A 72,089-nucleotide genomic window follows, 5' to 3' on the forward strand; every position below is an offset into this window, starting at 1 on the left:
ACAGTTCAAGGGGGAAGTGTGAGGGGAAAATATGGGGGGAATAGTGTTAGGGGGCAGTATGGGAGGGTAATTTGTAAGGGTGCATATGATAGAGACTGGTCAGTGTATGGGGGCAATGTGAGAGGACAGTGGTAAGACACAACAAAGAGGGGACAGTATGCGGGGGGGGTGAGGAGTGGATACAGTATATACTGGACAATATAAGGGTACATAGTAAGTTTGAACAGTGTAAAGAGGGTCCCAATATGGAAAGTGAGCAGCATGGTGAGGGATACTTAACATAGAGATAGTGTGGCAGCTATAAAAATAATAATAATTTTTATTTTTATAGCGCCAGCATATTCCGCAGCACTTTACAATTTTAGGGGGGCTTGAACAGACAAAAAGACATTACAGAATAAGCATAACTCAGATATTAAAAGGAGTGAGGGCCCTGCTCGCAAGCTTACAGTCTATAAGGAAATAGGGGGGACACAAAAGGTAAAATGTACAAATATTGTATAATACAGCCATACTATAGGGTAAGTACATAACACTACATGAACTGGTTGCCAGCCAGTATGTGTACAGTACAGACAGAAGCTATTCAGTGCATGAATGGTATGAAGATGATTGTGATGAAAATTTTGATATGGGACAAACTGGGACAGTTAGACAAGTGTGTTAAGCCAATAGGCCAGTCTAAAGAAATGGGTTTTTAGGGCACGTTTAAAACTATCGTAGATGATACAAGCAAGCGAGTGATTTGATGTGAGGAGTGAAGGAAAGATTTGAATCGAGTATGACCCCAAGACAGTGGGCGTGTTGCTGGGGAGTAATGGTGGAGCCACAAACGGGAATGGCAATATCAGGAACAGGTAGGTTAGTGGAGGGAGGAAATACGGGGAGTTCAGTTTTTGACAGATTCAATTTTAGATTGAGCGAGGACATAGTGTTAGAGACAGCGGAAAGACAATCACTGGTATTTTGTAATAATGCAGGGGTGATGTCCAGAGAAGAGGTGCATAATTGGGTGTCATCAGCATCCAATAGGAGCAGTGTATAAAGAGAAAAGAAGGGGGCCTAGGTCTGATCCTTGAGGAACCCCAACAATAAGGGGAAGGGGAGAGGAAGAGGAGCCAGCAAAAGACACAATGAAGGAGCTGTCAGAGAGGTAGGAGGAGAACCAGGATAGAACAGTGTCCTTGAGGCGAATAGAGTGGAGCATAGTGAATAGGTGATCCACAGTGTCGAATGCTGTGGAGAGATCTAGGAGAATCAGCAGGGAGTAGTGACCATTAGATTTGTCTGTTAGTAGATCATTAGAGACTTTAGTGGGTGCAGTTTCAGTAGAATATAAAGAGCAAAAACCAGATTGTAAAGGGTCAAGAAGAGAGTTATCTGAGAGATAGCGGATTAGAGGGGAGTGGACCAGGCGTTCCAGGAGTTTAGAGATAAAGGGAAGATTGGAAACAGGTCTGTAGTTAGCAGCACAGTTCTGGTAGAGGGATGTTTTTTTAAGTAATGGATGTATGCTGGTGTGTTTAAAAGAGTGGCGAAAGATACCAGATGAGAGGGAGAGGTTGAATATTTTGGTTAGGTGAGTGGTGACAGCTGGAGAGAGGGACTTAAGGAGATGTGAGGGAATAGGGTCACTGGTGGAGGTGGTAGGGCAAGAGGAAGCAAGGAGCCTGGTCACTTATTCTTCCGTGGCTGGTTTGAAGTCAGAAAGTGAGCAAGATGCACTATGGGAGGGAGGAGCATTCATAACATTTGGGGATTGGGAGAAAATTTCCTCTCGGATATGGTAAATTTTTTCTTTGAAATAATTGACTAGCTTGTCAGCGCTGAGGTCGGTGGTCAGGGCCTGTGCTGTTTGATTAAGGAGAGAGGGAAAAGTGTCAAAGAGGCGTTTAGGATTATTGGACAGTAAGCTGATGAGGTTGTTAAAGTAGGTTTGTTTGGAGAGGTGAAGGGCGGAGTTATAGGATTTAAGCATAAATTTATAATGGAGGAAATCTTCAGCTAGATTAGATTTTCTCCAAAGCCGTTCGGCACACCTGGAGGACCACTGGAGAAAATGTGTTTGCAGCGTGTGCCAGGGTTGTCGCAGTCTGTGCCGAGTTGTTCTCTGTGTAGGAGGTGCGGCTTCATCCAGGGTGCATTGCAATGTTTCGTTATAATTCTTCAGTGCAAAGTCAGGACATGAGAGGGAGGAAATTGGGGCCAATGATGATTGCAATGTTGTCATGAATTTCTTGGTGTTAATGTCATGTATATTTCTATAAGTGTGGAAAGTGGGGATGTCTTGAGCAGGGAGACAGCTTTTGACAGAGAATGAAAGAAGGTTGTGGTCAGAGAGCAGAAGAGGAGAGTTAGTAAAGTCATGTATTGAATAGAGCCGGGCGAAGATTAGTTCAAGAGTATTTCCATCTTCATGTGTAGGAGAGTTAGTAAGCTGTGAAAGGCCAAAGGAGGAAGTTACCGATAAAAGATGAGCGGCAGATGGGGAGAGGGGATCGCCAATTGGGGTGTTAAAATCCCCCATGATGAGAGAGGGGATATCACAGGATAGAAAGTTTGGGAGCCAAGTGTCAAAGTGATCCAGAAACTGACGGGAGGGGCCCGGAGGGCGATACACAACCGCCACTCGAAGGAAGAAGGGCCGGTAGAGTCTCATTGTGTGGGCCTCAAAAGAAGGGAAGATAAGTGAGGGAACTAGGGGGATAACCTGAAAAGTACATTTTGTTGAGAGGAGCAGACCAACACCTCCACCTGATCTGTTGTCAGAAGATCTGTTGAGAGAAGTTTGGCCACCATATGAGAGTGCAGCAGCGGCGGTTGTGTCTGACTGCTGGATTCATGTTTCAGAAGCTTGAGGGAATTTGAGAGGAAGAAGTCATGGATGTAAGAGAGTTTATTACATGCTGACTGCACGTTCTAAAGGGCACAGTTGAATGAGACAGAAGACATGCAGGGAATATGGGCAGTACGGTGCAGCGCTGGGGTCCTGGGTTCAAATCCCACCAAGGACAACATCTGCAAGGAGTTTGTATGTCCTCCCCGTGTTTGCGTGGGTTTCCTCTGGATTCTCCCAATGTTTCCTCCCACATTCCAAAGACATTCTGATAGGAAATTTAGATTGTTAGCCTCGATGGGGACAGTGCCCACAATGTCTGTAAAGAGCTGTGGAATTAATGATGCTATATAATGTAAGTAAAACAAAATAAATAAATAAATATTAATGAGACTGGCAGGGTTTCTGAATGTAGCAGGGAAAGAGCTGGTGTTATTATAACAAGAAGGTCCTGGATTAGGAGAAATATCACCTGTGACTAAGAGAAGGAAGATAGAGAGAGTGAACAGATGGTTGAGTGATTTGTGAGAGCGTTTCTTGTGTTGTATGGTGGGAGTAAATGGGTCTGTGCAATATAATATTGTGAAGAGAGCTGTACATAGTATAAGAGAGGAGAGAGGGGTTAATATGGATGAAGTGTGCCGAGTATGTGGGAGAACGGTGAATGTGGATGATTGTAGCAGCCAGAACATAAATGGCACAAATACAAATGGTGAACACTGTTTACAAAACAGCCTGGTAGCAAGTTTGTTTAAATTTCTTGCATGTCTTACCTGTCTCATGCCCTGTCCAACGGCCATGTCTAACTGTGCCGGGACTTTGAAAACTGATGAGACTTTGAAAAACTATGCATAAATGCACCATGCATTAATGATGCCCCTCAGCTATGTCTCAATATATAGGGAAGTATGTGCTTAGATCTAACACAGATTTAATTCGTTAGCAATCAATCAACTATCTTAAGACAACAGGAGACAATAAAACTGCAGAAAAAAAAACAGACTAGACAGACATGGATAACAGATATTGATCATAAAACTTTGTCAAGTAAGTGTGATGACTTTAACCCCTTAAGCCCCGCGGGTGGTTTGCACGTTAATGACCGGGCCAATTTTTACAATTCTGACCACTGTCACTTTATGAGGTAATTACTCTGGAACGCTTCAACGGATCCCCCTGATTCTGAGATTTTTTTTTCGTGACATATTGTACTTCATGATTGTGGAAAAATTTCTTCGATATCACTTGCGTTTATTTGTGAAAAAAATGGAAATTTGGCGAAAATTTTGAAAATTTTGCAATTTTCAAAATTTGAATTTTTAAGCCCTGAAATCAGAGCGATATGTCACACAAAAGAGTTAATAAATAACATTTCCCACATGTCTACTTTACATCAGCACAATTTTGGAACCAAAATTTTTTTTTGTTAGGGAGCTATAAGGGTTAAAAGTTGACCAGCGATTTCTCATTTTTCCAACAAAATTTACAAAACCATTTTTTTAGGGACCACATCACATTTGAAGTCACTTTGAGAGGTGTTTATGACAGAAAATACCCAAAAGTGACACCATTCTAAAAACTGCACCCCTCAAGGTGCTCAAAACCACATTCAAGAACTTTATTAACCCTTCAGGTGCTTCATAGGAATTTTTTGAATGTGGAAGAAAAAAATGAACATTTAACTTTTTTCACAAAATTGTTATTTTAGACCCAATTTTTTTTATTTTCACAGGGGTAACAAGAAAAAATGGACCGCAAAATTTGTTGTGCAATTTCCCCTGGGCACGCAGATACCCAATATTTGGGGAAAAAACACTGTTTGGGCGCACTGTAGGGCTCGGAAGGGAAGGAGCGCCATTTGACTTTTTGATTGTAAAATTTGCTTGAATAATTAGCGGACACCATGTTGCGTTTAGAGAGCCCCTGTGTGCACAAACATTGGAGCTCCCCCACAAGTGACCCCATTTTGGAAACTAGACCCCCCAAGGCACCTATCTAGATGCATAGTGAGCAGTTGCAACCCCCAGGTGCTTCACAAATTGATTCGTAAAAATGAAAAAGTGAAAAAAAAAACACTTTTTCATTGTTACGAATCAATTTGTGAAGCACCTGGGGGTTCCAACTGCTCACTATGCATCTAGATAGGTGCCTTGGGGGGTCTAGTTTCCAAAATTGGGTCACTTGTGGGGGAGCTCCAATGTTTGGGCACACAGGGACTCTCTAAATGCAACATGGTATCCGCTAACAAATTGAATGGAAAATCGGCTCAAATTGTTAGCGGACACCACATTGAGTTTGGAGAGCCCCTCTGTGCCCAAACTTTGGAGCTCCCCCACAAGTGACCCCATTTTGGAAACTAGACCCCCCAAGGCACCTTTCTAGATGCATAGTGAGCACTTGGAACCCCCAGGTGCTTCACAAATTGATTCGTAATAATGAAAAAGTGAAAAAAAAAACACTTTTTCATTTTTATGAATCAATTTGTGAAGCACCTGGGGTTCCAAGTGCTCACTATTCATCTAGATAGGTGCCTTGGGGGGTCTAGTTTCCAAAATGGGGTCACTTGTGGGGGAGCTCCAAAGTTTGGGCACAGAGGGGCTCTCCAAACGCAATGTGGTGTCCGCTAACAATTTGAGCCGATTTTCCATTCAATTTGTTAGCGGATATCATGTTGAATTTAGAGAGTCCCTGCGTGCCCAAACATTGGAGCTCCCCCACAAGTGACCCCATTTTGGAAACTAGACCCCCCAAGGCACCTATCTAGATTCATAGTGAGCACTTGGAACCCCAGGTGCTTCACAAATTGATTCATAAAAATGAAAAAGTGTTTTTTTTTTCACTTTTTCATTTTTACGAATCAATTTGTGAAGCACCTGGGGATTCCAAGTGCTCACTATGCATCTAGATAGGTGCCTTGGGGGGTCTAGTTTCCAAAATGGGGTCACTTGTGGGGGAGCTCCAATGTTTGGGCACACAGGGGCTCTCCAAACGCAACATGGCGTCCGCTAACAATTTGAGCCGATTTTCCATTCAATTTGTTAGCGGACACCATGTCGCGTTTGGAGAGCCCGTGATGTGCCTAAACAGTGGAGCTCCCCCACAAGTGTCCAAACTATACCCCTCAAGGATTTTATTAAGGTGTATAGTGAACATTTTGAACCCAGAGGTACGGCACAGAATTTGTTTACATTAGGTCATCATATTGAATAAGTTGTCATTATTCTTGAGCGCAAGTGCTCGCTACTTGAGTTTGCATCGGGTACTCAGGTATGCACCATGTACAGCGTGTGCTCGAGTGACATGCTCGAGTCCCTGCTCCGCATGTTTCACGGTTATTAGACACCCAAAAAAAAACATGCGGGGATCGCTCGTGCATGGCAGGCAATCCCCGTAAAGTTTTTTGGCCGCGAAGCATATGGGGCAGAGACTCGAGCATGTCACTCAAATACCCACGATACTCAATGCATACCAGAGCACCCGATGCAAACTCAAGTAGCGAGCACTTGCTCTCAACACTAGTCGCCATATCGTCATCTTTTTTTCTTACTTTTGAAAAAAATCCCAACCCCAGCCCTAACCCTAGCACAACCCTAGCCCCAGCACAACCCTAGCCCCAGCACAACCCTAGCCCCAGCACAACCCTAGCCTCAAACCCAGCCCTAACCCTAGCCCAATCCTAACCCAAGAGTTTATTTTTGACGCCGTTCCTTGTGCGGTATAAGTGATTAGACGACTTTATTCTTCGGGTCGGTGTGATTACAGCAATGCCAGAATCATATGGGGTTTTTATGACTGACAGCTGTCACACACTAAAAGACGCATTTTTTGTAAAATCTAGTTTTTGCATCGCCATATTTTGAGAGCTATAATTTTTCCATATTTTGGCAGACAGTCATGTGACGGCTCGTTTTTTGCGGGATGACTTGACGTTGTTATTGGTGCCATTTTCAGGCACGTGACATTTTTTGATCGCTTTCTATTCCGATTTTTGGGAGGCAGAATAAACAAAAACCAACAATTCAGGAATTGTTTTTTTTTTTTTTTTTATTCTGTTCCGCGTGTGGTAAAATTGATGAGGTAGCTTTATTCTTCGGGTCAGTACGTTTACAGCGGTACCACATTTGTATCATTTTTCTATGTTTTGGCGCTTATACACAATAAAAGCTATTTTATAGAAAAAAATATTTTTTAGTATCGCTTTATTCTGAGAGCTATAACTTTTTTATTTTTCGGCTGATGGAGCTGTATGGTGGCTTGTTTTTTGCGGGACGAGATGATGTTTTCAGCGGTATCATTTTTATTTATATGCGTTTTTTTGATCGCGTGTTATTCCACTTTTTGTTTGGCGGTATGGTGATAAAGCATTGTTTTTTGCTTCGTTTTTTTTTTTTTTTTTTTTTTACCGTGTTCACTGAAGGGGTTAACTAGTTGGACAGTTTTATAGGTCAGGTTGTTCCAGACGCGGCGATACCAAATATGTGTACTTTTATTGTTTTTTTTTTATTTTTTTTATAATAATATTTATTGATGGGTACATTATATTTTTATTTTTGGTGTATTATTTTTTTTATTTTTTTATAATATTTTTGCACATTTTTTTTTTTTTTTTCCACTTTCACACAGTTTATACACTTTATTACTTTGTCCCACTCTGGGACTTTCACTTTTTTTTTTCTGATCGCCTGCATGGCACAGGAATGGAGCACCATCCCTATGCCATGAAGGCTGTCAGAAGTGCACAGTGTGAAGATTGCTTGGAGATGCACTGCGCATGTCCAAGCAATCTTCCTGCTCTCTGGTGACCCGGATGTTGTCATGACGACATCGGGTCGTCATGGCAACACCCGGGAAGCCTTTGCAGACTGCGCTGGAAGCCGGAAGAGGAGGTGAGTATCGGCGATCACCTCCCCTTGCCCCCGCAATGCCGCGATCGACTTCGATCGCAGCATCGCGGGGGTTAATGTCCTGGGAGCGGTGCAGGACCGCTCCCTGCACATAGTACCGGGTGTCAGCTGTGACAATCAGCTGACACCCGGCGGCGATCGCGCCCGCACTGCCTGTGTGCGCGCGCGATCGCGATGACGTACTAATACGGGTCTGGCTCTTAAGTCCCAGGGCACAGACGTGTATTAGTATGTCAGATGTTATTAAGGGGTTAAAGCATCATGGCTTAAAATATGTAGATGAATGGGAAAGATATACCAATGAATAGCAGAGCAATGCAGGCATGGAGATGCAATGCAGACTTCAGAAGGGTTAAAATACAGCAGATGATTGGGAAATACAGTGGGGAAAAAAGTATTCAGTCAGCCACCAATTGTGCAAGTTCTCCCACTTAAAAAGATGAGAGAGGCCTGTAATTGACATCATAGGTAGACCTCAACTATGAGAGACAAAATGAGAAAACAAATCCTGAAAATCACACTGTCTGAAAATATTTTTTTTTCAAATTTTGATGGAAAATAAGTATTTGGTCAATTACAAAAGTTCATCTCAATACTTTGTTATATATCCTTTGTTAGCAATGACAGAGGTCAAATGTTTTCTGTAAGTCTTCACAAGGTTGGCACACACTGTTGCTGGTCTGTTGGCCCATTCCTCCATGCAGATCTCCTCAAGAGCAGTGATGTTTTGGGGCTGTCGCTGGGCAACACGGACTTTCAACTCCCTCCAAAGGTTTTCTATAGGGTTTAGATATAGAGACTGGCTAAGCCACTCCAGGACCTTGAAATGCTTCTTACGAAGCCACTCCTTCGTTGCCCTGGTGGTGTGCTTGGGATCATTGTCATGCTGAAAGACCCAGCCACGTTTCATCTTCAATGCCCTTGCTGATGGAAGGAGGTTTGCACTCAAAATCTCACGATACATGGCCCCATTCATTCTTTCATGTACACGGATCAGTCATCCTGGTCCCTTGACAGAGAAATAACCCCAAAGCATGATGTTGCCACCCCATGCTTCACAGTAGGTTTGGTGCTCTTTGGATACAACTCAGCATTCTTTCTTCTCCAAACATGACGAGTTGTGTGTCTACCAAACAGTTCTACTTTGGTTTCATCTGACCATATGACATTCTCCCAATACTCTTCTAGATCATCCAAATGCTCTCTAGTAAACTTCAGACAGGCCCGGACATGTAATGGCTTAAGCAGGGGGACACGTCTGGCACTGCAGGATTTGAGTCCCTGGCCACGTAGCGTGTTACTGATGGTAGCCTGTGCAATGTTGGTCCCAGCTCTCTGCAGGTCATGCACTAGGTCCCCCCGTGTGGCTCTAGGATTTTTGCTCACCGTTCTTGAGATCATTTTGACCCCACAGGGTGAGATCTTGTGTGGAGCCCCAGATCGAGGGAGATTATCAGTGGTCATGTATGTCTTCCATTTTCTAATTATTGCTCCCACAGTTGATTTCTTCACACCAAGCTGCTTGCCTATTACAGATTCAGTCTTCCCAGCCTGGTGTAGGGCTACAATTTTGTTTCTGGTGTCCTTCGACGGCTCTTTGGTCTTCACCATAGTGGAGTTTGGAGTGTTATGACTAAGGACATTTTTGTTCGAAACGCGTAATCCCCTGGATCTACAATTTTAACAGCATGATTTTAAAGGAATTCTAATAAACATGAAGTTTTAACACACATTCAGATTCTCATTTGGATGTCTGTTGCTGGATCCCTGTTTTTTGTTGATTACCACAGCCACTTTATCAGAGCACCATCCTGGAGTCCACACCCAAAGCCACAGGAATTCATCTAATGGTGAGCTGAAAAAACACTTTTTTTCTTTATGGAGAAGAGGGAAGTCTGCAGAGACGAGCTGTGGATGTGAAAAATCATCATGTCATCTGGACAAGATGTAGAAGAAAAAATAGAGAATGACTGCAATCAGAGAAAATGTCACCTGTAAGGTAACTGGATGTAAATGTTGATTTGTGATACTGACTATGTCTTATCAGTACTGTGGTTCCTGTATGGTGCACAGTCTGATGATGTTTGTTAACAACAACTCCAGTAGTGGTGGTTCTATTGGTGTATTCATATGCTGATGGTGGCTCTGGTGATATATTTCTGTAATATTTGTGGTTTTTGTGAATTGTTCACATATTAGTGGTTCTATTGATGTATTCATGTACTGATTGTGGTTCTGACCCTGTACACATATAGCAATTCATAACTTGTCAGATAACCTAATACATATGTTAATAAAGTGTTGTGCCATCTGACAAGTTAAGGATTACTGCAACTGTATTTATGTTAGGAGCATTAATTATAAAATTAAGCACTGTATCTAACTAGCTTTTCTTCCTGCTTCTCTCGATGAAGCAGAGGCTGTAGTTTTTCATTTAATACTGAGATAATTAGGTAGAGAAGTTAGTTGGCACGTGGCTGTATCTGTGAAAATTTGCATATACAGTGGTTACGGAAAGTATTCAAACCCCTTTAAATTTTTCAGTCTTTGTTTCATTGCAGCCATTTGGTAAATTCTAAAAAGTTCATTTTTTTTCTCATTAAAGTACACGCTGCACCTCATCTTGACTGAAAAAGAAATGTAGACATTTTTGCAAATTTATTAAAAAAGAAAAACTGAAATATCACATGGTCATAATTATTCAGACCCTTTGCTCAGACACTCATATTTAAGTCACATGCTGTCGATTTCCTTGTGATCCTCCTTGAGATGATTCTATTCCTTCATCATTGGAGTCCAGCTGTGTTTAATTAAACTGATAGGACTTGATTTGGAAAGGGACACACCTGTCTATATAAGACCTCACAGCTCACAGTGCATGTCAGACCAAATGAGAATCATGAGCTCAAAGGAACTGCCCAAGGAGCTCAGAGACAGAATTGTGGCAAGGCACAGATCTGGCCAAGGTTACAAAAGAATTTCTGCATTACTCAAGGTTCCAAAGAGTACAGTGGCCTCCATAATCCTTAAATGGAAGAAGTTTGAGACCACCAGAAGTCTTCCTAGACCTGGCCATCCAGCCAAACTGAGCAATCGTGGGAGAAGAGCCTTGGTGAGAGAGGTAAAGAAAAACCCCAAGATCACAATGGCTGAGCTCCAGAAATGCAGTAGGGAGATGGGAGAAAGTTACACAAAGTCAACTATCACTGCAGCCCTCCACCAGTCTGGCCTTTATGGCAGAGTGGCCCGACGGAAGCCTCTCCTGAGTGCAAGACATATGAAAGCCCGCATAGAGTTTGCTGAAAAACACATGAAGGACTCCCAGACTATGAGAAATAAGATTCTCTGGTCTGATGAGACGAAGATAGAACTTTTTGGTGATAATTCTAAGCAGTATGTATGGAGAAAACCAGGCACTGCTCATCACCTGCCCAATACAATCCCAACAGTGAAACATGGTGGTGGCAGCATCATGCTATGGGGGTGTTTTTCAGCTGCAAGAACAGGATGACTGGTTGCAATTGAAGGAACCATGAATGCGGCCAAGTACAGAGATATCCTGGATGTAAATCTCTTCCAGAGTGCTCTGGATCTCAGACTTGGCCGAAGGTTCACCTTCCAACAAGTCAATGACCTTAAGCACACAGCTAAAATAACAAAGGAGTGTCTTCAGAACAACTCTTTGACCATTCTTGACTGGCCCAGCCAGAGCCCTGATCTAAACCCAATTGAGCATCTCTGGAGAGACCTGAAAATGGCTTTCCACCAACGTTCACCATCCAACCTAACGGAACTGGAGGTGATCTGCAAGGAAGAATGGCAGAGCATCCCAAAATCCAGGTGCGAAAAACCTGTTGCATCATTCCCAAGAAGACTCATGGCTGTGCTAGCTCAAAAGGGTGCTTCTACTCAATACTGAGCAAAGGGTCTAAATTAGTGATGAGCAAGCACTAAAATGCTCGGGGGCTCAATGCTCGGGTCGAGCACATTGGAATACTCGGGTGCTCGACCCGAGCAACAAGCCGAATGTAAGTCTATGGGAAACTTGAGTATTTTTCAGGCGGCTCCCCCCGGCGGTCTGCAGAGGGCCTAAAAATTGCCCAAATCGATGGGAACAGTGCTCAAATGACATGGGGACAGCATGGGGAAGACCCCTAGAAGCATTTCTGACACCCAGGTCACTTCTGTCAACAACGTTGTCAGAGGTATTACGCCACTTTTACGGACTCACAATAAAACATACCAAAATGAAACCAAAATGGATTTTCCTGGGAAATATGTTAAGGAACATCCCAACCAGGGCAATGACTTGTATATAAAGCAAAATAAATAACCAAAAAACAAAAATGCTCCTCCACACCTTGGGCTATGTTCACACGTAGCGTTTTTGATGCGTTTTTTCACTTTTGCATTGCTTTCAACCATGACAAATGCATTCACCAGGAAATGTCATTTTAACATTTTACAACCTTATCTGGCCATGTGGTGTGTGAGACATCATCAGACACATCATGTTTCATTTATTAAGAAGGGACTCTGAAAGTCACAAAGCCTATTTTTATAGGGCCATCAGGAGGCCTTTACTATTCTTAAAGGCCAGCAGTCGGCCCTCATTATTCTTAGACAGCCATCAGCCGGCTATGTTTTATTGTTCCCATTACTAAAGAGTGGGTCTCCTATACTGTTATTGCGTATGCAGTGAGTGGCAGGGCTGCCCAAAATTTGGACGCACCCCAATATCCCTTTGAAGAGACTTAGAGGAGGGCCTCCTGAAAACAATGTTAGCATTATTAGGAAGTAGGTCTCCCATTGTGTTTGCCTATGCCGTGAATGCAAGGTTGCCAAAAATTTGGAGGCACTCCAATACCCCTTGGAAGAGATGTGGAGGTCAGAGGGCCTCCTGAAAACAATGTTCCCATTATTAGGAAGTGGGCCTCCCATTGTGTTAGCCTATGCAGTGAATGCAAGTGTTGGCAAAAATTTGGAGGCACTCCAATGCCCCTTGGAAGAGACGTGGAGGTCAGAGGGCCTCCTGAAAACAATGTTCCCATTATTAGGAAGTGGGTCTCCTATTGTGTTTGCCTATGCAGTGAATGCAAGGGTTGCCAAAAATTTGGAGGCACTCCAATGCCCCTTGGAAGAGACGTGGAGGTCAGAGGGCCTCCTGAAAACAATGTTCCCATTATTAGGAAGTGGGTCTCCCATTGTGTTTACCTATGCAGTGAATGCAAGGGCTGCCAAAAATAGGGAAGCACTCCAATGCCCCTTGGAAGAGACGTGGAGGAGGGCATCATAAAAAATGCTCCCATTAGAAAGGAGCGGGCTTCCTGTACTTGTAATGCCCATGCACTAAGTGTATGGGCTGACAAACATTTACCCCTGGGGGTATACATGAACATACTGTATAAAAAAATGTTCTTACGGGCATCATAAACACTCTTTAAAAAAATTGCATCACGGACCACGGTCACCCTGGTGATATGGTGGTGGAGGATGAGGAGAAGGAGGAGGACAAGAGCAAATAGCCAAAATCAGGAAGTGTATACCCATGTCTGGGTGTGAAAAGGTGCATGGGAATACACCTCTCAAGAAAAGACACTGGATTTGAGTTTATGTTACACTGCCATCATTCGGTGGTGTTGAGAAGTCTGGCCCAATCCAACCCTTGTTCATTTTTATAAGAGTCAGCTTGTCGGCATTTTCAGTTGACAGGCGGATGCGCTTATCAGTTATAATTCCACCAGCGGCACTAAAAACCCGCTCTGTTAAATGCTGGCTGCAGGGCAGGCCAGGACCTCCAAGGCATAGAGAGCCAGTTCATTCCACGTATCCAGCTTGGATACCCAATAATTATAAGGCACAGAGGAATCACGGAGGATGTTGGTACGGTCGGCAAGGTACTCCCTCAGCATCTTTCCAAACTTTGCTCTCCTTGTGAGAGTACTCCGCGCCTCAGGGCCTGTGCGATGGGAGGAGCTGAGAAAATTCTCCCAGAACATTGACAGTGCTCCCCTGCCTCTGTTGAATTGAAGTTGTGTCTCTCTCGCCTGTACTCCTTGGTTGTCCAACGAACAACACATGATGACTAGTGTTGAGCGAGCACTAAAATGCTCGGGTGCTCGAAGCTCGGGCCGAGCTCGCCGTGATACTCGGGTGCTCGACCCGAGCAACGAGCCCAATGTTAGTCTATGGGAGACTCGAGCATTTTTGCGGTGGCAGTCTTTTAAAAGGCTAACAAGTGCCCAAAACGATAGTGACAGTGCTCATATGACATGGGGACAGCATGGCGATCGCCCCAGGAAGCATTTCTGACCCCCAGGTCACTGCTGTCAACAACGTGGTCAGAGGTATTAAGCCACTTTTACAGGCTCACAATAAAACGTTCAAAAACGAAAGTGAAACTTTTTTCCTGTGAAATATGTTAAGGAACATCCTTTCCAGGGTAAAGACTTGTGTATAAGTTAAAATAAATGACCAAAAACAAAAATACTCCTCCACACCTTCGGCTATGTTCACAAGTAGCATTTTTTATGCGTTTTTGCACTTTTGTATTGCTTTCAACTATGACAAATGCATTCACCGTGAAATGTCATTTTAACATTTTACAACCTTATCTGGCCATGTGCTGTGTGACACATGCATAAAGTGCTGAAAACAGCATGGGGAAGACCCCTGGAAGCATCTCTGACTCCCAGGTCACTGTCTAAAAGTGTGCCCATCATAAGTGATCCTTACCGCATCAGACGATGCAGACTTGCAACTATCCCCATGCAAGTTCTAGTCCCAGGGCAGTGTTCAATTGTACCTCCCCCATTCCTTGCAATACAAGCTCAAGTATGCAGCCTGCCACCCACCCACCCCCAGGCTACAATACCATACTGCTTGCTTGCTTGAACTTTAAATTGGGCCTTTTAGGCATGTGGAGGCGGAATCTGGCCACCACGTCATGGATGTGTTGGCGGCCTGGAATCCATACTCAGTCCCCAGCCGCCCGGCGGCCGGGTGTCTATACTCGGTCCCCAGCCGCCCCGCGGCCGTGTGTCCACACACGGTCCCCAGCCACCTGGGGGCAGCCGGGTGTCCATAAACGGTCCCCAGCCGCCCCTATTTCTCCTTGGAACATCCCCCCACACACTTTTCTTAGCCCGGCCTGCTCTAGGCAGCATTGGACGAGCCCACCAGAGAACCAGACTCCTCCGGTGGGCCCTGACTTCTCCATCGGTGGAGTTGAGAGTGCCAAGGTGAGGAGCATGATGATGATGACAGAAGTTAGCATCTGCTATGTTTTCTTTTAATGCAAGTGTAAGTGTGCAGCCTGCCACCCACCCACCCCCAGACTGCAATTCCATACTGCTAGCTTGCACTTGAAATGGGGCCTTTTAGTTTGGAGGAGGCCGAAGCTGGCCACTACCTCATGGCTACTTCGGCAGCGAGGTATCCATACTCAGTCCCCAGCCGCCCATATTTGTCCTGGTGTGCCTTATACATAAGATTAAGCGCGTATACCAAAACATTACCTGTGCCCTCCCCAGTGCATTTAGTGGGAAGGAGAGCCTATTCCGCTGTAGTGTGTGCATGCCAAACCCCTGTTCATGGTACATGCGAAGATGCCTCCCACCTTGCACCTGTCGTTGCAGACTTGCAACTATCCCCATTCAAGTCCTTGTCCCAGGGCAGTGTTCAATTGTACCTCTCCCATTCCTTGCAATGCAAGCGCAAGTATGCAGCCTGCCACCCACCCACCCCCAGGCTGCAATACCATACTGCTTGCTTGCACTTTAAATTGGGCCTTTTAGGCATGTGGAGGCGGAATCTGGCCTCCAAGCCATGGCTGTGTCGGCGGCCTGGTATCCATACTCAGTCCCCAGCCGCCTGGTGGCCGGGTGTCCCCGCTTGCTCCCCAGCCTCCAGGAGGTGGCCGGGTGTCCATACTCGGTCCCCAGCCACCCCTATTTGTCCCGGTAACCTTTCCCACACTTTTCTTAGCCTGGCCTGCTTTAGGGCAGCATTGGCCGAGCCCACCGGACTATCAGACTCCTCCGGTGGGCCCTGGCTTCTCCATCAGGGGAGTTGAGAGTGCCAAGGTGAGGAGCATGATGAGGATGATAGAAGTTAGCATCTGCTTTGTTTTGTTGTAATGCAAGCGCATGTATGTAGTAGCGGCTAGGCCTGAGGTGGTCAGCGTTTTGGCGCATATCCTACCTCCTCCGAGGATTGCTGGATGTTTTCCTGCTACTATCCAAGTTCTATGACTCCCGTTAAAACAAAGCTTCAGGTGATAAATGATGGATGAGGTAGTGGCAAAGGAGAAAGAGCAGGAGGAACAGGGACCATTCACATCAATATCAGGCCAGTCAACCAGATATGTCTTGTAGGATATGTTTCTGTAACAAAAGGAGCGGTTCGGCTACACAGTTATAGGGCATACAGTGAGTGCAATGCCTACCAAAAATTTCGAGCCACTCCAATGCCCCTTGGAAATGACATTGAGGTCAGAGGGTGTTAACTAAACCTTTTTTTCCATTTATAGCAACTGGGTCTCCTGTGCACTGTTGGCCTAAGCAGTGAATGGAAGGCTTTCCAAAAATTATGAGGAACTGCAATGCCCCTTACAAGAGCCATGTGTGGCACCCCAGGGGTCTGGTCACCACAGTAATAGAGATATTACGTCGGAGAGCAAGTGGGAGGTTTCCTGGTCAGGATCCCTTAAACATGCAACATCCTCCTGCCCCAATCCTGGGAGGGGAGAATTCTGCCCTTATAAACTGGATCTGTGGCGGGGTTGAGTGAGTCAGAGAACAGTCAGAGTCAGAGTGAGAGCAAGGGAAAGTAACAGCAAGGAGCTCTGTAGGAGCTAGGAGCTAAAGACCAGGGGCTGGAAGCTGAGCAGAGCTCGCCCTGGCAGAAGACAATAGGAACCGGACACAGGAGTCCGAAGCTGTGAGGACTTATATATCCAGCAGCAGAAACCAGCCGGCAGGGGAATTCAGGTCCTCTGGCCATAGAAGCCCGGAGGCTCAGTCACAAGCAAGGGACCAGCACCGCCGTTATGGAGCGAAGGCTAAGAGAAGGCCCCAAGTCACCAGCCATACGGGTGAGCACTACACGGTACACTCAGGGACGTGGGCTACTTCTACCCGCTTACAGCAAGGTAGCCAGGAAGAGTGCAGACAGATGGGGAGGCCTACAACTCCACCTGGCCAGGGGAACTCCTGCTTGCTCACAGACTGACCAGGCCTCTTATGCTAGCCAGTACTCCCAGGAGGGTCTACCTTATATTCATCAGTAAAGACCCTGAACTGCACTGCAAAGACTCTGAGTCATTCCTGCTGCGCTCGTGCACCATCACCCCTATCATCCACACTCACTGCCCTGAGGCTATACTCCTCCAGAGGGGAGTTATCCCATTCTATGCTGCGCACACAACACCAGCCTCAGCGGTCTGCCTCGCAGCGGTGGTACTCCCTGACCGCAATCCACGGGTGGCGCAGTCGGACAATTAACCTCAAAACCTAAGAAAGACTTCCACTGGTTTGACCAGCCTGAGCCACGGGACCGGGTCACCGCCACGGAGACTACAGACCCCAGAGACCCAGCACCGGGTATCCCACACTCGTGTACACACGGCCCAGGGGGCGCGTCACATGCAGTACAGCATATTACAAACATAAGTCCCATTATTGGGGAGTGGGTGTCCCATGGTATTTGCTTATGCTTTCCAAGCAAAAGCTGCCAAAAATTAGGACGGAGCAACTTGCAATGCCCCTTACAAGAGCCATGCAGTACAGCATATTACAAACATAAGTCCCATTATTGGGGAGTGGGTGTCCCATAGTATTTGCTTATGCTTTCCAAGCAAAAGCTGCCAAAAATTAGGACGGAGCAACTTGCAATGCCCCTTACAAGAGCCATGCACTACAGCATATTACAAACATAAGTCCCATTATTGGGGAGTGGGTGTCCCATAGTATTTGCTTATGCTTTCCCAGCAAAAGCTGCCAAAAATTAGGACAGAGCAACTTGCAATGCCCCTTACAAGAGCCATGCAGTACAGCATATTACAAACATAAGTCCCATTATTGGGGAGTGGGTGTCCCATGGTATTTGCTTATGCTTTCCCAGCAAAAGCTGCCAAAAATTAGGACGGAGCAACTTGCAATGCTCCTTACAAGAGCCATGCAGTACAGCATATTACAAACATAAGTCCCATTATTGGGGAGTGGGTGTCCCATAGTATTTGCTTATGCTTTCCCAGCAAAAGCTGCCAAAAATTAGGACGGAGCAACTTGCAATGCCCCTTACAAGAGCCATGCAGTACAACATATTACAAACATAAGTCCCATTATTGGGTAGTGGGTGTCCCATGGTATTTGCTTATGCTTTCCCAGCAAAAGCTGCCAAAAATTAGGATGGAGCAACTTGCAATGCCCCTTACAAGAGCCATGCAGTACAGCATATTACAAACATAAGTCCCATTATTGGGGAGTGGGTGTCCTATAGTATTTGCTTATGCTTTCCCAGCAAAAGCTGCCAAAAATTAGGACGGAGCAACTTGCAATGCCCCTTACAAGAGCCATTCAGTACAGCATATTACAAACATAAGTCCCATTATTGGGGAGTGGTTGTCCCATGGTATTTGCTTATGCTTTCCCAGCAAAAGCTGCCAAAAATTAGGACGGAGCAACTTGCAATGCCCCTTACAAGAGCCATGCAGTACAGCATATTACAAACATAAGTCCCATTATTGGGGAGTGGGTGTCCCATAGTATTTGCTTAAGCTTTCCCAGCAAAAGCTGCCAAAAATTAGTACGGAGCAACTTGCAATGCCCCTTACAAGAGCCATGCAGTACAGCATATTACAAACATAAGTCCCATTATTGGGGAGTGGGTGTCCCATAGTATTTGCTTATGCTTTCCCAGCAAAAGCTGCCAAAAATTAGGACGGAGCAACTTGCAATGCCCCTTACAAGAGCCATGCAGTACAGCATATTACAAACATAAGTCCCATTATTGGGGAGTGGGTGTCCCATAGTATTTGCTTATGCTTTCCCAGCAAAAGCTGCCAAAAATAAGGATGGAGGAACTTGCAATGCTGGCACCCTGGTGGTATAGTGGTGGAGGAGGCTGAGGATAAGGAGAAGAAGATTAAACAGCCGAAACGAGGAAGCGTATACCCATGTGTGGGTATGAAGCGGTGCATGTGAATACACCTCCCAAAATAGCACAGTGGATTTGACTTTATGTTACTCTGCTGTCATTTGGTGGTGATGAGAAGTCTGGCCCAATCCAGCCCTTGTTCATTTTGATAAGGGTCAGCTTGTCAGCATTGTCAGTTGACAGGCGAATGCGCTTATCAGTTATAATTCCCCCAGCGGCACTAAAAGCACGCTCCGATAACACGATAGCGGCAGGGCAGGCCAGGACCTCCAAGGCGTACAGAGCGAGTTCATTCCAAGTGTCCAGCTTGGATACCCAATAATTAAAAGGCACAGAGGAATCACGGAGGATGCTGGTACGATCGGCAAGGTACTCCCTCACCATCTTTTGAAACTTTCCACTCCTTGTGAGAGTACCCCGCGCCTCAGGGCCTGTAAGCTGGGCGGGTGTCAGAAAACTGTCCCAGAACGTTGACAGTGTTCCCCTGCCTCTGCTGGATTGGAGTTGCATCTCTCTCGCCTGTACGCCTTGGTTGAGCAACGAACTGTGACCTCTGCCGCTAGCGTGTTCAGATGGGAATTTTTTTAAGAGTTCTGCAGCAAGGGCCTTCTGGTATTGCCCAAATTTTTGTAGACCTCTCCACCTCAGGAATAAGAGAGTGAAAGTTCTCCTTGTAGCGGGGGTCTACAAGTGTCACCAACCAGTAATGACTGTCACCCAACATTTTGACAACGCGAGGGTCACGGTTAAGGCAGCGTAACATAAAGTTAGCCATGCGTGCCAGACTGGTAACGGGCAAGACTTCCTCACCAAGATGACGACTGACCATGCTCTCCTCCTCCTCCTCTTCCTCCTCCCCCCTGTCCTCAGGCCACCCACGCTGAACCGACGGTATGACACTTGTACAGGTACTACCGTCTACAACGCATGATAGCAGCTCCTGTTCTTCCTCCTCCTCCTCCTCCTGCTCTCCCTCATTGTCCCCCAATGCACATTGGGATGAGATGAGGCTGGGCTGTGTGTAATCGCCCACTACGGCTTCTTGATCCATCTCATCATACTCTGGCTGCAATGCCTCCTCTTTAATTCTCTGCAGAGAGTGTTGCAAAAGACAGACAAGTGGGATGCTGACACTAATGATGGCGTCATCGCCACTCACCATCTTGGTGGCCTCCGCAAAGTTTGTCAGGATGGTATATATGTCAGACATCCAGGTCCACTCCTGAGGTCTTATGTGTGGAGTCTGACCTGAATATCGACGGCCTTGTTGCAGCTGGTACTCCACAACTGCTCTCTTCTGCTCACAAATCCTTTGCAACATGTGGAGGGTAGAGTTCCAACGTGTGGGGACATCACACACCAGTCGTTGTGCCGGAAGTTTCAAACACTGCTGCAACACAGCAAGGGCGGCGGAAGCTGTAGCTGACTTGCGAAAATGAGCTGACAGGCGGCGTACTTTCACGAGCAGATCTGGCAACTCGGGGTACGATTTAAGAAACCGCTGAACCACGAGATTAAGCACATGAGCCAGGCATGGTACGTGTGTGATCTCACCTCGCCTCAGAGCCGCCACCAGGTTACGGCCAATGTCACACACGACCATGCCGGGATGTAGGTTCAGCGGTCTCAGCCACAGATCTGCCTGCTCTTTCACAGCTGTCCACAACTCACAAGCAGTGTGAGGTTTATCACCTAACCTTATGAGTTTAAGCACAGCCTGTTGCCGCTTGGCGGAGGCAGTACTGCAATGCTTCCAGCTTGTAACTGATGTGGTGATATCTGAGATGGAGGCTGAACATAGAATCATAGAATCATAGAATCATAGAATGGTAGAGTTGGAAGGGACCTCCTGGGTCATCTGGTCCAACCCCCTGCTCAAAGCAGGATTCACTAAATCATCTCAGACAGATGTCTGTCCAGCCTCTGTTTGAAGACGTCCATTGAAGGGGAACTCACCACCTCTCGTGGCAGCCTGTTCCACTCATTAATCACCCTAACTGTCAAAAAGTTTTTTCTAATATCTAATCTGTGTCTCCTCCCATTTAGTTTCATCCCGTTGCTTCTAGTCTTTCCCTGTGCAAATGAGAATAAAGATGATCCTTCTACAATGTGACAGCCCTTGACATATTTGTAGACAGCTATTAAGTCTCCTCTCAGTCTTCTTTTTTGCAAGCTAAACATTCCCAAATCCTGCAACCGTTCCTCATAGGACATGGTTTGCAGACCAGTCACCATTCTGGTCGCTCTTCTCTGAACTTGTTCCAGTTTGTCTATGTCTTTTTTAAAATGTGGTGCCCAAAACTGTACACAGTATTCCAAATGAGGTCTGACCAAAGAGGAGTAAAGACCGATAATGACTTCACGTGATCTAGACTGTATGCTTCTGTTAATACATCCCAGAATTGTATTTGCCTTTTTTGCTGCTGCATCACACTGTTGACTCATGTTCAGTCTATGATCTATTAGTATACCTAAGTCTTTTTCACATGTACTGTTGCTTAGCTCTATTCCTCCCATTCTGTATATGCTTTTTTCATTTTTATTGCCCAGATGTAGTACTTTGCATTTTTCCCTGTTAAAAACCATTCTGTTGGTTGCTGCCCACTGCTCCAGTTTATTTAGGTCTTTTTGAATCCTCTCTCTCTCTTCTCTAGTATTAGCTATCCCTCCTAGCTTTGTGTCATCAGCAAATTTAATCAGTTTACCCTCAATTTCTTCATCTAAATCATTGATGAAGATGTTGAACAATACAGGTCCCAGGACAGAGCCCTGTGGTATCCCACTTGAGACATTCATCCAGCTGGATGTGAAGCCATTTACAACCACCCTTTGAGTCCGATCACTAAGCCAGTTATGAATCCACCTAACAGTTGCCTGGTCCATTGCATACTTGGTCATTTTTTCAATAAGGATGGTGTGAGATACTTTGTCAAATGCTTTGCTGAAGTCAAGATATACTATATCTACAGCATTTCCCTGATCCACCCAGTCAGTGATTCTGTCATAGAAGGAAATTAAGTTAGTCTGACATGACTTGTTAGTTACAAACCCATGCTGACTCTGGTTAATCACTTCATTCTTATCCAGGTACTTACATACATGATGTTTAATAATTTGTTCAAAGATCTTTCCTGGTATAGAAGTCAGACTCACCGGCCTATAGTTCCCTGGGTCCACCTTCTTCCCCTTTTTGAAGATAGGAACAACATTTGCTCTTCTCCAGTCTTCTGGGACTTCTCCTGTTCTCCAAGAATTTTCAAAGATTATGGAGAGTGGTTCTAAAATTTCTTCTACGATCTCCTTCAGTACTCTGGGGTGTAATTCATCTGGACCTGGAGACTTGAACTCATTTATGTTAGCTAAATATTCCCTCACAATCTTTCTGTTTACAGATAACTTGGATTCTTCTATTCCTTTAAAAGGACAGTGAAAATCAGTTGATGTTACATTTTCTTTCTGAGAGAAAACAGATGCAAAATAGGAATTAAAAAGTTCGGCCTTCTCAACATCCTCTCTTACCATTTCTCCATTTTCATCCTGTAAAACTCCTATAGCATCTTTGACTTTTCTTTTACTTTTGACATACCCCCAAAAATCCTTTTTTATTGCTTTTGACATCTCTTGCAAGCCTTAATTCATTGTCAGCTTTAGCTAACCTGATACGTGCCCTGCAGGATCTGCAGACTGCATTATAATCTTCTTTAGATATGCCTCCCTCTTTCCATTTAATAAACATTTCTTTCTTTCTTTTTAGCATGTGTTTAAGTTCTGTGTTCATCCATCCTGGTTTCCTTAAATGCTTCCCATTCTTCCTACTTTTCGGGATTGTTAACGATTGTGCTTTGAGAATCTCATTTTTAAAAATTTGGATGATGAGGAGGAGGAGGATGCGCAGGAGCTGTACACTGTGGGGGCAACTCTGACTGACATAGGGCCCGCAATCTTCGGTGTGGGGAGGATGTGTTCCGTCCCAAGGTCCGACTGGGTCCCGGCTTCCACTATGTTTACCCAGTGTGCCGTCAGAGAGATGTACTGTCCCTGGCCACAAGCACTTGTCCACGTGTCCATTGTCAGGTGGACTCTCCCAGTAACTGCGTTGTTGAGGGCACGGCAGATGCTTTGGGACACGTGCTTGTGTAGTGCGAGGATGGCACACCGGGCAAAATAGTGTCGGCTGGGGACCGAGTACCGAGGGACGGCCACCGCCATAAGATTGCAGAAGGATTCCGTCTCCACCAGCCTAAAAGGCAGCATTTCCAATGCAAGCAGTCGTGAAATGTGCGAATTTAGGACTGTGGCCTGTGGGGCGTTAGCTGCGAATTTCCGCTTTCGTTCAAAGGTCTGGGATATGGACAATTGAACGCTGCGGTGGGACGTGGACGTGGACGTTGATGCTGTTTCTTGAGAAACTGCCATAACAAGTGAAGACTGAGAGGAGGGGGCATCTTTACATGCAGTATGGACAGGGGATTGCCTTGCACACACAACAGGGGGTTCTATTGCATGCACAACAGTGGAAGAAGCAGTGGTGACACCCGCTGACACTGGTCGTGGACCCTGGGTTTCGCCCCACAAAGTCGGGTGCTTTGCTGCCATGTGCCTGATCATGCTGGTGGTGGTCAGGCTGGTAGTTTTGTCACCCCTGCTGATGCTGGCATGGCAGGTGGAACATATGGCATTTTTGGGGTTATCAGCAAACTCTTTAAAAAAATTCCAGACTCTGGAAGACATAGTTACATAGTTACATAGTTTATAAGGCCGAAAAAAGACAAGCGTCCATCCAGTTCAGCCTATTTCTTGTGCACTGCAGCTATTCCGCAGCGTTGATCCTGGGGAACGCAAAAAAACAACAAAACAAAACAAAAAAAAAAAACATGCGGTATAGGCCAATTGACATCATTGAGGAAAAAATTCACTTCCCGACACCAATCTGGATTAATTAACTATCACTAAGCATAAGATGTAATTTTATTGTTCTCAAGAAAGGCGTCCAGGCCTCTCTTGAACTCATTAAGTGAGTTGGACATCACCACTTCCTCTCCCAGAGAGTTCCAGAGTCTCACGGCTCTGACCGTAAAGAATCCCCTTCTATGCTGGTGCAGGAACCTCCTTTCCTCCAGACGCATAGTGTGCCCCCTCGTCTTTGTCACCATCCTTGGTATAAACAGGTCATGGGAGAGATCTCTGTACTGCCCCCTGATGTATTTATACATGTTTATGAGGTCTCCCCTAAGCCTTCTCTTTTCCAACGTAAATAGGCCTAATTTTGACAACCTCTCTGGGTATTCTAGTCCCTCCATTCCCTTTATTACCTTAGTCGCCCTCCTTTGTACCCTCTCTAGCTCCAATATGTCTTTCCTGAGCACCGGAGCCCAGAACTGTGCACAATATTCTAAGTGCGGCCTTACCAGCGCTTTATACAGAGGAAGAACAATGTTCTCATCATATGCCCCTATTCCTCTTCTGATGCATGCCATGACTCTATTTGCCTTCGCAGCTGCTGCCTGACACTGGGCACTCCAATTTAATTTGCTATTAACCAAGACGCCCAGGTCCTCCTCCATGTCAGATTTCCCCAACGGTTTCCCATTTAATATGTATGGGTGACTGCTGTTTTTCTTTCCCATGTGCATGACCTTACATTTATCGGCATTGAACCCCATTTGCCATTTTTTATCCCAACTCCCCAATTTATCTAAATCCTCCTGTAGCTGTGCCCTATCCTCATCTGTGTTAACTACTTTACAAAGTTTAGTATCATCTGCAAATATTGCTATTTTACTATGCAACCCTTCCACTAGATCATTAATAAATATATTAAATAATATAGGGCCCAAGACAGACCCTTGAGGCACCCCGCTAGTAACCCTGACACACCCTGAGCTTACTCCATTGATAACCACCCTCTGCTTTCTATCACTCAGCCAGCTATTTACCCACTTACACACATTATCCCCCAGACCAAGCATTCTCATTTTATATACCAACCTTTTGTGTGGCACGGTATCAAACGCTTTGGAGAAGTTAAGGTATACAACATCCACTGACTCTCCCCGGTCCAGCTGTGAGCTCACCTCCTCGTAGAAGGCAATCAGGTTTGTTTGGCAGGAGCGATCTCTCATGAATCCATGTTGATATGGAGTTAGACAGTTATTATCATTAAGATATTCTACAATAGCATCTCTAAGAAATCCTTCAAACAATTTACCCACAACAGACGTTAAGCTGATTGGTCTATAGTTCCCAGGGTCACTTTTAGACCCCTTTTTGAATATTGGTACCACATTTGCTTGGCGCCAGTCTAGTGGGGCAGTCCCTGTCCATAAAGAGTGCTTGAATATAAGATACAGCGGTCTGTCTATCACATTACTTAATTCTTTTAGTACCCGGGGGTGTATGCCATCTGGGCCTGGTGACTTGTCTATTTTGATATTATTTAGGCGTTTCTGAACTTCCTCCTGGGTTAGGTGGGTGATATTTAGCGGAGGGTTTACTTTATCACTTTGCATTTCCTCCGATAAATTGTTTTCTTTTGTGAAAACAGTGGAGAAGAAGCTATTGAGTAGGTTTGCTTTACCCTCATCGCCCTCTATGATTTTACCCAGGTTATTTTTCAATGGGCCAACTCCATCAGTTTTAATCCTTTTACTGTTTATATAGTTAAAGAACAGTTTGGGATTCGTTTTACTTTCTTTGGCAATTAGTCTCTCTGTCTCCTCTTTTGCTATTCTTATTTGTTTCTTACAGATTTTGTTTTTTTCCCTATAAGTTATTAGCGCTTCCTCGCTGCCTTCTTGTTTAAGTTTACCGAAAGCCCTTTTTTTGTTTTTCATTGCCCTCTTGACTTCCTTATTTAGCCACATTGGCTTCCTCCTATTCCTAGCCCTTTTATTCCCATAAGGTATGTACCTTCTACAGTGACTATGTAGGACTGTTTTGAAAATTTCCCATTTTCTATCCGTGCTCCTATTACTGAAGATAATATCCCAGTCTATAAGGTGAAGGGCATCTCTTAGCTGATCAAACTTTGCCCTCCTGAAGTTCAGTGTTTTTGTGACTCCCTTGCTGGGCACCCTACTGAAGCACATGTGGAATTGTATAATGTTGTGGTCACTATTTCCCAGGTGCCCCCCAACCTGCACCTCAGTTATTCTGTCTGGCCTGTTAGTTAATATTAAGTCTAAAAGGGCCTTCCCTCTAGTTGGTTCCTGCACAAGTTGTGACAAATAATTGTCTTTGATAATTGACAGAAACCTGTTTCCTTTCTGAGATCTACAGCTTTCGGTTTCCCAGTCTATATCGGGGTAGTTGAAGTCCCCCATAATAATCACCTCGTTATTTTTTGCTACTTCGTCTATTTGTCTCATTAATAGACTTTCCGTGGCTTCTGCTATATTTGGTGGTTTATAACAGACTCCTATGATAATTTTATTATTGTTTTTTGCCCCATGTATTTCCACCCATAAGGACTCGACCTCCTCATTTCCCTCCCATACATCCTCCCGTATTGTAGGCTTTAGACACGTCTTTACATATAGACAGACTCCACCCCCTTTCCGATTTCTTCGATCCCTTCTAAACAGACTGTAACCCTGTAAGTTAACTGCCCAGTCATAGCTTTCATCCAACCATGTCTCGGTTATTCCCACTATGTCATAGTTACCTGTAGATATTTCTGCTTCCAGTTCATCCATCTTGTTTGTCAGGCTCCTGGCATTTGCTAGCACGCAGTTTACACGATTTTGTTTTGTTCCAATCTTCTCCCTGTGGATTGTATTAGAAATTTTCTTACCTTCCTTCCAAGTATCTTGTCTTGGACCTTCTTTGTCGCACTTCATATCTTTCATTAGTATGTCCTCTGGTTGCATGTTCGTGTCCGGCGTTTTTCTTCCCATCCCCTCTTCTTCTAGTTTAACGCCCTCCTGATGAGTGTTGCGAGTCTCCTGGCGAATGTGTGTTTCCCGGGTTTGTTGAGGTGTAGTCCGTCTCTGGCAAGGAGTCCATCATAGAGGTAATTCACACCGCTTGTACTGGCAACGCCCCTCGTGTTGGTGTTACGGGGAACGGTTGCCTGCCTTCTGTCTGCGGCCAACACACTGCTTCTTCCTGCCTGTTGGGGTACTCTGCCTCCCTCCCCCTGTGTGCTGCTGGCCTCACTCTGCATGTCCTCCTTCCACGTTGGGTCAGTTACTAGATCATCCACCACCTCCTCCTCTTCCACTTGCGCACCACGATCCTCCTCCTCACTTCCTGGCAATTGTGTCTCGTCATCGTCCACCTCTTGTGACAGATTGGCAACGTCGACTTCCTGTGGCCGTGGCTGTTCAAATATTTGGGCATCGCAACATGGGATCTCCTCTTCCACCACTTCAAGCGTATCAGGCGAGGAGCCCAAATATGGAAATGGACCAGTGAACAGCTCTTCAGAGTGTCCAAGTGTGGGATCACTTGCTGTCTGACGACACTCGGCATGGTGGGAGGAAGGAGCATCAGGGTGAGGAGGAGTATGCGGTCGAGACTCACGGCTACTAATAGTTGACCGTGTGGAAGACAGACCGGAGGTGGTGGTGCCCAGGTAACTGGAAGTATTGTCTGCTATCCAATTAATAACCTGTTCACACTGATCAGTTCTCAATACTGGTGTTGTTCTGTGCTTCCCTAGTAATTCGGTCAAGAAGTGGGAGCGAGAAGATGTGGCTGTTGGTTGTGGCAGATTTTCACCTTGGCCACGGCCCCGTCCTCTGCACGAACCATCACCAGAACGTCCACTTCCAAGTCCCTTGCCACGCGCCTTGCCCATTGTAAATGAAGTAAAATAGCTTACACTTGCACTATCAATGGAAAAGGGTAATAAAGAGTAGATTAGAACCGTGGAAGAGGAAAACCACAGTTATTTTTACTGGGGTATACCACACTTTTTTAAATAGAGATATTTGCGGCTGAGCAGTGAGCGACACACTCAAACTGCTTTTTTTTTAGATACCAAAGGCCCAAAACTGGATAGTACAGCGATTTGACCCGTGGAACTGCGAAACCACACTGGGATGTCGGGCCTACACAAGACTATTTTCAACAGATATATTTTTGTGTCACAACAGTCAGGAGACACTACTGTTTTTCTTTACGGAAAAAACTACCAAAAGCTGAATAATAGAGATTTTTTACCATGGGGATGGCAAAACCACAGTTATTGTTTACTGGGGTATACCACACTTTTTTAAATAGAGATATTTATGGCTGAACAGTGAGCGACACACTCAAACTGCTTTTTTTTTAGATACCAAAGGCCCAAAACTGGATAGTACAGCGATTTGACCCGTGGAACTGCGAAACCACACTGGGATGTCGGGCCTACACAAGACTATTTTCAACAGATATATTTTTGTGTCACAATAGTCAGGAGACACTACTGTTTTTCTTTACGGAAAAAACTACCAAAAGCTGAATAATAGAGATTTTTTACCGTGGGATGGCAAAACCACAGTTATTGTTTACTGGGGTATACCACACTTTTTTAAATAGAGATATTTGCGGCTGAACAGTGAGCGACACAAACTGCTTTTTTTTTAGATACCAAAGGCCCAAAACTGGATAGTACAGCGATTTGACTCGTAGAACTGCGAAACCACACTGGGATGTCGGGTCTACACAAGACTATTTTCAACAGATATATTTTTGTGTCACAACAGTCAGGAGACACTACTGTTTTTCTTTACGGAAAAAACTACCAAAACCTGCATAATAAAGATTTTTTACCGTGGGATGGCAAAACCACAGTTATTGTTTACTGGGGTATACCACACTTTTTTAAATAGAGATATTTGCGGCTGAACAGTGAGCGACACACTCAAACTGCTTTTTTTTTAGATACCAAGGGCCCAAAACTGGATAGTACAGCGATTTGACCCGTGGAACTGCGAAACCACACTGGGATGTCGGGCCTACACAAGACTATTTTCAACAGATATATTTTTGTGTCACAACAGTCAGGAGACACTACTGTTTTTCTTTACGGAAAAAACTACCAAAAGCTGAATAATAGAGATTTTTTACCGTGGGGATGGCAAAACCACAGTTATTGTTTACTGGGGTATACCACACTTTTTTAAATAGAGATATTTGCGGCTGAACAGTGAGCGACACACTCAAACTGCTTTTTTTTTAGATACCAAAGGTCCAAAACTGGATAGTACAGCGATTTGACCCATGGAACTGTGAAACCACACTGGGATGTCGGGCCTACACAAGACTATTTTCAACAGATATATTTTTGTGTCACAACAGTCAGGAGACACTACTGTTTTTCTTTACGGAAAAACTACCAAAAGCTGAATAATAGAGATTTTTTACCGTGGGATGGCAAAACCACAGTTATTGTTTACTGGGGTATACCACACTTTTTTAAATAGAGATATTTGCGGCTGAACAGTGAGCGACACACTCAAACTGCTTTTTTTTTAGATACCAAAGGCCCAAAACTGGATAGTACAGCGATTTGACCCGTGGAACTGTGAAACCACACTGGGATGTCGGGCCTACACAAGACTATTTTCAACAGATATATTTTTGTGTCACAACAGTCAGGAGACACTACTGTTTTTCTTTACGGAAAAAACTACCAAAAGCTGAATAATAGAGATTTTTTACCGTGGGATGGCAAAACCACAGTTATTGTTTACTGGGGTATACCACACTTTTTTAAATAGAGATATTTGCGGCTGAACAGTGAGCGACACACTCAAACTGCTTTTTTTTAGGTACCAAAGGCCCAAAACTGGATAGTACAGCGATTTGACCCGTGGAACTGCGAAACCACACTGGGATGTCGGGCCTACACAAGACTATTTTCAACAGATATATTTTTGTGTCACAACAGTCAGGAGACACTACTGTTTTTCATTACGGAAAAAACTACCAAAACCTGAATAATAGAGATTTTTTACCGTGGGATGGAAAAACCACAGTTATTGTTTACTGGGGTATACCACACTTTTTTAAATAGAGATATTTGCGCCTGAGCAGTGAGCGACACACTCAAACTGCTTTTTTTTTAGATACCAAAGGCCTAAAACTGGATAGTACAGCGATTTGACCCGTGGAACTGCGAAACCACACTGGGATGTCGGGCCTACACAAGACTATTTTCAACAGATATATTTTTGTGTCACAACAGTCAGGAGACACTACTGTTTTTCTTTACGGAAAAAACTACCAAAAGCTGAATAATAGAGATTTTTTACCGTGGGATGGCAAAACGACAGTTATTGTTTACTGGGGTATACCACACTTTTTTAAATAGAGATATTTGCGGCTGAACAGTGAGCGACACTCTCAAACTGCTTTTTTTTTAGATACCAAAGGCCCAAAACTGGATAGTACAGCGATTTGACCCGTGGAACTGCGAAACCACACTGGGATGTCGGGCCTACACAAGACTATTTTCAACAGATATATTTTTGTGTCACAACAGTCAGGAGACACTACTGTTTTTCTTTACGGAAAAAACTACCAAAAGCTGAATAATAGAGATTTTTTACCGTGGGATGGCAAAACCACAGTTATTGTTTACTGGGGTATACCACACTTTTTTAAATAGAGATATTTGCGGCTGAACAGTGAGCGACACACTCAAACTGTTTTTTTTTTTAGATACAAATGGCCCAAAATGGATAATACAAAGGTTTGAACCGTGGAAGTGCAAAACAACACTTCTGTTTCTCTAGCCTACACCAGACTATTTTCAACAGTTATATTTGTGTCTGAAAAATCAGAGACACGCTTTTTGTTGGGGGGGGGGCGGACACACCAAAAGGTTAATAAGACGGGTATTTGTACAGTGTGAAGGAGGAAAAAAAAAGGAGGATTCAGATGAAAAAAAAAAGGATTTTTTCTGGCCCCCGACACCTGGTGCTAAGTCCAGCAATTTCAGCAACAGGAGCACACAGGACTGTAATGCAGCGTTTGCTGGTATAACCACTGTGTCTCCTATACAGCCTGCCTGCCTGGTATCTGGGATGGATATTAGTCCTGAAAAGGACTGTTTGTTTGTTCTGGCAGCCTTTACAGACCCTACACTAACTATTTCACAGTTTATATCTCTCCCTAAATCAGCGGCGCTGTCCCTACACTGTCTAATCCGGAGCGACTGTGTCCAAGATGGCGGCGCCCCGTTTTAAATACTCGAGGTGACGCTGTGCGGCCAGCCAATCACTGTAATGCCCACAACCAGCATGGCTGCAGCATTACAGTGACTGGCTGGCAATCCCTGCATGTTCATTGGCTCTGTAAAGAGCGCCAAACATGCAGGGCGGAGACCCGAGCTCCCGCCCGAGTAACCCGGAAATGTTCGGTGCTCGCCGATCATCCCGAGTAGCGTGATGCTCGGGCGAGTACCAAACAGTGTCGAGCATGTTCGCTCAACACTAATGATGACTACTTAAACCATCAACCTGAATTTTTCAACGGGTGCAGGTAAGTCAAGGTTCACCTCTGCTCTTGGAATTATATTTCTGACCTCTCAGCCTTCAAGATTTTAGAGTTTAGTTTTTGTCTTATACTTAATTCTACCCTATTTAACCATAATGGCTTCTTTTTGTTCATGGACATTTTGTTTCTAGAAGGTATAAAATTACTGCTGGATTCTAGTAATATCTTTAAACACTCCCAATTTACGTTTGGTATACCCAGTTATCAGGATATGATCTCAGTCTAAGGTCAGGTTCGTCTATTTTACATTCAAAATTTAAATTTACATTCAAAATTGATAATTTGTCATACGTTTGCAATCCATCAGTATGTCCATTTTTTATGTCTGCATGCAATCTGTAAGCCCATTCCATACATCTGTATGACATCTGTTTTTTTTACATGTACAATTCAACAAATAATAGAGGTCAAATACAGTTTCTTATCTTTTTAGTTAAAATGTTATTCATGAAAACTCATGGCATATGCATGTTTACCCGTATGTGATCGGTTTTCACAAATCCATTGACTCATAATGGGCGAGTCTGATCCACAATACGGATCTAAGTAGTTCATGCTGCAATTTATTACATGCATAGCTTCAATCTGTATATAAAAACTCATGTAAACTACCACGTTGACATGGTTTGGTCTTTGCGTTGGCCGTATGCTATCATTTTTGCTTTCGGACAGCACATGGACATTTATTACATTTATTGGCAGGAGTCCTAACAGATTTCCATGTGTAGCAGGGATATGAGAATTTCAACATACCAGATTGTTGATTCTGCTAGGCCATGAATATTTGACCATATACATGATTAAAGAGAAAGAGGTTAACTTATGAAGCTTCTTCAGCTCAGTGCAAAAAATAATTGAGCTGCTTTTGGTTCTTTATGTAAAACCATAACCAGTTTATAGGTCAAGACTTATTTTGTGCATATGGTGTATAACCTCTTGCCAACTGAAAAGATTTCAGGAGGTCAGCAAGGGGCTAAATTGATCAATGCTTCAACAATTAAGGAAACTGTTGACTATATCTTAAAAAAAATTGCTAAAATATTCCAGAAAAAGTATAATCAGCAACAATTGCATTGTTTCACATTTAAAGTTCTCAGCCATCTGACCCATTCATAATCCAGCTACACTTTAACAGCCTCAAATAAAATTCAAGTTTGGGGGATTTAATACCGAGAGACTTCGGGAAAAAAAATCCTTTAGCTTTTCATCGGCTCACGAAAACTCATGAGACAAAGATGATCTTTATGTAAATGTTGATATGAAAATCTCTCTACTTACGCTGTAATAAATCAGATCTTTTAATTAGGCTCCGGAGGCTTTGATTTAACATGGCTTCTTGTAACAAGGCTGTCTTGATAGGATTTTGTACAAAAGGAAATGTGAGAAAAATGCATAATGTTAACATCTCATGTAGTTAATTTAATGCTGTATTTTGAGAATAATATTTTATACGGCACACATTGTTAAATGGTGGTATGTAAAACAAGAGAGAAATATCAATAAATTGCTTCAGTTTTTCATAGACTTACTTTGACTTAAAATGAGAGATATAGAAATAACCAAGTTATCTCTAACAAATCTGGATTGTAGAGTGGGGAGACTATCTTTAAAATCAGTTCCAGCTTCCAAATTCAATTGGAGATAAAATTGTAGTTTTATTGTTAATCTATTAAAAAATAAATGAAGGGGGAGACTTCTGTGAGGAGCTGCGTACTTACTAAAGACTATGAGACTTTTCCATCACAGAACTCTATTTCTGTCAATATTATTATTGTGTTTTATTAAAGATTTGCTTGCTGTGTTTTATTAATGTTCTGTTTCCTCGTCGGTTTATGTACACTAATTTTACTTGTAAAGTGTCCAGCATTCCAGTAATCTCATCAGTATCTCAGAAGCCTTAAACCATTGTTTAAACAATGTCTTGGCCCATTGTGTGAGTGTTGAAAGAAGATCCGGTAGAGCCGTCACCACAGGGAGTTTCACATGCAGATCCAGATGATGGGTTCGACCTGAGAAAATACCTCCACTAATGTACACTTAGCTATGGGGGTGGGAGGGTGAAATCAGTTCTACCATTCAGGGGGCTGATCACAGTGAAGGAGAAAAGAAGCCACATGTTTAGTGGGAGTTGGGTGGAATGACATTGATGGAATAGGATCGAGACTGAAGACCTGGAAGAATGGATGGATGCATGGCATATGGAGTGCTGGAGATCAGTTACCGACTGGAATGGATAAACATGCTACAGTTGTGGGATCTGTCGTTTGGATTTAAACTTTCTTAAAGAATTGTTGTGTTGCACGCACGCCGCTAGGTTCAGATAGGGTGAGACGAGTTTCATGAATTCTTTGGTATCCTGGGAGAACCGTTACTCATGGCGACCATAGGCTGCAGCTTCTCTCAGGCACACAATAGATTAATTTGCTGACCAGACACATCTGACAAGAGTCTTTTTCAACAGTTTAACAGTGGAATTTAATCTTAAACACGGCCAGTGCAATTCAGGGATATTACAGCAACAAACTTCATTACAGTACAGTCTGAGTTTCTTGAGCAACCGGCTCCAGTAACAATACAGTAGTTTCTTCACAAGGCACAGTATTACAGTCTCTTCAGTAGCATAATTCAGCATAGATTACATCTTTTAGCAGCACACTTCTATGCACACACAACCACAGGCTTTTCCTTCACAAAGACACAATAGTATGCAGTATTCTTTATCCTGCATGGAGATGGAGGTGAGGTGGGTGTGTTTGATGAGTGAGATTATCCCTGTGACACAATTCATTCCTGTCCTTATATTTCTGCCCGATAATATTCTGCACTGTTAGTTCAGGGAGTTTGTCTGACCTGTGTTTAGTTTCTCTCCTCATCTGAATCATATTCAGTTGCCTTCTGTCAGATCCATATAACACACCACCTTCCTCTTCGGCTTCAGCCAGACTACCATAACAAGTTCCCCATAATCCATCTGGGGCTCTGCTAAAACACTCCCTGTCTCCTGTGACTGTGTTAACCCCTCTAGTTGCTGGATGTTTCTGAAGCACAAGACTTTCTGTCTCCTGTGCTTGTGTTATTTGTAACAGTTGCTGGATGCTTTTGAAGCAACAGCACTACTTCTGCATGTCACAGTTACTACTAGATACCTGTGCTTCCATCATTTTACCTGTTGTCTGGAGGATTGGGGACTGTGACTACAGACTATACTGGCACAAAAACAATGGAATTACCATCCCAAGAAGGGGATCTTGTGGACTGAGACAATTGTATTTGGGACATTTACCTGGAATTGCTTTATTACCATGGATGTGAGGAATAAAATATTGTTGCATCTTTAACCTGTCTAGGTGAATATTGAAACCCACAATCTCAGATCTTTACAACCTCCATGAAACTTTGCATATCGAATGCTCTTAATCCTGGTGATACCAGAATTTTGTTTAGCGTTTGAAACACGTAGGTTTCATGGGGCTCTCCCCCTTTTTTATTTTATTCTACAATGTGTATATCTTTTTAAATGATTAGCAATAAAATTACAATTTTATACTGACGAGGCTCTGATGCAAGAAACAAGGGAAAAAGGGGCTAACGGATCAAGAAAATACAAGAACTGTCAAGTTCGGTGGCTGAAGTCTGATGATATGGGGTTGTTTCACAGCCAAAGGCATTGGATACTTGACCAGGATCGATGGAGGGCTCAATGCTGAGCAATATGTGAGTTACCTACAAGACGAGTTCATAGAATCATAGAATCATAGAATGGTAGAGTTGGAAGGGACCTCCTGGGTCATCTGGTCCAACCCCCTGCTCAAAGCAGGATTCACTAAATCATCTCAGACAGATGTCTGTCCAGCCTCTGTTTGAAGACGTCCATTGAAGGGGAACTCACCACCTCTCGTGGCAGCCTGTTCCACTCATTAATCACCCTAACTGTCAAAAAGTTTTTTCTAATATCTAATCTGTGTCTCCTCCCATTTAGTTTCATCCCGTTGCTTCTAGTCTTTCCCTGTGCAAATGAGAATAAAGATGATCCTTCTACAATGTGACAGCCCTTGACATATTTGTAGACAGCTATTAAGTCTCCTCTCAGTCTTCTTTTTTGCAAGCTAAACATTCCCAAATCCTGCAACCGTTCCTCATAGGACATGGTTTGCAGACCAGTCACCATTCTGGTCGCTCTTCTCTGAACTTGTTCCAGTTTGTCTATGTCTTTTTTAAAATGTGGTGCCCAAAACTGTACACAGTATTCCAGATGAGGTCTGACCAAAGAGGAGTAAAGACCGATAATGACTTCACGTGATCTAGACTGTATGCTTCTGTTAATACATCCCAGAATTGTATTTGCCTTTTTTGCTGCTGCATCACACTGTTGACTCATGTTCAGTCTATGATCTATTAGTATACCTAAGTCTTTTTCACATGTACTGTTGCTTAGCTCTATTCCTCCCATTCTGTATATGCTTTTTTCATTTTTATTGCCCAGATGTAGTACTTTGCATTTTTCCCTGTTAAAAACCATTCTGTTGGTTGCTGCCCACTGCTCCAGTTTATTTAGGTCTTTTTGAATCCTCTCTCTCTCTTCTCTAGTATTAGCTATCCCTCCTAGCTTTGTGTCATCAGCAAATTTAATCAGTTTACCCTCAATTCCTTCATCTAAATCATTGATGAAGATGTTGAACAATACAGGTCCCAGGACAGAGCCCTGTGGTATCCCACTTGAGACATTCATCCAGCTGGATGTGAAGCCATTTACAACCACCCTTTGAGTCCGATCACTAAGCCAGTTATGAATCCACCTAACAGTTGCCTGGTCCATTGCATACTTGGTCATTTTTTCAATAAGGATGGTGTGAGATACTTTGTCAAATGCTTTGCTGAAGTCAAGATATACTATATCTACAGCATTTCCCTGATCCACCCAGTCAGTGATTCTGTCATAGAAGGAAATTAAGTTAGTCTGACATGACTTGTTAGTTACAAACCCATGCTGACTCTGGTTAATCACTTCATTCTTATCCAGGTACTTACATACATGATGTTTAATAATTTGTTCAAAGATCTTTCCTGGTATAGAAGTCAGACTCACCGGCCTATAGTTCCCTGGGTCCACCTTCTTCCCCTTTTTGAAGATAGGAACAACATTTGCTCTTCTCCAGTCTTCTGGGACTTCTCCTGTTCTCCAAGAATTTTCAAAGATTATGGAGAGTGGTTCTAAAATTTCTTCTACGATCTCCTTCAGTACTCTGGGGTGTAATTCATCTGGACCTGGAGACTTGAACTCATTTATGTTAGCTAAATATTCCCTCACAATCTTTCTGTTTACAGATAACTTGGATTCTTCTATTCCTTTAAAAGGACAGTGAAAATCAGTTGATGTTACATTTTCTTTCTGAGAGAAAACAGATGCAAAATAGGAATTAAAAAGTTCGGCCTTCTCAACATCCTCTCTTACCATTTCTCCATTTTCATCCTGTAAAAATCCTATAGCATCTTTGACTTTTCTTTTACTTTTGACATACCCCCAAAATCCTTTTGTTACTTCGTACAATCGAGTACAATGGATATGAAAAGGATGACATAGCGTTCCAGCAGGACAACAACACAAAGCATACATCGAGTGTTATGCACACGCCCGGACTGACTGGTGTGTGCGGGTGTTGTGGTTCCACTGGACCATGGACCGGAGAGTGCCTGGAGGGGCGTGACTAAGTATCTGGCCGATCCGACCAAGGTGGCACGACGGCATACGACGCCAGTGCACCAGGGAGAAACCGGGCAGAGGGACCAGGTGCTACTCCAGGTCAAACTCCGGACACGGGGGTTGACCCACACTGGGATTACTGGAACAGGCAGGTTAGGCTGGCACAGACTGGTGGATGTAAGCAAACACAGCAGGTATCCAGATGGGTGGATACAGGCGAGTATGCAGGCAGGGAGGTACTGGCCGAAAGGATGGGCTGGAGCACAGAGAGGTTAAGACCCAGTACAGACTGGGTCACAGAACCGCAGATGCGGTAGACAACCACAGCAGAGAGGGAACGCCCGAAGCGGTGGGCAAGAACAGAGCAGGACGGGGCTGCAGGAGCAGCGAGCACAAGCAGGGCAGGACAGGACTGCCGGAGCAGCGGGCAGAAGCAGGGCAGGGCGGAAACCGCAGAAGCAGTAAGCAAGATAAGAGCAGAGCAGAAACCGCAGGAGCGGCAAGCAAGGCAAGAGCAGAGTGAAAACCGCAAGAGCGGCAAGCTAAGCAGGAGCAGAGCGGACACCGCAGAGCGGAAAACAAGGCAGGAGCAGAGCAGAAACCGCAAGAGCGGCAAGCTAAGCAGGAGCAGAGCGGACACCGCAGAGCGGTAATCAAGGCAGGAGCAGAGCAGAAACCGCAAGAGCGGCAAGCTAAGCAGGAGCAGAGCGGACACCGCAGAGCGGTAAACAAGGCAGGAGCAGAGCAGAAACCGCAAGAGCGGCAAGCTAAGCAGGAGCAGAGCGGACACCGCAGAGCGGTAAACAAGGCAGGAGCAGAGCAGAAACCGCAAGAGCGGCAAGCTAAGCAGGAGCAGAGCGGACACCGCAGAGCGGTAAACAAGGCAGGAGCAGAGCAGAAACCGCAAGAGCGGCAAGCTAAGCAGGAGCAGAGCGGACACCGCAGAGCGGTAAACAAGGCAGGAGCAGAGCAGAAACCGCAAGAGCGGCAAGCTAAGCAGGAGCAGAGCGGACACCGCAGAGCGGTAAACAAGGCAAGGGGATAGGACTCTGTTCAAAAAGAACAGACGGAGAAGGAAAGGCAGAACCAGAAGCACGCACAGTACTTACATAGAAGTAGCGAGCGTACACTAAATTCACAACAGAGGTACAGAGACGACGAGAAGGAATTTAGGAGCGGGTTCAGACTCTGCAGAAAGACGCAGAAAACAGACATAGAGGGAAAAGGGAGACAAGGTTAAAGTAGAAACGAGGCACAGACAACAGGGAACAGAGGAACGGGAACAGAGACAGCAAGGCAGGAGCACAAACAGGACTCTGTTCAGACGGGAACAGATACCGCAAGGCAGGAACACAAACAGGACTCTGTTCAGACGGGAACAGATACCGCAAGGCAGGAACACAAACAGGACTCTGTTCAGACGGGAACAGATACCGCAAGGCAGGGACACAAACAGGACTCTGTTCAGACGGGAACAGATACCGCAAGGCAGAGACACAAACAGGACTCTGTTCAGACGGGAACAGATACCGCAAGGCACAGACAGGCAGATCTAGGAATACGGCCCCTAGAAGGCGAAAGAACAGGCAAGAAGCGTGTTCACAAGAACAGACCACAGTTCAGACACAGAACTGGAAAACAGGCAGGAAAACAGGATAGGACCTGGCATGTCAGAGACAAAAAGCCAACTGACAAGAAACAATGCTCAGGCGCCATCTTGAGGAAGAAGGTGGTATAAATACCCAAAGATGGACAGCAATAGGCTGAAGGTGCAACAGGGGCGTGTCCGCAGCAGGTACAAGAAACAGGAAGTTCAGCGGGCGTCGCCCTATGCAGCCAAAGTGGAGCAGAGCAGAGCACAAGGAAAGAAGCCAGACCAGGAAGCTGGGCGGGAGATGAAGTTTGCGATCTTGCATTATGAGAGATGGAACACCATGCAAGAATGCCGCCAGGTATGCTACAGTACCCCCCCCTTACGCCCCCTCTTCTTCAGGCCTGCAAGGATCTTCCGCAGGGAATTTGGGGGCCAATCCCTCTCTTCAAGGAGATTACTTCTATTGTCCACAGGAGGAGACAAAACTGGTCTCATAATCTGGATGGCTAGGATGCGACTTCCCATCCAGCCATCTTCAGCAACAGATGAAACGGGTGAAGTACCAGAAACAGCACACAAAAAAGTCTCTCTACATTTATTTTTAGGCAGCACCCCAAAAAGTTCAGGAGACAACTGGAGGTCCTCTGCCGGGTTGGAGGGGTGCAGAGACTCGGGGGTAGCCTCTGCTTCGGGGTACATCTTGTCAAGCTCACAGGATGAAATGGGCAAAGTATCAGGTACAAGGTGTAGAGAAGACACTGCCTCTTTGTTATGTGGTGGTACCCCGGAGGATTCAGGAAACAACTGGGGGTCCTCCGCCAGGTTGGAGGGATACCGAGACTCGAGGGTAACCTCTGCTTCGGAGTACACAAGGTCAGACTCACTGGAAGAAGCGGGCGAGGTATCAGGTACCGAGTAAAGGAGGGTCTCTGTCCATTCGCTATCAGGTAGCACCCCGGAGGGTTCAGGAGACGACTGGAGGTCCTCCGCCTGGTCGGAGGGGTGTAGAGACTCGGGGGTAACCTCTGCTTCGGAGTACACTAGGTCGGACTCACTGGAAGAAGCGGGCGAGGTATCAGGTACCGAGTAAAGGAGAGTCTCAGTCCATTCGCTATCAGGTAGCACCCCGAAGGGTTCAGGAGACGACTGGAGGTCCTCCGCCTGGTCGGAGGGGTGTAGAGACTCGGGGGTAACCTCTGCTTCGGAGTACACTAGGTCGGACTCACTGGAAGAAGCGGGCGAGGTATCAGGTACAGAGAATAGGAGAGTCTCTGTCCTTTCGCTACCAGGTAGCACCCCGAAGGGTTCTGGAGACAACTGGAGGTCCTCCGCCTGGTCAGAGGGGTGTAGAGACTCGGGAGTAACTACCACTTTGAGGCACCCATTGTCAGGCCCACAGGACTGAGCGGACGAAGTATCGGGTACCGGGTGTAGGGAAGTCTCTCTCCAATTGTCATCGAGTGGTATCCCGGAGGATTCAGGAGGCAACAAGGGGTCCTCCGCCAGGTAGTTGAGGTGTACAGACTCGGAGGTAAACACAGCTTCGGAGCATCCTTGGACATGCACACTGGTTAAAGTGGGTGTAGAATCTGATGCCAGGTGCAGGAAGCTCTCCTGTGTGGACTCTGGATGGGTAGCAGTCTCTTCTGGCTGGAGAACTGGTGCACCACCCACGCACATCACCCGCTGGGGCTTCTCCGGGATACAGGAAGATGAAGCTTCAGTAGGGACTTCAAGGTTGGGGTCAGGAGGTCTCAGAGAGGACAGACCCTGGCGTGACGGCTTGCCTCTGCGTCTAGCACGTCTGGACTGCCTCTTGAGGTTGGGAGCAGTATTCCGGAGAGTGTAGTCATCCTGAGTGGATTCAGGGCAAGCAACAGTCTTTTCGGGCAGGAGAACTTGTGCGCTACCTATGCACATTACCCGTCGGGGCTGCTCCGGGATACAGGGAAGTGAAGCTTCAGCAGGGGCTTCAGGGTTAGGATCATCGAAAGCCAAAAGGAAGGCCACCAGGAAGGCCTGTAGGTCAAGAACGATAGGATCCTGTGCTTCCCATAGGGGGTTGATCCATTCCAAGGCATCACCCGCTAGGTTGGACATTATAAATCCCACCTTAACCCGATCAGAAGAATAAGCATTAGCATAGAACCGGAACTGCAGCAAGCATTGCCACACAAACGCACGGCATTGTTTTGGATCCCCGTAGTACCGTGGTGGATCCGCGGGAGCAGGTGCAGCTTCAGCAGGGACTCCAGTGTTGGGGTCATCGAAGACCATTAGGAAGGCCACCAGGAAGGCCTGCAGGTCAAGGACGATAGGATCCCAAGCTTCCCATAGGGGGGTGACCCACTTCAAGGCATCCCCCGCTAGGTAGTCAATTATAAATGCCACTTTAGACCAATCAGAAGGAAAAGAAAGAGGGTAGAACTTGAAGTGCAGCATGCATTGCTCCACAAATGCATGACTTTGTTTTGGATCCCCATAGTACTGGGGCGGATCCGCAGGAACGGGTGCAGAAAGCTCCATCTGGACGGGTGCGAAATAGCCTGGAACTCAGCTAGAGAAAAAAAAAAAAAAATTTATTTATTTTTAATGCACGTATTAGCTGGAAAACGTCTCAGAGAGCGAAGGCCGTGGGGCTCAACGGGAACCATGGCCTGAGCATGCTGTTATGCACACGCCCGGACTGACTGGTGTGTGCGGGTGTTGTGGTTCCACTGGACCATGGATCGGAGAGTGCCTGGAGGGGCGTGACTAAGTATCTGGCCGATCCGACCAAGGTGGCACGACGGCATACGACGCCAGTGCACCAGGGAGAAACCGGGCAGAGGGACCAGGTGCTACTCCAGGTCAAACTCCGGACACGGGGGTTGACCCACACTGGGATTACTGGAACAGGCAGGTTAGGCTGGCACAGACTGGTGGATGTAAGCAAACACGGCAGGTATGCAGATGGGTGGATACAGGCGAGTATGCAGGCAGGGAGGTACTGGCCGAAAGGACGGGCTGGAGCACAGAGAGGTTAAGACCCAGTACAGACTGGGTCACAGAACCGCAGATGCGGTAGACAACCACAGCAGAGAGGGAACGCCCGAAGCGGTGGGCAAGAACAGAGCAGGACGGGGCTGCAGGAGCAGCGAGCACAAGCAGGGCAGGACAGGACTGCCGGAGCAGCGGGCAGAAGCAGGGCAGGGCGGAAACCGCAGAAGCAGTAAGCAAGATAAGAGCAGAGCAGAAACCGCAGGAGCGGCAAGCAAGGCAAGAGCAGAGTGAAAACCGCAAGAGCGGCAAGCTAAGCAGGAGCAGAGCGGACACCGCAGAGCGGAAAACAAGGCAGGAGCAGAGCAGAAACCGCAAGAGCGGCAAGCTAAGCAGGAGCAGAGCGGACACCGCAGAGCGGTAAACAAGGCAGGAGCAGAGCAGAAACCGCAAGAGCGGCAAGCTAAGCAGGAGCAGAGCGGACACCGCAGAGCGGTAAACAAGGCAGGAGTAGAGCAGAAACCGCAAGAGCGGCAAGCTAAGCAGGAGCAGAGCGGACACCGCAGAGCGGAAAACAAGGCAGGAGCAGAGCAGAAACCGCAAGAGCGGCAAGCTAAGCAGGAGCAGAGCGGACACCGCAGAGTGGTAAACAAGGCAGGAGCAGAGCAGAAACCGCAAGAGCGGCAAGCTAAGCAGGAGCAGAGTGGACACCGCAGAGCGGTAAACAAGGCAGGAGCAGAGCAGAAACCGCAAGAGCGGCAAGCTAAGCAGGAGCAGAGCGGACACCGCAGAGCGGTAAACAAGGCAGGAGCAGAGCAGAAACCGCAAGAGCGGCAAGCTAAGCAGGAGCAGAGCGGACACCGCAGAGCGGTAAACAAGGCAGGAGCAGAGCAGAAACCGCAAGAGCGGCAAGCTAAGCAGGAGCAGAGCGGACACCGCAGAGTGGTAAACAAGGCAGGAGCAGAGCAGAAACCGCAAGAGCGGCAAGCTAAGCAGGAGCAGAGCAGACACCGCAGAGCGGTAAACAAGGCAAGGGGATAGGACTCTGTTCACAAACAACAGACGGAGAAGGAAAGGCAGAACCAGAAGCACGCACAGTACTTACATAGAAGCAGCGAGCGTACACTAAATTCACAACAGAGGTACAGAGACGACGAGAAGGAATTTAGGAGCGGGTTCAGACTCTGCAGAAAGACGCAGAAAACAGACATAGAGGGAAAAGGGAGACAAGGTTAAAGTAGAAACGAGGCACAGACAACAGGGAACAGAGGAACGGGAACAGAGACAGCAAGGCAGGAACACAAACAGGACTCTGTTCAGACGGGAACAGATACCGCAAGGCAGGAACACAAACAGGACTCTGTTCAGACGGGAACAGATACCGCAAGGCAGGAACACAAACAGGACTCTGTTCAGACGGGAACAGATACCGCAAGGCAGGGACACAAACAGGACTCTGTTCAGACGGGAACAGATACCGCAAGGCAGAGACACAAACAGGACTCTGTTCAGACGGGAACAGATACCGCAAGGCACAGACAGGCAGATCTAGGAATACGGCCCCTAGAAGGCGAAAGAACAGGCAAGAAGCGTGTTCACAAGAACAGACCACAGTTCAGACACAGAACTGGAAAACAGGCAGGAAAACAGGATAGGACCTGGCATGTCAGAGACAAAAAGCCAACTGACAAGAAACAATGCTCAGGCGCCATCTTGAGGAAGAAGGTGGTATAAATACCCAAAGATGGACAGCAATAGGCTGAAGGTGCAACAGGGGCGTGTCCGCAGCAGGTACAAGAAACAGGAAGTTCAGCGGGCGTCGCCCTATGCAGCCAAAGTGGAGCAGAGCAGAGCATAAGGAAAGAAGCCAGACCAGGAAGCTGGGCGGGAGATGAAGTTTGCGATCTTGCATTATGAGAGATGGAACACCATGCAAGAACGCCGCCAGGTATGCTACATCGAGATTGGCGAAGAAATGGTTCAATGACAATGAAGTAGAGATGTTAGATTGGCCCCCAGTCCCCAGACCTCAACCCAATCAAACAATTGTGGGTAGAGCTGAAGAAAAAGCTGTAGACGTGCCCAAGTGAGTCGACCAGTATGCATCAACTTTGGGAACGTGTAGAAGAGACCTGGGATCAGATTTCCGTTGAGACATACTTGAATCCGATCAAAAGCATGCCTAGAAGGATTCAGGCAGTATTGAAAGCCAAAGGTGGATTTACAAATTACTAGCAAAATAATAAAAATTCTAATTTAGATTTTTAGGAGCAAAACAGTAACAATGCAGTGACATGACAAAAATCTGCATAACTAATCATATACTTTTTGTCCTTCAAACTTGCATCTACAAACGCCCAGCGGTGGTGTGGCCTTGTGTTTTCTTATTATTCGGAATGGAAAGTGTGAGCTGGTGGTTTTTCTTCACCTTTTATTTAGAGACCAAACTAAAATCATTAGAAAGATGGGTTCATATCACTGCCAGATAATGGACAGGATGTTATGTATGGTTCTATGTATGGAGAAAAAATTAACTTGTCTAGGTAAAATCTGGAGTCTGTGCAAATACAAACCAGTTGCAGACATAAGTATTGAAAATGGAAAGACTAAGGCTATGTTTACACCTTGCGCTTTTGTGGCGTTTTTTTGCTTTGTTTTTTTATGCAAATTAAAAGGTTTTTTTTACAGTACCAGCAAAAGCTTTGAGATTTCAGAAATCTCATGCACACTCTTGATTATTTTTCCTGACGGTACTGGAAAACTGCTGCTTATTAAATCTGCAGTCTGTCAACACTTTCAGCTTTTTTGCAGCGTTTTTTCACCATAGAAAGCAATGAGAAAGTGCGAAAATGCTGGAAAAAATGCACCCCTTCATTTTTGCTGCGTTTTTATTTTGCATTTTTGCTGAATAAAACTAACTTTATTAAACATGTACTGTAGACAAATGACACATGTAATCTGCCCCAAAACACGCAGCAAAAACAGAAAAACCTGCAAAAATGCACCAAAACCTTCTTTTTGTAAGCAGCTTCTTTACTGCCAAGAGAGCAGGTTTTGCCTGCAGAGAAAAAACACAGCAAAAACGCAACGTGTGAACATAGCCTTAGTCAGGAATTGCCAATTGAAGTATAAGCAGAATAGGTGTGCAACTCTTCCTACCTAAAAAGACATGTGGCAAGGTAAAGGATGAGGATGTGTATAAATCTTTCCTTGTTCCTCTCACATGTGTTCAGTTGCACCAGAGCAGAGGCAAAGACTCAGTTTGTTATTTTTAAGGAAGACAAGTTTTTGATGCTGTGTATTTTCAGTGTGCAAAAATCACAGCATCTTTACAGTTCCAGAAAAGTGGATGTGATTTATAGAAATATCATGCCCACTGTGCTTTCTTTTCTCAGCATAAACTGACCTGAGGTATGTGTTTGAAATCTGAAACATGTCAAATTTAAGGATGCACGAACGTGCTCAGTGATACTCGGATATCACTCGAGTATCTCGGTGCTCGGATATGCTCGACACTTTGCGAGTGTTATAGCAGAAGATGGAGTCCCTCAAGTTTAAAGGCCCCATCTATGCTATATAAGTCTGACAGTTACTTTAGGTGAAAATAACAGCAAGCTGAAATGTTCCTTCTTGTATCAATAGCGTGTCCTTGCTAAGAAGATAACGTGCCTCCCTGGCCAGATGTTTCTTTTTGTAGCAATAATGTGTTCTTGCAAGAAGATAACATGGCCTTGCTAACCAGATACGTCTAATTAAATATTTTAAAGCATACAGAAACTAGTTTTTTTCGCTTGTTCAGCTAAACTGTATAATCGAACCATATATGGTAAATCCGTTTCCTGCCTTCAGGGTGTATATTAGCCCTGTGTTTTGTAATAAAGTTTAGAGCATGTTTAGACACAAACATCCTGTCCTGTATCCTCATTCTCTCCGATATCGTAATCCAAAGGATAGAAGACCAAGAATGCAGTGACGACAGCTGGCGCCTCGAACAGGGACCTTGAGTTAATCTACCCAGGGGTGCTCGACCGGTCCAAGACGTGGGACGAGTGAAGCTCTCTGTTGGTGATATATACAGCGCTGAGGTAAGAATAACTGTTATATTCTACCTAATTATATCACTGCATAGAAGAGACTCCCTCACCCCCGAGCGGTCGGCTCCCCGGGTAATTCACAGATTGTTGTCTGGCTCAGGTCCCTTTGAACCAGTAGAATCCCTGAGACAAATTGACAGTCCTGCCTTCTATCCTTTGGAGAATTTAAGAATGAAAGTATGGATCCAATGATTGTGTTGTGGATGTGTCCCGGGATTGATGTTTTTGGTCTGTTTTTCTGGCTGGCATATAAGTCCTAGAGAGGCTAGTAGTGGAATGGTTCAGAAACCTTTGTGGCCCATTGTCTAAGTGACCATTGTCTAAGTGACTGAGGAGTCTCTTCTAGGTGAGGAGAACCGAAAAAATGGGGAACCAAAATGCCAAGGAAGGCATTATAGCCAAAGACTTAGTGGTACGCAGAGAAGGGAAACAGGCACTGATTGGAATTGACAAAATATTGTGTAAAGCGGGAATGAATGAGAATGGAGAGATGAATGGAGAGAAATGGAAATCCTTCTTTAACTCCTATAATGGATGGCTGAAAGATAAGGGTCTGTTAGGGACAGTAGATGTATGGATGAATGCATGCGCTTATTTTGAAGGAAAGATTGAAAAATTAGGAGATGGACGTTACAGACTGATAAAAACCGGAAAGACAGATTTTCCTCCCTGTCCGCTCCCGACGTCACCCCCACCCCAGTACCAGAATTCCCAGGAACCTAAATGTTGGGTTTGCCCCAGATGTGGACAGCAGAACCCCTTGACAGTAGACATCTGTGTGGCATGTGGAGGACCGAGACCCCACCCAGCTAGACTATTCCCAATGAGGACGGTAGTTGTGCCAGGAGCACTGGGAGCAGCAGCAGCAGCAGGGGGGGATGCAGTGGTTCCAGGTCAGGAAGCTCGTACAATGTTAATGTATAGACCATGGAGTCCCTCAGAGCAGTTGGCGATCTCCCAGCTGCCAGATCCGTCCCAGTCCCCTATGGGTTTTGCCAGAATGATCACCACCATACAGGATACGTACCATGCCACTAGAATAGATCTGCAGGGGGTAATTAAGGGAAAATTGGCAGATGAAGCCCGCTATGATAGGTTGATAGATGAGACAAAAAAACAGTATGCCAATAGGACCGGATCCGTAGATGCAGAATCTAATGATGCAGCAGCTGGAGTCCTATTCGCAGCAGCATTGGTAAAAGCATGTCAAGACAGGCAAGCAGAAAAGCAAGTTACACTAGAAGATAGAGTGCAGGGGAAGGAGGAAGATCCTAAGGATTATTTCTATGCACTAAAGAAAACCTGGTCAGAAATGGGGTTCAACCCCAGGAATAAGACTAGTGAGAGGGTATTAGCAAGTGCTTTCATGAATGGACTAAAGAAAGAGATTGCAGAGAAGGTAAAAGCAAGTAGACCGGACTGGAGATCAGTGAAGGCAGAAGATTTAGCTAGAATAGCTCAGGTGGCACAGCATGACATAGCGCAGGCAAAAAGAGCTGCCAGAGTACACATAGTAGAGACTACCCCTAGAAACAACAGAGACAAAGGACGGACTGCAGGAGGGGGACAGAAACTGTGTTACGGATGTAAAAAGCCAGGACATTTTAGAAAGGACTGTAGGACCAACCCGTATCCAAATTCTCAGAGTACGGGTCCTCCAGCCGACCAAACAACGCCCCCATAGGATGAGGGTAGATTGCACATGAACCCCCTCATCTCCTTACCCCCAACTTCCAGTTGTATAGTGCAGGTGAACCTACCAGGGGGACATGAAATCGATTTCCAAGTAGATACGGGGGACGACAATTCAGTAATTACGCAAGGTGATTGGCCATATACTGACACTGATTTTTCACATCATGTCATTGCCACCCCCTTCAATTCCCCGTCTGTCCTGCTTCCTGTCACTAACAGAATTCCCCTGCAAATTCAAGGAGCTACTGTACATAGCCAGCTCATGGTATCGCCCCGAGGCCAATGTAACCTCTTGGGAAATGATGTGTTGTCCCAATTACAAGCACATATTGAATATCATCCCAATGGCACTGTCACCATGACCCCAGGTTTAAAACCAAGTACCCTTTGCAAAATTATGTCACTAGATCTTGCCAGCATAGAAGAGACAAATGAGTTTCCCCCGATATTGGAGCATGTTGTGCCAAATGATTTTTGGGCCTCAGACAAAGCAGATGTTGGTAGGTTAAGAGTTCAACCAGTAATGGTAAAATTAAAACCAGGAGCAATCTTGCCTCAACAGAAGCAGTATCCCCTTAGCTTGGCTCAGGAGAATGCCATAGCCCAGCAAGTCCAAAAATTACAACACAGGGGAGTCCTAGTCAAAACCCAGTCCCCTTGCAACACTCCCCTGTTCCCAGTAAAGAAAAAGAGCGTGCCAGGACAACCAGCCGCATATAGAATGGTCCATGACCTTCGGTTGGTTAACAAAGCCACAGAACTTCTAACACCAGTTGTGCCCAACCCGCATACTCTTCTGTCACAGATACCTTCTAACTCTCTTTGCTTTTCAGTGGTCAATTTGGCAAATGCATTTTTCAGTGTACCATTACATCCTGACTGCCAGTACCTGTTTGCTTTCACATTCCAGGGCAGTCAATATACATGGACAGTGTTGCCACAGGGTGCCCAGAATTCACCCACAATGTACACTGCAAGTCTGCAGGAAATACTGGAGGGATGGTCTGAACCACATATCGTTGTTCTGCAATATGTTGATGACCTGCTCATTTGTGCCCCCTCCAGGAAACAATGTCATAGTGCAACTATATCGCTTATGTTGTTTCTCTATCACGCTGGCTGCAAGGCATCGAAAGATAAGCTTCAGTTTTGTAAATCTTCAGTCACCTTTTTGGGACATTGCATTACACCAGGAGCCCGTCATTTGACAAATGCACGAAAACAAGCAGTACAAGCATTCACCGTCCCCATTAATGTTGCAGCCCTCAGAACTTTTCTTCGACTTGTTTCCTATTGCAGACAGTGGATTCATGCCGTCTCTGTTTTAATGCAGCCCCTCTATGACTGTCTTACTCCAACACCTTTTGTACTAACACCAGAGGCAATAGACTGTTTTTATTCTCTCAAAAACCGTATTTTGGCCGCTCCAGCTTACCCCTAATTATGAGCTCCCATTTATTCTGTACCTTCATGAACAAGCTGGACATGCAGCAGGAGTTTTAACTCAAACACACGGTGATAATCAGAGACCTGTTGCCTACTTTAGTGGCAGATTGGATGCGGTAGCCAGAGGTGCACCATCCTGCGTACGTGCTCTGCATGCTGTTGGACTATTACTCCATAAATCCGCAGACATTGTTCTTGACCACCCGCTCACCGTTCTAACACCTCATGATGTCTACACTATATTGAACCAAGTGCAACCCGCTCACCTCTCAGCAGCACGTCATCTCAGGTTACAATGTGCACTGTTAATGCCTCCCAATGTTTCTTTACAGAGGTGTACTACTCTGAACCCTCTCTCTTGTTACCTCTCTCGGATCTAAAGGAGGGGTCAGGTACTGTGCTTTTTAAGGAAGATCCAAGAGAGGATGTTCCTCATGACTGTGTACAAATGATGGCACAAGAAACGGCAGGTTTACCTACTGTATTTGAACATGAATTACAAAATGCAGATTTTGAATTTTTTGTAGATGGATCCCGTCATCAGGACGATTCAGGTACTTTCCATACTGGATATGCAGTTGTCTCCCTCAATGCAGTAATCAAGGCAGAACCAATGCTCCCACACCAATCGGCTCAAGAAGCTGAACTTAGGGCCCTAACCGAGGCCTGTAAACTAGCAGAAGGTAGTATTGTTAACATTTACACAGATTCTAGGTACGCATTCGGTATATCGCATGATTTTGGTCCAATATGGAAGTCAAGAGGTTTCCTGACGGCAGCAGGACACCCCATTAAGAATGCTGATGCGGTCCAGCAGTTAATTGATGCACTACAACTACCCAAAAAGGTAGCTGTCATAAAGGTAAGAGCACATACCAGACGCACCGACCAGGTAAGCAGAGGAAATGCGATGGCAGATTCAGCGACAAAAACAGCAGCCTGTAAGCCGCAACAAGGGTCAACAGTACGTCAGTTAAGTGCCCCTAAAAACCCCTTTGTGTCGGAGGACATCTTATCCCAAATGCAGGCTCAGGCTCAAAAGGAGGAGGTTGATAAGTGGTTAAAGGAAGGTGCATGCCTGAATGAAGCAAATGGGGTATGGGGGAAAGTGACACGACGATGCCTTCCAAGGGCACTGTACCCAGCAGCTGCCCAGATACTACATGGGCCGACACACCAATCCAAAACGGGTGTGATGAGTGTGATGCAGAAACATTGGGTGGCACCAGGATTCTCCACCTGTATAGAAAGCCTGATACAAGGGTGCATGATATGTGCTACACATAATCAGGGTAGAGTAGTTAAAACACCACCCAAACACACCCCCCGGCCCCTCTATCCATTCCAGAGACTGCAAATTGATTATATTCAGCTGCCAAAGTCAGGATCATGGGAATATGTGTTGGTCTGTATTGATTTGTTCTCAGGATGGCCAGAGGCTTTCCCGATTGCCAAAGCCACGGCTGCGGCAACCGCAAAGAAACTGCTTGCGGAGGTGGTCTGCAGGTATGGGGTACCAGAGGTAATTGAGAGTGACAGAGGTACACACTTCACAGGTGAAATAATGAATGAAGTCATGTCAGCTCTAGGAATTCAACAAACATTCCACACCCCATATCACCCACAAAGTAGTGGTAAAGTGGAAAGACTGAATGGGACATTGAAATTAAAAATTCAGAAAGCCATGGCTGAGACAGGAAAACCATGGCCGGACTGTTTACCGCTTGCTCTGTTTTCAGTAAGATACACGCCCAATAGAAAGACTAGACTCTCTCCATATGAGATATTGTTTGGCAACGTACCCAGCCTAGGGTGTTTCTATCCGCAAGCATTAGAAATGAACAACCATGTGCTAAGTTCCTACGTAAGAGCTTTACACAAAAAGATTAAGCAAGTACATGATAATGTCTTCAGTTCTCTTCCAGATCCAGATCAAGACTCTAGCAGCCATACGCTGCAACCTGGAGACTGGGTGGTTATAAAAAGACACGTGAGGAAAAGCCTAGATCCACGGTTTGACGGACCTTTCAAGTTCTGCTGACCACAAGTACAGCCGTTAAGCTAGAGGGAAAAGAGACCTGGATCCACGCATCCCATTGCAAAAAGATACTAGGAGAACCAGCGGACAAAGAATGATCACATTATTTATACTTACCTGCATTCTTACAACCACAGGTGCATGGACTAGGTTGAGCACCACAGATGGAGACGGCAATAGATTCATTAAACACCATCTTGCTCTAATCGATGGACTAAAGGAGCAAAACAAGACCATTGCTAATTGTTGGATATGTACACATGCCCCTGTGACATCCACTAGCATACCCTTTCTCGCTGTCCCAGTCTCATGGGAAGAGATAAACTTTTGGGTGAACTGTTCAGATACTTTGGCCAATAATTCCACACAGAGATTTTCCTTTCTAAATCCCGCAAATTGGTTTAAAGGTATCGGTGGGTGGTTGGCTGGTATAGTACAAGCTATTTTACAGGTTTTGCTAATATGTCTTGCGGTTTATTTGGTTTTTAAGCTTTTTCTAATGTGTATTCAGCGTTGTACTAAAAGAAAACATAGAGATTCGTATTGATAAATGAAGGAACAAAAGGATGGAATGTTATAGCAGAAGATGGAGTCCCTCAAGTTTAAAGGCCCCATCTATGCTATATAAGTCTGACAGTTACTTTAGGTGAAAATAACAGCAAGCTGAAATGTTCCTTCTTGTATCAATAGCGTGTCCTTGCTAAGAAGATAACGTGCCTCCCTGGCCAGATGTTTCTTCTTGTAGCAATAATGTGTTCTTGCAAGAAGATAACATGGCCTTGCTAGCCAGATACATCTAATTAAATATTTTAAAGCATGCAGAAACTAGCTTTTTTCGAATGTTCAGCTAAACTGTATAATCGAACAATATATGGTAAATCCGTTTCCTGCCTTCAGGGTGTATATTAGCCCTGTGTTTTGCAATAAAGTTTAGAGCATGTTTAGACACAAACATCCTGTCCTGTGTCCTCATTCTCTCCGATATCGTAATCCAAAGGATAGAAGACCAAGAATGCAGTGACGACACGAGCATTAGCTGTTGCTCGGATTTGAAGCTCGAATTCCCACCCTGCATGTTTGGCGCCTGTTACACAGCTAATAAACATGTGGCGATTGCCTGTCAGTCTCTGTAATGCCGTAGCCATCTTGGTACCGGCATTACTGTGATTGGCTGGCTGCATTACCTAATCAGAGGTTATAAAAGGACAAGCTCCGCCACGCTCGACACGCTGAAGCCATTGCACAACTCAGGGACAGTTGTGACTGGAGTAAGAGAGCAGTTATCCAGGCTTTTGTGTGCACAGTTTAACTAGTCAGAGTCCTCTAGTGGTGATAGTAGTGCTGATGCTGAACCATGATATTAACAGTCCTTCTAAGGGCTCACCCTGTCTCTTGCTGTATGTATCAGATAAATTCTTAATTTAGCCTAGGGACAGTTGCAGGAGCAGGGAGAATGGCGGAATACAACCTCTAGGTAGGTCTTAGGGCTTTGCAGTCATTGTTAAATATATAGCTGCTGCATGTGATCAAATTTATTTTTAGGGGTTGAAAAAATTTACTATATTGTCATCCATACAGTGTAACATGCTAAGTGTTACATTACGGTGGTATTAACCTTTACAACACCATTAAAACTTTTTTCTTTATTCAATTAGTCATCCATACAGTGTAATGTGGTAAGTGTTACATTACGGTGGTAAACAAATCTAAAAAAAAAGTTCAATTTTTTTTTCTGGCTTCAATTAGTCGTCCATAGAGTTTAACGTGGTTAGTGTTGCATTACGCTGGTATATAAAAATGAATAAAACGGTCAAATTTTTTTTATGGATTCAATTTGTAATCCATTTAGTGTAACGTGCTTTGTGTTACATTATGGTGGTATCAACCTACCAAAAACTTTTCAAAAATCTTTCCCAATTGAATTTGTAATTCATACAGTGAACGTGCTTAGTGTTACATTACGGTGGTATTAACCTCCAAAAAAAAGTTCCAAAAGTTGTTCTGGATTGAATTAGTCATCCATACAGTGTAACGTGCTTTGTGTTAGATTACGGTGGTATATTAAACATCCAAAAATCACTTTGCCTGCTCCAGGTGACCATTTTTTTTAAATTAAAAATAAACTTGGTTTACGCAGAGGCTGAGGACGTTGGGCAGGAGTGACAACACCTGTTACTGGAGCACAAGAAACACACCCATCCGCGACATATACCTTCCTATCCCACTTTGCCGCGAGGCATGGGACACCACTTGTGAAGCCACCCCATTATGAGCAGGTGGTCGGTTGGATAGCAGATAATGCATATTTGCCATCACCCAGTCTTTCACACAGTCCAGTCTCACCAGCCAGCAGTCTGGATCACTTAATCCTCACCCTGATCCTCATTCTTCCCACCATGTTAAGTCCCAGGAAACCAGTGATCCCACACTAGGACACTCCGTGGAGTTCTTTAAAACATCATTTCTTGATGGTGGCCTCTCACCCTGAATGTTCCAAGAGGGACAGGATGAAATGCTGTTTAGTGATGCACAAAACATAGAGCAGCCACAGTCACAAGAACATGATGGTAGGGAATGGAAAATTTTGTTTAAAGAGGTAGATGATGATGAGACAAAGTTGCCGATAAGTCAGGTTGTGAAGTCATCAAGTTGGGAGGACCAGGGTGCGGCGGTGGAAGACGAGTTGGTGGATGACAAAGTCACCGACCCAACCTGGGAAGCTGGCATGCAGAGCGAGGCTAGCAGTGCTGAGGGGGAGGGATCATCAGTACCAAAACTGGCAGAAAGAGGCAATGAAGTGACCAGAGGGAGACGACGGGCAACTTTTCCGCAGACTACCGACACTCATGAATTTCTCCGTCAAAGAGTTAGGTGTTCCTCAGTTTGGGACTTTTTCAAAGAGAGTTCTGAGACAAAGAAATGGTCATTTTCAACCTGTGCAATGCCAAGATCAGCAGGGGCCCAACCACAAAGAGCCTAACCACCATCAGCATTATCAGGCACATGTCATCTAAGCACCTGACTTCGTGGACCGAACATCTGGATCCACGATTGGTGCCAGCGGGTGACACCACTGCCTGTTCCCCTGTGATAGGTGCTTCCCAATCCCCTGTCCATGACACTGCCACAGATGCATCCTGCCCTGCACCTGTCCTTGCACATTCTGAGGCACCATCATCAGACAGTTCCAAAAACTTTTCCCAGCACAGCATTCAGCCATCCCTACCCCAGGCCTTGGAATGAAAAAGAAAGTCTCCAGCCTCCCACCCACAGGCCCAAACGCTAAACTAGCACATTTCCAAGCTGCTTGCCATGGAAATTTTGCCATTTAGGCTTATAGACATGGAGGATTTCCTCGGTACTCGGTCCCCAGCTGCCACTATTTCTCTTGGTGTGGGGTCTCCTGAAGCTAACAAACCGCACACCATGGCAGAGTTATGGAAAAGATTAACAGACCAGACAGATCTGTGGCTCTCGCTGCTGAACCTCCAACCAAGCATGGTCGTGTGTGATAATGGCTATAACCTGGTAGCGGCTGTGAAGTTTGGCAAGTTCACACACGTACCATGCTTGGCCCACATGCTAAACTTGGTGGTTCAGTGGATTCTGAAAACCTACCCAGATTTACCAGAGCCTGCATTGTACCTCAATGTTCCTTGCAATGCTCTGCAGCTAATCACTGGTATATATTTCTCACTCCTCTACTATGTGTGATCTATTCTGAAAACTGCATTGTACCTCAATGTTCCTTGCAATGCTCTGCAGCTAATCACTGGTATATATTTCTCATTCATCTACTTTGCTTAACCCATGATACTTTAAGGTCATCACACTTACTTTAACAGTTTATGATCCATGTAGAGTTGCCAGTCTGTTTTTTTTTCTGCAGTTTTATGGTCTCCTGTTGTCTTAAGCTAGTTGATTGATTGCTAACGAGTTAAATCTGTGTAGATCTAAGCAGATACTTCCCTATATATTGAGACATAGTCAAGGGGCAGCATTTATGCGGGGACATTTATGCATATAGCATTTATGCATACTTTATCGAAGTGCCATAATTTATCAAAGTGTCTTGGCAGTTAGATATGGCAGTTGGACAGGGCAGGAGACAGGTAAGACATGCAAGACAATTAAACAAACTTGCTTCCAGTTCATCTTTTTGGCAAACAGTATTCACCATTTGTATCTGTGCCATTTATATTCTGGCTGCTACAATCATCCACATTCACCGTTCTCCCACAAATTCTGCAGACTTCATCCATATTAACCCTTCACTGCTCTCTTCTCCTATGTACAGCTGTCATGCTCTCTTCACAATGTTATACCACACAGATCCATTCATTCCCACCATACAACACAGGAAACGCTCTCACAAATCACTCAACCATCTGCTCACTCTCTGTATCTTCCTTCTCTTAGTTGCAGGTGATATTTCTCCTACTCCAGGACCCTCCAGTAATAATAACACTAACTCTTTCCCTGTTACATTCAGAAACCCTGCTAATCTCATTAATATTCCCTGCATATCTTCTGTCTCATTCAACTGTGCCCTTTGGAATGCGCGCTCAGCATGTAATAAACTCTCTTACATCCATGACTTTTTCCTCTCTAATTCCCTCAACCTTCTGGCTCTCACTGAAACCTGGATCCAGCAGTCGGACACCACAGCCGCTGAAGCTCTCTCCTACGCTGGCCTACACTTCTCTCATACTCCGAGACCTGACAACAGATCAGGTGGAGGTGTTGGTCTGCTTCTTTCAACAAAATGTACTTTTCAGGTTATCCCCCCAGTACCCTCCCTTATCTTCCCTTCTTTTGAGGCCCACACAATCAGACTCTACAAGGCCCTTCTCCCTGCGAGTGGCGGTTGTCTATCGCCTTCCAGGTCCCTCCCATCAGTTCCTGGATCACTTTGCTGCCTGGCTTCCAAATTTTTGATCCTGCGACATTCCCACGATAATCATGGGAGATTTTAACATCCCAATTGGCGATCCTCTTTCCCCATCTGCCACTCACTTTTTATGACTAACCTCCTCCTTCGGCCTTTCACAGCTTGCTAATTCTCCTACACATGAAGACGGGAACACATTGGACCTGATCTTCTCCCGGCTTTGCTCAGTACATGACTTTACTAACTCTCCCCTTCCACTGTCTGACCATAATCTTCTTTCATTCTCTGTCAAGAACTGTGACTCTACTCAAGACCGCCCCACTTTCCACACTTATAGAAATATACGTGCCATTAACACCCAACAAAATTTATGAAAAAGTTGCAATCATCATTGGCCCCAATCACCTCCCTCTCATGTCCCGACTCTGCATTGAAGCATTATAACGAAATAATGCTATGCGCCCTGGATGAAGCCGCACCTACTACACAAAGAACAATTCGGCATAGACGGCGACAACCCTGGCACACACCTCAAACACGTCTTCTCCAGCGGTGTTCCAGGTGTGCTGAAAGGCTGTGGAGAAAATCTAATCTGCCCGAAGATTTCCTCCATTATAAATTTATGCTGAAAACATATAACTCTGCGCTTCACCTCTCCAAACAAACCTACTTTAACAACCTCATAATCCCACTTTCCAATAATCCTAAACGACACTTTGACATGTTTCATTCTCTCCTCAATCAAACAGCACAGGCCCCGATCATCGACCTCAGCGCAGATGATCTGGCCAATTATTTCAAAGAAGAAAATTGACCATATCCGACAGGAAATTTTCTCCCAATCCCCAAATGTTATGCATGCTCTCCTCCGCCACATTGTATCTTGCTCACTTTCTGATTTCGAACCAGTCACGGAAGATGAAGTGATCAGGCTCCTTGCATCGTCTCGCCCTACCACCTGTACCAATGACCCTATTCCCTCACATCTCCTTCAGTCCCTTGCTCCAGCTGTCACCACTCACCTAACTAAAATTTTCAACCTCTCCCTCTCATCTGGTATCTTTCCATCTTCTTTTAAACACACCAGCATACATCCATTTCTTAAAAAAACATCCCTTGGCCAGAACTGCACGGCCAACTACAGACCTGTTTCCAATCTTCCCTTTATCTCTAAACTCCTGGAACGCCTGGTCCATTCCCATCTAATCCGCTATCTCTCAGACAACTCTCTTCTTGACCCTTTACAATCTGGTTTCCGCTCTTGCATTCTACTGAAACTGCCCTCACTAAAGTCTCTAATGATCTACTAACAGCTAAATCTAATGGTCACTATTCCCTGCTGATTCTCCTGGATCTCTCTGCAGCATTCGATCATCAGCTCCTCCTCACTATGCTCCGCACTATTGGCCTCAAGGACACTGTTCTCTCCTGGTTCTCCTCCTATCTCTCTGACCGCTCCTTCTCTGTGTCTTTCGCTAGCTCCTCCTCCTCTCTCCTTCCCCTTACTGTCGGGGTTCCTCAAGGAATTATACACCTCTGCTCCGGACATCACCCCCTGCATTACTACAAAAGACCAGTGATTGTCTTTCTGCTGTGTCTAACATTATGTCCTCCCTCTGTCTAAAACTGAATCTGTCAAAAACTGAACTACTCGTATTTCCTCCCTCCACTAATCTACCTGTGCCCGATATTGCCATTTCCGTTTGTGGCTCAACCATTACTCCTCAGCAACAAGCCTGCTGTCTTGGGGTAATTTTTGACTCAGATCTTTCCTTCACTCCTCACATCAAATCACTCGCTCGTTCATGTCATCTACACCTCAAAAGCATCTCAAGAATCAGGACTTTTCTCACCTTTGACTCGGCAAAAACTCTTGCTGTAGCTCTTATTCATTCCCGTCTGGACTACTACAACTCTCTACTTATCGGGCTCCCTCTTACTAAATTCTCTCCTCTCCAATCCGTCCTTAAAGCAGCAGCCAGGATCATATTCCTCGCCAACCGCTACACCGATGCCTCTTCCCTGTGCCAGTCATTGCATTGGTTACCCATCCAATATAGAGTTCAATTTAAACTTATCACGCTTACCCACAAAGCGCTCCATGCTTCAGTACCCCCCTACATCTCCTCCCTTGTCTCAGTCTACCACCCTACACGTGCCTTCCGTTCTGCCAGTGACTTAATCCGAACTTCCCACTCCCGTCTCCAAGATTCATCGCGTGCTGCGCCAATTATTTGGAATGCACTACCCAGGACAGTTCGATTAACTCCCAATACCCACAGTTTCAAGCGGACCCTAAAAACCCATTTCTTTAGATTGGCGTATCGCCTTCACACACCATCTGTCCATCACAGTTGTCCATCCCAGTTTTTCCCCATATTAAAATCTTCTTCAATTTCAGGTTCATACCAACCATGCACATAATAGCCTCGGTCAGGACTGCACACATACTGGCAGGCGACCAGTCCATTTATTATTTATCCTATTTAGTATATAAACGCTGCATTATGCAATATATGTACATTCTACCTTTTGTGTCTCCCCCATTTCCTCATAGACTGTAAGCTTGTGAGCAGGGCCCTCACTCCTTTTGATATGAGATATGTTTATTCTGTATTGTTTGTATAAGTCCCCCCTAAAATTTGTAAAGTGCTGCGGAATATGTTGGCACTATAAAAATAAAAATTATTATTATATTATTATTATAAGTTATGGCTACTCATGTGGGACGTCACCACATGCTGGAACTCCACAATGCACATGCTGGCAAGGCTTTGTTAGCAGCAGAGGCCAGTTGTCAAATACCAGCTGCAAACTGCCCGTTGGTATTCTCAGCAGCCTCTGTGCATATATGAGCATTATATGAGGTCCATTATTCTGTATGGAGCATTATATGAAGTCCATTATTCTGTATGGAGCATTATATGGGGCTCATTATACTGCATGGAGCATTATATGGGGTTCATTATTCTGTATGGAGCATTATATGGGGTCCATTATTCTGTATGGAGCATTATATGAGGTCCATTATTGTGTATGGAGAATTATATGGGGCTCATTATACTGTATGGAGCATTATATGGGGTCCATTATTCTGTATGGAGCATTATATGAGGTCCATTACTCTGCATGGAGCATTATATGAGGTCCATTATTCTGTATGGAGCATTATATGGGGCTCATTATACTGTATGGAGCATTATATGGGGTCCATTATTCTGTATGGAGCATTATATGGGGTCCATTATTCCGCATGGAGCATTATATGAGGTCCATTATTTTGTATGGAGCATTATATGGGGTCCATTATACTGTAGGGAGCAATATATGGGGTCAATTATTCTGTATGGAGCAATACATGGGGTCCATTATTCCGCATGGCGCATTATATGAGGTCCATTATTCTGTATGGAGCATTATATGGGGTCCATTATTCTGTATGGAGCATTATATGGGGCCCATTATTCTGTATGGAGCATTATATGAGGCCCATTATTCTATATGGAGCATTATATGGGGCCCATTATTCTGTATGCAGCATTATGTGGGGTCCAGTATTCTTTATGGAGCATTATATGAGGCCCATTATTGTATATGGGGCATTATATGGGCCCATTATTCTGTATGGAGCAATATATGGGGTCCATTTTTCTGTATGGAGCAATGTATGGGGCTCATTATACTGTATGGAGGATTATGTGGTGCCCATAATATTGTATGGAGGACTATACTGTCCTGTCTAAAATGAAAACTTTTGAATCCCCCCAGGGCACGCATCCGGATTCGCCAGTTTCTGAGCTATTTTAGAATTTATAATAGATATCACTAATGTAATGTAATAAGTAAGTGAAATCTTTGGCCTTGTACTGTAGCTATATTTCTCTGCTGTATCTGTGCATCATGAATTGTGGTATGTGTTAAAGGGGCCCACTGAGACTCTTTTGTCCGGGTCCCATGAAAACCTGTAGCCAGCCCTGATGGTGGAGACAGGGATGTGTTGACTATAGGGAGATTGCCACATATGGCCGACTTTATGTACCGCTATCTTTTCCATGACCCTTGCATTACATTCATCTTGGCCAAAAATGAGTACTGGTTGTTCACCCTGGACCAACACTACAAGAAGAACTTGGCATTTCTCCTTCCTGAGGCAGAGAGGTCTACTAAAATGGTGCTATACCATAAGGCCATTGTAGAAAATATGTTGAAAAAATTCCCATCAGACACCATTTACAGCAGAGGTAGGGGTACACTGTCAAAGGCGTGGGCCAATTTTATGACACCCTCCCAGCGTCCATACCCTATTGACCAGGTATTTTTGACAAGGAGGGAAACATTTTTGAAGATGGTCAAGCTATACCTGGCCGACAAAACCAGCATACTCCCTAATTCCTCTGCGACCTTCAATTATTGGGTCTCAAAGTCTGCCATGAGCTGTCCCTGGAGGTGTTGTGCTGCTCAGCCACTAGCGTCTTGTCTGAGTGGGTTTTTTGAATATTTGAATGAGGCATGCTAGTTGTTACCTTCAAGGGTCTATGGATGACTGGATTACCTGCCTTATAATTTTTTCCTGGTTTTGCACTTTGTGCAAAGTCTTTATGAGAATACGAGTGCATCAACTACGCTTTCAAAATATTTGAATGAGGCTTGCCAGTTGTTACCTTCAGGGGTTTATGGATGACTGGATAACCCTCCTTATAATTTTTTGGCTGGTTTTGCACTTTGAGCAAACCTTTATGAGTGTACAAGTACCAAACACATATGCATTTTTACTGTATTTCCGCTGCAAAAACATTTTAAAAACGTATGTGATCTGCACATGGCATGTATCAATACAGTTTTAATCAAGGCAAATACTGGGAAGTATCAAACACAAAGCAGCTTCACTTAAAGTGTGACCCACCAAAAAGAGACAAAATCTACAGCGTCAAAAACGCGATACAAATGCATGTAAAAAAAAAAACACTCAAAAATTTTATGAAAATAAAACCCGCAAGTAACTTAATTTACCTAATAGATGCAGAAATGCTGTAGAAACCCTGCAACCTCAAGAACTCACCAAATGCTCATCATAGGAATGTAGCCTAAGAACTATTAATTTGTGGAATAGTGTACCTCAGCGGTTGGCCACAGCAAGACCCCTTGCTGGCTTAGTTCAAGAGGAGTCTCAAATAGGATGTCACAGGAGGCTGGGGCTGCACTCACTTCTCTGCAGCATTTTTCACCCCTCCTGAAACAGGATATCATCAGGAAGCGGAGCTGTGTTCACTTACCATAGCTACTATCACTGCTGTCTTCTGATGACAGTCTGGTTCAGTAGAGGTGATCAAGAATTGACCACATCTTCTGTCACCACTGCTGCCATCTAAGTCACTGCTTCTAACACAGCAATCTCTTTCCCTGAAGTAAATCTTCATGGAGGTAAGGTGTTAGAAGCAGTGTGAGTAACACTAAAACCAGCGCCGCCCCTGATGGGGTGGCGTTTCTGTCACTTACGATGTTTCTATCACTGTCCTCAAGCAAATTGTCATCAGGCTGTGGAGCTGGGTCACTCACACTGACTCTAACAGCAGTGACTGGGACTGAAAATGTGGTCACTTCTTTATCACCTCTATTGAACCAGGATGTCATCAGGGGATGGTGGTGACAACAGCTGTGGTAAGTGACAGCAGAACTTCCCTCTGAAGACTTCGTGTTCCATGAGGGTTGATAGATGCTGTAGCCCCAGCCTCCTGAGACGTCCTGTTTGAGACTCCCCTCAAACAAAACATGAACTAAAGTAAAAAAAAACACAAAGGAAATTGCAGGATAGAGACAAGTGTAGGGAATTTAATAGTAAAGCTAATTACAAAATTAGTTATTTCTTTAAGATAGCCATTTCTAAAAGGCTTTATAGGTATTGGACCACCCCTTCAATGACATTCCATACTTTCAAACATGGCTTTGTATCCCTTTTCCACACCAATATATGTCAACCACTTTTTTTCCTCATGTTTTGGAATTTCATTTGATCGTAGAGTAGTATTTTACTGTTTAATGGGTAGGAGAAGCTGAGGTTTCTAAGATTTATTTTTTTCATAAGAAAAAAAAATCAGTTACAACAAGGATTGTAAAAACTGACACAAAAAATGGATCTAGCACTCTGGGAACAACACAAAACTATTTTAATGTATAAGAAAAAAAACTGATATATGAAACTGGCCTAAGGGCTCATGTTATATGTACGTGTTATGTACATGTTAAAATCAGATCGTGCATTGACAGCACATTGACCTTTGTTATTCAATAGGGCTGTTAGATGACAGCATGCACTAGACTCTTTCATACTTTGAAAAAGACTCGTCTATTCAAAAAAATGCACAAAAAATTGGATTCCATATGGATCATCTGTATTGCATCAGATTTTCATGGGGATAAATTGCAATTTTTAACATGAATATTAGGACTTGAAAATTTTTTTACAAAAAAGTGTTCATAAATAAAAATGAATGCCACAAGAATGTCATGGTTTTTTTTAACGGAAATTGAATGATTTTTCATACTTTTGTGTTAACCTGACCTAAAGGAAAGAGTCAATATAAAATCAATACAGTGAAGCCTGGCTGTTTTCAATCACTTGTATGTAATTATCAATTACATTCAGCCAGTTAGTTGAAAGAGTAACTAAAGGGGCATTTACTTTTTCACATCATTGATATGGATTTGGATAACATTTGATCTTAATTATGTGCTGTAGTATATAAATAAGGGTTACGCAGGTTCGATTTGCGTGCTGTGGAGCTTAGACATTATAAAACACAAAAGTGACATTTAGAAGCAAGCACTTTCATGGGAGCACTTTATAGAAAATTTTACAACTCATATTTTATTTAATTTATCATGAACTCCAAAATCATAGGTATTTGAGTTTGGATAACAATATATAATTAATTACACAAGACTTTGTATGCTAAGGACAGGTAAGGATAAATCCCACAGACATACCAGTGTCTGAGGATGACACATTTATATAGCTTTATGAATGATTACTCACCTCAAAGTTTAACATTTTGGTGCATTTTAATTAAGATAGGGAAAACGAGGTGACGCAAGTTTGAAGATCTAAAAAGCATTTTCATGTTTCAATCTCTGTGACATGACCAAACACTTTGATCCTTCCCACAGATGTCCCTCTGGGGATAAATTTCTCTCTCTTGTACATCAAATGAAAGAAAACAAAGACGGCGAGGAGACGGCCATCTAAAAATAGTCCAAAAATTAGCCGCCGCTAAATTGGATGATGGAACAAGAAGGACAGCCTTAAAATGGTTAACAGCAGCAGAAATATATATTTCACATAATATACATTTTCCCTTCAGTAAGTATTAATTCCTCTATGAGCTAGCAGTGACTCAGACTACAATTCTCATATATATAAGCACAGCTATAGAGTGCAAAAATAGCATTTGCACCTAGGACTTGTTGTAGGGGGTCCAAAGTCTTGTAAAGAGTAAATTACATATTTTGAAATCCCGACCAGGTGATTTTCTTTTTTGCACTTTTGTTTTTTCCTCCCCTAATTCCGAAAAGTGTTTTATTTTTCTGTCAGTATAGCCGTATTAAGGCTTGTTTTTTGCGAGACGAGTTATACTTTTGACACCATCGAAGTTATCATGTGATGTACTGGAAAGAGGGAAAAAAAATCCAAATGTAGTGAAAATAGTAAAAAAAATTCGCAATTGTTTTTCGTTTTTTTATTGACAGTCTTCATTCTCCAATATAAATTACCTGGAAATATGATTTTCTAGGTTAGTACGATTATGGTGATACCAAACATGCATAACTTTTGTTTTATTTAAGTGGTGAAAGAAATGTAGACATTTGTAAAAAAAAAAAAAAAAATTAGCATGTGTTGTCATGTTTTGAGAGCTGTAACGTTTTCAATTATCAGGATGTGGAGCCGTGTGGGGGCCTGTTTTTTTTTGCCGTGAGCTGATGTTTTTATTGATACCATTTTGGGGTAGATACGATGTTTTGTTTTGATCACCTCTTATTAAATTTTTTTGCACTGTTGCGGTGGACGACAAAATGAAATTCTGGCGGTTTTATTTTTTTCTTGTTACTCCATTTACAGATCAGATTAATTTATGTTATATTTTGATAGATTGGACTTTTACGAACACAGCGACACCAAATATGTGTATTTTTTTTTTAAATATATTTCTCAATTTTTAATGTGGAAAATGGGGTGATTTGAACATTTATAAATTTTGTTTAAGATTTTTTAAACATTTCTTTCTTATTTGTTATTGTATTTGTTAGTCCCGTTAGGGCACTAGAACCTGCAATAATCCGATCACTTGTGCTATATATATCAATAGTGTAGCATTGCTGTATATAGCACAAGTGATCGGATGATAGCAAAAATGATGGACCCCTATGAACGCCAGTCACAGGCTGACTTTCACATGAGTACCATCATGACAGGTACTGGAGTCTTCAGCAGATTTCTGATTATCATTCCAGCAACCCATCGGCATCCCGTGATCGTGTGACAGGAGCACCGATGGGTGGTTAGAATGGGGCGCTCCCCTGCATGCACGCTGTAGACAGCAACATTTCACAGGTTAACAGCTGCGGGCTGAACTTGGATCCACAGGCTGCTCATAGAGGCAGTTGATGGCTGAATAACTCAGCCATCATCAGTCGGCAGAGATGTGGACTCAACTTCTGAGCTTACAACAAAGTCAAGGAGCCAGCATATGACATACCAGTACATCATGTGTGGGTTAAGGGGTTAAATGGGTTACATGATATTAGAAAAGAGGGCCTGGTATTTTCCATAAACTGCACAATACTTATCCAAGACATGGGGTCTTCCGTGGGCATATTACTACTCAGACAACACAGGGTGAGGGTAAAACAGTGTGGCAATACTTTATTGAACTACCAGACAATAACATATAGAACAGTTCCAGCAAATTCCCAAGAAGGTGCAAAATTACAGAGTCTCACCCGTCTGCTGACTCGCCGGGTTTAAAGCCGCTGCGACTTCCAGGCTTCTTGTGCAGACTACCCCCACTAGTGGCACCCCACTTTTGGCAGGCACCCACAGAGAGGAGGTAACGACAAGCTTAGGAAGCTGACAGTCCATTGAGGTACGTGGCCAGGAGACCTGAGGGTCCCAACCTGGCTTCTCTGAACATATCCATGGAACCAGGTGATCAGAGGATCCCAAGCTGGCTTCTCTGGGAATATCCATGGGTTCCAGGTGACCGGAGGGTCCCAACCTGGTTTCCCTAAATGTATCCATGGGTTTATAATAGTCAATGGAGCAGATCTGTATTCCTCCAGCCAGGGTTGTGGTCTCTTAGGTTGGCATCCTGTAGAATCTAAATCTGTATCCCTCTTGATGTAGCCATGATGTCCTGTAGAGCTGTCACTTAGAGTGTTTCTGGCTGTGGTTTTTGTAAAAGACTTTGATACAGAGGCATATCCCCCTTATAAAGTTCACAACTGTCCTTTCAAGCCATCATCCACAGGTCAAGGATCAGGGATGAAGGTCTTAACTCCCATTGTCTGAGTATCTACAGCTCATCCCCCAATGTTGCATTGCATTGAACTATAATGACCCAAACAATGCAAGTCAACAAGCTGCATGAACTTATACAATGGTAATCAGTAGTGATGAGCGAGTGTGCTTGTTTAACCCTTTAAACGAGTACGCTCGGATACTCGCCGAGTAGTTTCGTTGTGCTCGGCTTTTCTGTTTGATCCGCTGCGGCTGCATGTGTCATGGATGTTAGACAGCTGTGACACATGTATTGATTGCCTATAAAACAGGCAATCCATGCATGTGTCACAGCTGTCTAACAGCCGCGACACATGATGCTGCGGAGGATCAAACAGAGAAGCTGAGCAGGCCGAAACTACTCGGCGAGTACCCTGGTTAAACGAGTATTCTTGCTCATCACTACTACTCAGCATATTTAACAAACGTCCATTGTTCAAAGACCCTGAGTCCCTGTCTTGCAAAGCTAGCAGACAATAAGTTGCAGAAAACTTCAAATGGTGATTATTTAGATTTCAGTGCACAGGAGCCAGACTGTGGACAGGGTCTTCTCCTCCCTGTCTGTGATTTCACAGCCCCTCCGCTTGCCTCCTCAGTTGGAAATCTCCATTTAGCAGTGACCTGCCATTCACAGACTGGAGGCAGGTGGAGGGACCGGGAATCACAAATAGGGAGGAGAAGACCATTGCACAGTCCAGCCCCTGTCGACCGAAATCTAATTAGCGACAAACTTCATATAGTGATTAAAGAAGAAGAACAAAGTTAGTTTCTTCACCAACGGTATCAATTTCAATCTGTATTACCTCGCCATTACAGCCATGTCTTTACTTTACATTGCTCGTGCTGATAAGTTCTTTTTAACTTGTGACCAAATTTTGAGTGAAAACCAACAACTCCAATGAGTACCATACTTTTATGCAAACATCACTCATGTAATGACTAGTGATGAGCGAATGTGCTCGCCACTGCTCGGTACTCACCCGAGCATCACCCTGTTCGACAAGCTCGGCGAGTATTTTCGGGTTGCTCTGGCGGGAGCTCGGGTCCCCGCCCTGCATTTTTGACGCTCTTTAGAGAGCCAATGAACATGGAGGGATTATCTGCCACGCACTCTGCCATAGCCATGTTGGCATTACAGTGATTGGCTGGCCGCACAGCGTCATCAGATCTATATAAGACCTGGTGACGCTAGGCTCGTCCCAGTCTATCCCGGAAAACGGACAGAGTACGGAGAGGTGCTGCTGTCTAAGGGATAGCATTGGAGATGTAATAGTTAGGCATGGGTAGTGGTACTCCAGGAGTATATACAGATGCTTCTCACTAAATTAGAATATCAACAAAAAGTTAATTTATTTCAGTTCTTCAATTCAAAAAGTGAAACGCATATATTATATAGAGTCATTACAAACAGAGTGATCTATTTCAAGTGTTTATTTCTGTTAATGTTGATGATTATGGCTTACAGCCAATGAAAACATAAAAGTCATTATCTCAGTAAATTAGAATACTTTATAACAACAGCTTGAAAATTGTTTTTTAAAATCAAAAATGTTGGCCTACTGAAATGTATGTTCAGTAAATGCACTCAATACTTGGTTGGGGCTCCTTTGCATCAATTACTGCATCAATGCAGCATGGTATGGAGGCGATCAGCCTGTGGCACTGCTGAAGTGTTATGGAATCCCAGGTTACTTTGATAGCAGCCTTCAGCTCATCTGCATTGTTGGGTCTGGTGTCTCTCATCTTCCTGTTGACAATACCTCATAGATTCTTTATGGGGTTAAGGTCAGGCAAGTTTGCTGGCCAATCAAGCACAGTGATACTGTTGTTTTTAAACCAGGTTTTGGTACTTTTGGCAGTATGGACAGGTGCCAAGTCCTGCTGGAGAATGAAATTTCCATCTCCAAAAAGCTTGTCGGCAGAGGGAAGCATGAAGTGCTCTAAAATTTCCTGCTAGACAGCTGCGCTGACTTTGGTCTTGATAACACACAGTGGACCTACACCAACAGGTGACATGGCTCCCCAAACCATCGCAAGGCAGCCAATTGTTCCCCGGAACACCAACGTGACGGAAGTTACCAATACAACTGTTAGGTCTTCCCGTGTCTGGTTCTTTTTTAAAGACTGCAGATAACCCCAAAAAGGCCATTTGCACCATCTGCCAGGCCAGCATCAGCAGGGGTAGCAAAACTAGCAGTCTGACCATCACCAGCATGATCAGGCACATGACAGCAAAACACCCGACTAGGTGGGCTGAACGCCGGCGTCCAGAAACAGTGTCTGCGGGTGATACCACTGCTTGTTCCGCTGTTGTGCGTGCATGCCAATCCCCTGTCCATGGTGCATACGAAAATGCCTCCTGCCCTGCACTTGTCATTGCACACTCTCAACTAGCACCATCAGCAACCACGTCCACTTCCTTTTCCCAGTGCAGCGCTCAGTTGTCCCTACCCCAGTCCTTGGAACACAAGCACAAATACGCAGCCAATGCCCCACAGGGCACACTGCAAGATTCACACATTTCGCAAATGCTTGCGCTCAAAATGTTGCCTTTAAGGCTCGTGGAGACGGAAGCTTTCTGCAAGCTGATGGCGACGGCCGTCTCTCGGTACTCGATCCTCACCCGCTACTATTTCTTCCAGTGTGCTGTCCCCGCATTACACAAGCACGTGTCCCAGAACATTAGCCGTGCCCTCAACAATGCAGTTACTGGGAAAGTCCACCTAACCACAGACACGTGGACAAGTGCTTGTGGGGAGGGACGGAACATCTCACTGATGGCACACTGGGTTAATATAGTGGAATCCGGGACCTAGTCAGACCTTGGGACGGAACACATCCTCCCGACGCCGAGGATTGTGGGCCCTGGGTAAATCAGGGTTGCCCCTGCATTCTACAGCTCCTGCACCTCCTCCTCTTCAGCCTCCATCTCTGAAATGCCCACATCAGTCAGAATCTGCAAGCACTGAAGCATTGCCTCAGTCAAGCAGCAACAGGCTGTGCTGAAGCTAATATGCGTAGGTGCAAACCACACACCGCTGAAGAGTTGTGGACCGCTCTGAAAGAGCAGTCAGATCTGTGGCTGTCACCACTGAACCTACAGCCAGGCATGGTCGTGTGTGACACATGGCCGGAACTGGAGGCGGCTCTGAAGCGAGGTGGGCTCACACACGTACGATGCCTGGCCAATGTGCTTAACCTCGTGGTTCAGAGCTTTCTCAAAACCTACCCAGATCTGCCTGATCTGCTTGTCAAAGTACCCCACGTGTGTGCCCATTTTAGAAAGGCAGCTCCAGCTTCCGCCGTCCTTGCCGTGACTCAGCAGCTTCCAGCTCACCGATTGGTGTGTGATGTCCCCACGTGTTGGAACTCAACCTTGCAGATGTTGGGAAGGATTTGTGAGCAGCACAGGCCAGTTGTTCAGTACCAGCTTCAAAACGTCCATCGGTATTCAGGTCAGCTTCCGCACATAAGGGCTGAGGAGTGGGCATGGATGTCAGACATCTGTGCTGTCCTCCAAAACTTTGAGGACACCACCAAGATGGAAGACACTTTTCTGTCTTCTGAAACGATCGCTACTCACAATTAAAGAGGAGGCATTGCAGGTGGAGCACGATGAGATGGAGCAAGGAACTATACTGGATGATTCCACACAACCCAGACTCATCTCATCCCAATATGGATTGGGTGACAATGAAGAAGAGGAGGAGGAGGAGAAGGAAGAACAGGAGCTAGTTTCCTGCTCTATAGATGAAACTACCAACACAACTGTCATACCATCTGTTCAGCGTGGATGGCCTGAGGGAGGAGGAGGAGGATGAGGAGGAGAGCATGGTCAGTCATCTTCTTGGTGAGGACACGGAAGTCTTGCCTGTTAGCAATCTAGCACACATGGCTGACTTTATGTTACGTTGCCTTTCCCGTGACCCTCGCGTTCTCCAAATTTTGGGTGACAGTCATTACTGGTTGGTGACACTTCTAGACCCACGCTACAAGGAACACTTTCTATCTCTTATTCCCATGGCGGACAGGTCTACTAAAATGGGGCAGTACCAGAAGGCCCTTGTTGCAGAATTGTTAAAAAATCCCATTCTAAAAATGCTGGCGGCAGTGGTCGCACTTCCTTAGACAACAAAGAAGTACAGGTGAGAGAGACATGAATACGAACCAGCAGAGGCAGGGGAACACTGTCAAGGTTCTGTGATAGTTTTCTCAGACCCTCCCATCACACAGGCCCTGATGCATGGAGTAGTCTCACAAGGAGGGATGATTTTACGAAGATGCTGAAAGTGTACCTTGCCGACCTTACCAACGTCCTCCATGATTCCTCTGTGCCTTATAATTATTGGGTATCTAAGCTGGACACGTGGCATGAACTGGCTCCCTATGCCTTGGAGGTCTTGGTTTGCCCTGCCGCTAGCGTTTTGTCAGAGTGGGTTTTTCAGTGGAATTATAACTGAGAGGCGCATCTGCCTATCAACTGATAATGCTGACAGGCTGACTCTGTTCAAAATGAACAAGGGCTGGATTGGGACAGACTTCTCAACACCACCGAATGATAGCAGCGTACCATAAACTCAAATTCAGTGTCTTTTTTTTGGGAGGTCTATTCAAATGCACCTCTTCACACCCAGACATGGGTATACACTCCTTATTTTGTCTATTTGTTGTTGTCCTCCTCCTTCTCCTCATCCTCATCCTCCACCACCATATCACCACCATATCTACGCCTCTTGCAAGGGGCATTGGAATGCCTCCAAATTTTTGGAAGCCCTTGCATTCACTGCATAGGCAATACCAGTATGGGAGATCCACTTCCTAATAATGGGAACATTTTTTTCATGAGGCCCTCCCACTCTTTAATAATGGGAACCACAAAGCATAGCCGGCTGATGGCTCTCTAACAATAGAGAGGGTCAACTGCTGGCCCTTTAAGAATAGTAAGGGTCGCCTGATGGCCCTATAAAAATAGGTTTTGTGACTTTCAGAGTCCCTCCTTCATAAATGAAGTAAGATGTGTCTGATCATGTCTCGCACCACATAGGAAGATAAGGTAGTACAGTGGTGGCCAAAAGTATTGGCACCCCTGCAATTCTGTCAGATAATACTCAGTTTATTCCTGAAAATGATTGCAATCACAAATTCTTTGGTATTATTATCTTCATTTAATTTGTCTTCAATGAAAAAACACATAAAGAATTGTCCTAAAGCCAAATTGGATATAATTCCACACCAAACCTAAAAAAGGGGGTGGACAAAAGTATTGGCACTGTTTGAAAAATCATGTGATGCTTCACTAATTCGTGGAATTAACAGCACCTGTAACTTACCTGTGGCACCTAACAGGTGTTGGCAATAACTAAATCACACTTGCAGCCAGTTAACATGGATTAAAGTTGACTCAACCTCTGTCCTGTGTCCTTGTGTGTACAACATTGAGCATGGAGAAAAGAAAGAAGACCAAAGAACTGTCTAAGGACTTGAGAAACCAAATTGTGAGGAAGCATGAGCAATCTCAAGGCTACAAGTTCATCTCCAAAGACCTGAATGTTCCTGTGTCTTCCGTGCGCAGTGTCATCAAGAAGTTTAAAGCCCATGGCACTGTGGCTAACCTCCCTAGATGTGGACGGAAAAGAAAAATTGACGAGAGATTTCAACGCAAGATTGTGTGGATGGTGGATAAAGAACCTCGACTAACATCCAAACAAGTTTCAGCTGCCCTGCAGTCCGAGGGTACAACAGTGTCAACCCGTACTATCTGTCGGCGTCTGAATGAAAAGGGACTGTATGGTAGGATTCCCAGGAAGACCCCACTTCTTACCCCGAGACATAAAAAAGCCAGGCTGGAGTTTGCCAAAACTTACCTGAGAAAGCCTAAAACGTTTTGGAAGAATGTTCTCTGGTCAGATGAGACAAAAGTAGAGCTTTTTGGCAAAACGCATCAACATAGAGTGTACAGGGAAAAAAAAAGAGGCATTCAAAGAAAAGAACACGGTCCCTACAGTCAAACATGGCAGAGGTTCCCTGATGTTTTGGGGTTGCTTTGCTGCCTCTGGCACTGGACTGCTTTACCGTGTGCATGGCATTATGAAGTCTGAAGACTACCAACAAATTTTGCAGCATAATGTAGGGCCCAGTGTGAGAAAGCTGGGTCTCCCTCAGAGGTCATGGGTCTTCCAGCAGGACAATGACCCAAAACACACTTCCAAAAGCACTATAAAATGGTTTGAGAGAAAGCACTGGAGACTTCTAAGGTGGCCAGCAATGAGTCCAGACCTGAATCCCATAGAACACCTGTGGAGAGATCTCAAAATAGCAGTTTGGAGAAGGCACCCTTCAAATATCAGGGACCTGGAGCAGTTTGCCAAAGAAGAATGGTCTACAATTCCAGCAGAGCATTGTAAGAAACTCATTAATGGTTACCGGAAGAGGTTGTTCGCAGTTATTTTGGCTAAAGGTTGTGCAACCAAGTATTAGGCTGAGGGTGCCAATACTTTTGTCTGGCCCATTTTTGGAGTTTTGTGTGAAATGATCAATGATTTGATTTTTGCTTCATTCTCTTTTGTGTTTTTTCCTTGCAAGCAAATTAAATGAAGAAAATAATACCAAAGAATTTGTGATTGCAATCATTTTCAGGAAGAAACTGAGTATTATCTGACAGAATTGCAGGGGTGCCAATACTTTTGGCCACCACTGTAAAATGTTAAAATTACATTTA

General features: G+C 44.7%; 1 long non-coding RNA gene across 1 annotated transcript; it reads left to right on the forward strand.

Moving 5' to 3' along the window:
- Positions 1 to 9,615: 9,615 nt before the first annotated feature.
- On the forward strand, positions 9,616 to 51,712 carry LOC141271055 (uncharacterized). Its single transcript, XR_012321813.1, has 3 exons — positions 9,616 to 9,739; positions 45,607 to 45,742; positions 50,818 to 51,712. It is a non-coding gene; the product is annotated as an uncharacterized lncRNA (long non-coding RNA).
- The last annotated feature ends 20,377 nt before the right edge of the window (positions 51,713 to 72,089 follow it).

Source organism: Phyllobates terribilis, unplaced genomic scaffold (assembly GCF_046119375.1).
Source record: "Phyllobates terribilis strain yellow unplaced genomic scaffold, ASM4611937v1 Scaffold_5__5_contigs__length_657084704, whole genome shotgun sequence".
Taxonomy (NCBI): domain Eukaryota; kingdom Metazoa; phylum Chordata; class Amphibia; order Anura; family Dendrobatidae; genus Phyllobates; species Phyllobates terribilis.